The following is a 72,089-nucleotide window of genomic DNA, read 5'->3' on the forward strand; positions in this document are numbered from 1 at the left end:
AATATTCAGTTTAATCACTCACAATGTCTACCTTCCAAAAAACACTAGAACACAGTTCAGTCGAGTTCTTTGCCACTTTATAATAAGACTTGCCTCTCCTCCAATTTCTAATAACGTGTTCCTCATTTCTGTTTGAGACCTCACCAGAATAGCCTTTAACGTCCATATTTCTATCTGTTCATGATTATTTCTGTATTCTCTACAAAGATGGAGATTTCCTCTCCAGTGTGCCTCTTTTCTTTCTGAGCCACCGCCAGAATCACTTTAAATAGGTAAGGGCTGAAAGGCCTTTATGGTGATCTCAGCTCTTTTTTAGCATGCACTTCAAATCTCTTTCAGCCTTTACCTACTAACCAATTCCAAGGCCACCTCCACATATTTAGGTATTTGCTACTTCTTGGTACTAAAATATGTCTTAGCTCAAGGGACTAGAACAAACTACCACAGACTGGGTGGCTTAAACAACAGACGTTTATTTCTCACACTTCTGGAGGCTGCAAAGTCCAAAATCAAGCCACCAGCAGACTCTAGGTCCATAAATTTCTCATTCATAATTTCTGACCGTTTCTTTTCTGTGCTACGTTTTAGCTAATTTTTCACATCTATCATCCATGTCATCCACTTCCTCTTTATCAGTATCTGATCTAAATTTTTCCCATTCACTTTGATATACAGATGTGTGATGTTTGTATGTTGAATTTCAACATACACTATAAAATATTCAATTTCAATGGTCAAGATTTACTAACATAAATCATTTTTACTGTTGAAGACAGAACATTCTTAACTGGAACTGGCACTGTTAATACAAGTGTATGATAGTGAATACAAGCCCAACTAGTACAGTTTGGTGCCACTCCTTGATCTGGGTGCCAGCACTTCTGCCACCTTTGCTTTTGCACCATCAGTACATATGTCAACACAATTGTTCCAGAGTAAATCATGATATTAAAATAGTTTCACAAACAGTTTGAACATTACAGCATCATGTTGTTTGTGATCAACCATGAAGATCGTCAATAATACCTAGTGCTAGTACTAGACAAATTCAAGGAAAACAGCAAACCCAGTCATTTTTTGTTTCCTTTCCCATTTGAAAAGCTGCAAGCAACATTTTTTTGCCCTTTAAAGGGCTCATATGTCTCTGTTTGAAATATTCCATACCTCTCCCTCTTTTTTAAAATTCATTAATTTATTTATTTGTTTTTAGGTGCGTTGGGTCTTCGTTGCTGTGCACAGGATTTCTCTAGTTGCGGTGAGCAGGCTTCTCATTGTGGTGACTTCTCTTGTTGCCAAGCACAGGCTCTAGGCGTGTGGGCGTCAGTAGTCATGGCACACGGGCTCAGTAGTCATAGTTCGTGGACTCTAGAGTGCAGGCTCAGTAATTGTGGAGCACAGGCTTAGTTGCTCGGCGGCATGTGGGATCTTCCCAGACAAGGGATCAAACCCATGACCCCTGCATTGACAGGTGGATTCCCAACCACTGCGCCACCACGGAAGTCCCAATTCCTTTCTCTTTAAACGTAAAGTGATTGGCCTTAAAGCAGTGCTTAAAGTTTACTGGTACTATAATCTTTGTTCAAAATTGCTCTGTGGCATAAGCCACAATGCAGTGAATTGTTGACACCTCCAAATCCCAGGGAGGCCCCTGAGTGCTCTCTCAGGAGGAAATTGAGGTCAGGTGTATCTGATGGCCTGTGTGCTCTCTGTGCTCCTTGTGATGTGTGGGGGCTTTCAGATGAGTGCAGTGGGTAGACTCATGGACTCTTAGTCTTGGCTGGGGGAGACAGCACTGTCGGGTTTATTTTTCCACATTTGCCTCCTTTTGTGTTGCCTTTCTCCCAGTTGCACTTAGCCTGATTAGCGGGAAGGAGGAGATGTCGGTAGCTGGGCAGGTGGTTCTCCAGGAGCAAATGTCAGGGACGGTTGTGTGGGCAAGATCCCTAGGCCCTGTCCTGGCAATCTTGCTGTGCACTGAGCAGTCCAGATGAATTGGGTCCTTGACCAGAAGCCCATGAAACTTTTGGCAATCTGTGCAAAATTTGGGATCTGAGGATGGGCTCAGAAATTGTAGCAAGGATTTGGCGGTATCTTACCCTCGGGCTGCTTAAGAGCCCCTGGTTTTGAATGGCATGAAGCACCAGAGAGCCTTTGATCACATTCTATACAGCTGTCCTGTGTATGGCCCTCCAGCAGCAAACCTTCTCTGCTGTGACCTCAGGGCAGGCCCCATCCCCCCCCGAGGCTCCTGCCCTGTGAAACATGAGGGTGTAACGCAGGCTGATTGTCAGTGCTTGGCTCCTGGCTTGCCTGACTCAAAGTATGGAGCATCTGTTCACCTTGTACTGGTCCCCTTCCCAGAATCAATGGGCTCACAGCCCAGACATTTATGCTGAGTCTCGGGGCAGCTGTGCCCTGAGAAGCCATGTCTTCTCACTTGGTCCAGGGAGCACCTCCTCAACGGACCACACTTTTCATATGGGCCTCCTGCTCTCGTGCCCTCTTGTTTTCTTCTGAGGCAGGTGGTTGTGATGGCCAGTACTGTGGGGTCTTGTGGCCTCAGAGCAGACACTGGAGGCTGACTGACCCCACAGAGGTGGACAAGGATGTGGCCTCAGGCGATGGGTCCCTTCTTAGGTTTCTGCCTCTCCTCCCTGACACCTGACCCTTGCTCTCAAAAGCTCACCTTTCTATAGAAGTTTCCTCACCAGGGGGCAGTGACGGGCTTTGCCCTGCTGACCTATGCCCTCAGGGTAGGTGGCCACAGCCTGGCTTGTCACACACTGGGGAAATCCTACACTGGGGAAGTTAGGATGGTGCCTTGCTGGGCTTGGAACCCGGGTAGAAAGGTAGATGGTGTGGGTCTGAGGGACTGATGCCCCAGCTCCAGGACAGGTGACTTCTCCTGGGAGAGGTTGCCCATGGCCCCCTTTGGCCCCTCACCCCTGCAGAGGTGCTGATAGACGCCCCTGCAGGTCACAGCCTCTGTGCATAGGATCCGCCCAGTATCACATGAGAAGCCGGGCCCAGGAGCCTCGCTCTCTCTGAGAGCAGCTGGTCATCCCACACTGAGGGGCGTCTTCTCGGACAGAGGGCACATAGCTGACCTGCAACTGACATATGGACTCTTCCCTGGGCTTTACCCCTGAATTTACCTCCATTCTTGTCTCCTGTCTCACAGCCCCTGCTTTTTCTCCCAGACACCGGAGATCTCCAGGCTTGGGTGGAGTATGGCATGTTGTCAAGCTCAGTGGTGTCCACCTCACCAACCCACTGGAATCAAGCCCCAGGAAGCCTCCGAGAGAGGAAGACCAAGGACTTTAAGAAGACTAGGGTTAATGTTAAGGAGCATAGATTGTAAGATGAGGTATTTCACTAGTGTTTTTCAATCCGTAAGAAGAATGAAATAGAAATTTCAGAATTGAAACTTGCACAGACATCAAGAAATAATAGTTTACAGGCCTCAAGATATAGTAGTTTAACAAGTGACACATTCACAGAATCAGAGAAAGGACCACCATCCACAGGGTGTGCAAAAGAGGTGCCTACTCCCAGGAGCAGCAGCGAGGCAGGTGCTGGGCAACCTTTTGTACATTTTATTCACCAAAGGGAACCTTGGCCAGTGATACCAGGGAAAGGCTATCATGGTGAAGGTGCACTCATCTCCAACACCCTCACTTGAAATCAAACTACTGGCTGAAGAAACAGACTTGACAGAGACTTTGGCCACCTGGCCTGGGTTCTCCCTACAAAATGTCATGTTTCTCCAAGAACAGGGCACAATTATCCAAAAGGAAAATTGAAAGGAGTCACAATTTTACGAATCACAGACTGCGTATCTTAACGGTACAGCTATTATAAATTTGTACCTTTGTTTGAAGGGAATTGTTAAGTGGTGGGTAGGGAGTGATGTGTTCCAGGGAGGATTTGGGCCCTCTGGCTTGCAGGTGACCCTCTTATCAGACAGGGCAATTCTGCCAGTAATTCATCACTGCCTTCATTCCTCAGGTGGTAGGGATACGAAGGGATTAAAAGGGGTGCGGGCAGAGGACAGCCCTCACTGACAGCACAGAGCCATCACCTACTGTCTCCTCAACTCCTCTGCCCATATAGCCACCGAGGGTGTCAGCTTCATTCTTTCACAGCAGCTGTTGACAGCACACCATCATCCAAGGAGTTCTTGAGCACCAACTTTGCACTACTCAGCCGCATAATGGAGAAATCAAGGATGATCCATGGAAATAGCTAAGGGTCTTGTTTTAGGGCAAACGAGCTTATTCTGCAATATGTGCTTCTTAGTTAATTGGGGTTCGAATGTCCTTCCTTTTATGAAACGATGTTGATAATGTTTGAAAAATAAAAGGTTGGCAACCCCATGAGAAACTATGCTTTTATCTGAGTGGGGTTGGGGAGCAAGAGGGAGTAATGAAAATTATGGTTGTTGAAGTAGTGAGAGGACAGGGCTAACTTGTTCAAGACTGCCTCCCTGCGGGACGAAGGCCGGCCTTCCTCAAGACTTCATGGACATATAAAGCACCAGAGCCCAAAGTTTGGGTCCCTCTCCTGGACCCTGGATCCCTACTGGATCCCTGTGTGCTGGCCCAGAAAAAAATGTGCAGTGGGGACCCACAAACGCCCCACTATTCCTGTGTCTGTGAACTTCCCCTGATAAACATGGCTCCAGCAGCCAGGGTTACACATTTTTTGGGAATTCACTTATGGTTACAAGTGCAAAAGACGGAGAACTACTATGTAAAATTAATATTTCAAAACTTCACTTCAGTGATATTCGGAGGACCTCTATAAAGTAACTAAACAAACATAATCGCATTTTATTCCACTGTGTCCAAAGTCTAAGCTTTAAATTGTATAAAAGTGAGAGTGAGAAGTAGAAAGCCTCGAAATGTCTGGAAATTAAGATGCACACTTCTAAATAATCCATGTTTTTATTTTCTGAATTTTATTTTATTTATTTTTTATACAGCAGATTCTTATTAGTTATCAATTTAATACACATCAGTGTACACATGTCAATCCCAATCTCCCAATTCATCACACTCTCACCCTCACTCCCCCACCGCTTTTCCCCCTTAGTGTACATATGTTTGTTCTCTACATCTGTGTCTCAATTTCTGCCCTGCAAACCGGTTCATCTGTACCATTTTTCTAGGTTCCACATATATGCGTTAATATACGATATTTGTTTTTCTCTTTTTGACTTACTTACCCTGTATGACAGTCTCTAGATCCATCCATGTCTCAACAAATGACCCAATATCGTTCTTCTTTATGGCTGAGTAATATTCCATGGTATATATGTACCACATCTTCTTTATCCATTCGTCTGTAGATGGGCATTTAGGTTGTTTCCATGACCTGGCTAATGTAAACAGTGCTGCAATGAACATTGGGCTGCATGTGTCTTTTTGACTTATGGTTTTCTCTGGGAATATGCCCAGGAGTGGGATTGCTGGGTCATATGGTAATTCTATTTTTAGTTTTTTAAGGAACCTCCATACTGTTCTCCATAGTGGCTGAATCAGTTTACACTCCCACCAACTGTGCAACAGGGTTCCCTTTTCTCCACACCCTCTCCAGCATTTGTTGTTTGTAGATTTGCTTATGATGCCCATTCTAACTGGTGTGAGGTGATACCTCATTGTACTTTTGATTTGCATTTCTCTAATAATTAGTGATGTTGAGCAACTTATCAGGTGCCTCTTGGCCATCTGTATGTCTTCTTTGGAGAAATGTCTATTTAGGTCTTCTGCCCATTTTTGGATTGTCTTGTTTTTTTTTTTAATATTGAGCTGCATGAGCTGTTTATATATTTTGGAGATTAATCCTTTGTCCGTCAATTCATTTGCCAATATTTCCTCCCCTTCTGAGGGTTGTCTTTTCATCTTGTTTATGGTTTCCTTTGTGGTACAAAAGCTTTGAAGTTTCATTAGGTTACATTTGTTTATTTTTGTTTTTATTTCCATTACTCTAGGAGGTGGATCAAAAAAGATCTTGCTGTGATTTATGTCAAAGAGTGTTCTTCCTATGTTTTCCTCTAAGAGTTTTATAGTGTCCCGTCTTACATTTAGGTCTCTAATACATTTAGAGTTTATTTTTGTGTATGGTGTAAGGGAGTGTTCTAATTTCATTCTTTTACATGTAGCTGTCCAGTTTTCCCAGCACCACTTATTGAAGAGACTATCTTTTCTCCATTGTATATCCTTGCCTCCTTTATCATAGATTAGTTGACCATAGGTGCGTGTGTGGGTTTATCTCTGGGCTTTCTATCTTGTTCCATTGATCTATGTTTCTGTTTTTGTGCCAGTACCATATTGTCTTGATGACTGTAGTTTTGTAGTATAGACTGAAGTCAGGGAGTCTGATTCCTCCAGCTCCGTTTTATCCCTGAAGACTGCTTTGGCTATTCGGGGTCTTTTGTGTCTCCATACACATTTTAAGTTTTTTGTTCTAGTTCTGTAAAAAATGCCATTGGTAATCTGATAGGGATTGCATTGATTCTGTAGATTGCTTTGGGTGTTATAGTCATTTTCACAGTATTGATTCTTCCAATCCAAGACCATGGGATATCTTTCCATCTTTTGGTATCATCTTTAATTTCTTTCATCAGTGTCTTATAGTCTTCTGCATACAGCTCTTTTGTCTCCCTAGGTAGGTTTATTCCTAGGTATTTTATTCTTTTTGTTGCAATGGTAAATGGGAGTGTTTCCTTAATTTCTCCTTCAGATTTTTCATCATTAGTGTATAGGAATGCAAGAGATGTGTGTGCATTAGTTTTGTATCCTGAAACTTTACCAAATTCATTGATGAGCTCTAGTAGTTTTCTGGTAACATCTTTAGGATTCTCTATGTATAGTATCATGCCATCTGCAAAGAGTGACAGTTTTACTTCTTTTCCTATTTGGATTCCTGTTATTTCCTTTTCTTCTCTGATTGCAGTGCCTAGGATTTCCAAAACTCTGTTGAATAATAGTGGTGAGAGTGGACATCCTTGTCTTGTTCCTGATCTTAGAGGAAATGCGTTCAGTTTTTCACCATTGAGAATGATGTTTGCTGTGGGTTTGTCATATATGGCCTTTATTATGTTGAGGTAGTTTCCCTCTATGCCCACTTTCTGGAGAGTTTTTATCATAAACGGGTGATGAATTTCATCAAAATCTTTTTCTGCATCTATTGAGTTGATCATATGGTTTTTATTCTTCAATTTGTTAATATGGTGTATAACATTGATTGATTTGTGTATATTAAGGAATCCTTGCATCCCTGGGATAAATCCCACTTGATCATGGTGTATGATCCTTTTAATGTGGTGTTGGATTCTGTTTGCTAATATTTTGTTGAGGATTTTTGCATCTATAATTATCAGTGATATTGGTCTGTAATTTTCTTTTTTTGTAGTATCTTTGTCTGGTTTTGGTATCAGGGTGATGGTGGCCTCATAGAATGAGATTGGGAGTGTTCCTTCCTCTGCAAATTTTTGGAAGAGTTTGAGAAGGTTGGTTGTTAGCTCTTTTCTAAATGTTTGATAGAATTCACCTGTGAAGCCATCTGGTCCTGGACTTTTGTTTGTTGGAAGATTTTTAGTCACAGTTTCAATTTCATTACTTGTGATTTGTCTGTTCATATTTCTGTTTCTTCCTGGTTCAGTCTTGGAAGGTTATACCTTTCTAACAATTTGTCCATTTCTTCTGGGTTGTCCATTTTAGTGGCATACAGTTGCTTGTAGTAGTCTCTTAGGATGCTTTGTATTTCTGCGGTATCTGTTGTAACTTCTTCTTTTTCATTTCTAATTTTATTGATTTGAGTTCTCTCCCTCTTCTTCTTGATGAGTCTGGCTAATGGTTTATCAATTTTGCTTATCTTCTCAAAGAACCTGATTTTAGTTTTCTTGATCTGTGCTCTTGCTTTCTTGTTTCTCTATCATTTATTTCTGCTTTGATCTTTATGATTTCTTTCCTTCTGCTAACTTTGGGTTTTGTTTGTTCTTTCTCTAGTTCCTTTAGGTGTAAGGTTAGATTGTTTATTTGAGATTTTTCTTGTTTCCTGAAGTAGGCTTGTATAGCTATAAACTTCCCTCTTAGAACTGCTTTTGCTGCATCCCATAGGTTTTGGATCATCGTGTTTTCATTGTCATTTGTCCCTAGGTAGTTTTTGATTTCCTCTTTGATTTCTTCAGTGATCTCTTGGTTATTTAATAACGTACTGTTTAGCCTCCATGTGTTTGTGTCTTTTATGTTTTTTTCCTTGTAATTCATTTCTAATCTCATAGCGTTGTGGTCAGAGAAGATGCTTGATATGATTTCAATTTTCTTAAATTTACTGAGGCTTGATTTGTGACCCAAGATGTGATCTATTCTGGAGAATGTTCTGTGCACCCTTGAGAAGAAAGTGTATTCTGTTGTTTTTGGATGGAATGTCCTATAAATATCAGTTAAATCTATCTGGTCTATTGTGTCATTTAAAGCTTCTGTTTCCTTATTTATTTTCATTTTGCATGATCTGTCTGTTGGTGTAAGTGAGGTGTTAAAATCCCCCACTATTATTTTGTTAGTGTCGATTTCCTCTTTTAGAGCTGTTATCATTGCCTTATGCATTGATGTCCTCCATTTTTGGGTGCATGTATAACTGTTATTTCTTCCTCTTGGATTGATCCCTTTATCATTATGTAGTGTCCTTCCTTGTCTCTTGTAACAATCTGTTTTTAAAGTCTATTTTATCTGATGTGAGTATTGCTACTCTAGCGTTCTTCTGATTTCCATTTGCATGGAATATCTTTTTCCATCCCCTCACTTTCAGTTTGTATGTGTCCCTAGGTCTGAAGTGGGTCTCTTGTAGACAGCATATATATGGATCTTGTTTTTGGATCCATTCAGCAATACTGTGTCTTTTGGTTGGAGCATTTAATCCCACCCCGTTTAGGGTAATTATTGATATGTATGTTCCTATTACCATTTTCTTAATTGTTTTTGGTTTGTTTTTGTAGGCCCTTTTCTTCTCTTGTGTTTCCCACTTACAGAAGTTCCTTTAGCATTTGCTGTAGAGCTGGTTTGGTGGTGCTGAATTCTCTTAGCTTTTGCTTTTCTGTAAAGCTTTTGATTTCTCCATTGCATCTGAATGAGATCCTTGCCAGGTACAGTAATCTTGGTTGTAGGTTCTTTCCTTTCATCACTTAATATATGTCATGCCACTCCCTTCTCGCTTGTTGAGATTCTGCTGAGAAATCAGCTGTTAACCTTTTGGGAGTTCCCTTGTATGTTATTAGTCGTTTTTCCCTTGCAGCTTTCAATAATTTTTCTTTGTCTTTAATTCTTGCCAATTTGATTACTATGTGTCTCAGCCTGTTTCTCCTTGGCTTTATCCTGTATGGGACTCTCTGCGCTTCCTGGACTTGGGTGGCTATTTCCTTTCCCATGTTAGGGAGGTTTTCGACTCTTATCTCTTCAAATATTTTCTCGGGTCCTTTCTCTCTCTCTTCTCCTTCTGGGACCCCTATAATGCGAACGTTGTTGCATTTAATGTTGCATTTAATGTTGCCCCAGAGGTCTCTTAGGCTGTCTTCATTTCTTTTCATTCTTTTTTCTTTATTCTGTTCCGCAGCAGTGAATTCCACCTTTCTGTCTTCCAGGTCACTTATCCGTTCTTCTCCCTCAGTTATTCTATTGATTCTTTCTAGTGTATTCTAAGTCTTTGTCAAAAATTACTTGCATCTTCTCGATCTTTGCCTCCATTCTTTTACCGAAGTCCTGGATCATCTTCCCTACCATAATTCTGAATTATTTTTCTGGAAAATTGCCTATCTCCCCTTCATTTAGTTGTTTTTCTGGGGTTTTATCTTGTTCCTTCATCTGGTACATAGCTCTCTGCCCTTTCATCTTGTCTATCTTTCTGTGAATGTGGTTTTTGTTCCACAGGCTGCAGGATTGTAGCTCTTCTTGTTTCTGCTGTCTGCCCCCGGTCCCTTCTCTTATTTATTTATTTATTTTTTTGCGGTATGTGGGCCTCTCACTGCTGTGGCCTCTCCCGCTGTGGAGCACAGGCTCCGGATGCACAGGCCCAGCGGCCATGGCCCACGGGTCCAGCCACTCTGCAGCATGCGGGATCCTCCCAGACTGGGGCATGAACCCGTGTCCCCCACATCGGCAGGCAGACTCTCAACCACTGCACCACCAGGGAAGCCCCCTTCTCTTATTTTAATTGAGCATTTTATGACTTCATTTTTTCTCCTCTCAATATTTCGTGTATATGTATGTATGTGTGTATATATATATATATATATAAACATATTTAGTGATATCCTTGATTTTGCGTTATACATTTACAACTAATCTACATTCAATTTCATATAACATTATACTGCTTCATGGGTAGTGCAACTACTTTGTACCAGAGTATTCCCAATTCTTCCCTCCTTTTCCTTATAACATTGCTGTCATTCATCCATAAGCTATAGTCCATCACTGAGTACATAGTGATTATCACTATTTTGAACAAACTGATGTTTGATTGATTAAGCATAAGAAAAATAAACATTTGTATTTTACCTTCACTTATTCTTTCTCCAAAATTCTTCCTTCCTTTATATTTATCTGATTTTCTGTTATATATCATTTTCCTTCTCTATGTGGAACTTCTTTTAACACTTCTTGCAAGGCAGGACTACTGGCAAAAAAAAACCTTAAATTTTGTTTGTTTGAAAAAGTCTTTATTTCTCTCCCACTTTTGAAGGATAATTTTGCTGAATACAGAATTCTATGGTGGTGACTTCTTTATTTCAACATTGAAAATATTTTACTCCACTCTCTTCTTGCTTGCATAGTTTCTGAAGAGAAATCCAATGTAATTGTTTTCCTTGCTCCTCTGCAGGTAAAGTGTTTCCCCCCCCCCCGCCCCACTCTGGCTTCTTTCACGATTTTCTCCTTATCTTTGATTTTTTTTTTTTTTTTGCAGTATGAAAATGACATTCATAAGTGTAGAAGTTTTGGTATTTATCTTGTTTATTGCTCTCTGAGATCTCTGGATCTGTGGTTTGATGGCTGTCATTAGTTTTGGAAAATTATCAGTCATTATCACTTCAAATATTTTTTATGGCCCTTTCTTTCTTTTTTTCTCCTCTGGTATTCCCACTACTCATATATTACATCTTTTATAATTATCCCACAATTCTTGGATACATTGTTGTGTTTTTTCATTGTTTTTTCTGTTCGCATTTCATTTTAGAAATTTCTTTGGCATATCTTCAAGCTCATGGATCCTTTTCTTGGTTGTGTCCAGTGTACAGACGGGTCTATCAGAGGAATTCTTTATTCTGGTTACAGTGCTTTTTATTTTTAGCATTTACTTTTTAAAAAGTTTTTAAAAATTGAAGTGTATTTGATTTACAATGTTGCATTGTAGCATTTATTTTAATTCTTAGATTTTTTTCATTTCTCTGCTTATATTACCCATATGTTCTTGTATGTTGCTTACATTTTTCACTAGAGTCCATAGTATTATAGTTATCTTATATTCGTGGTCTGAATATTCCAATATGTCTGCCATAATTGAGTCTGCTTCTGATGCTTGCTCTGTCCTTCAAACTGTTTTTTTATGTGTGTGTCTTTTTTTATGGCTTGCAGCTTTATGTCAAAAGCTGGACGTGGTGGACTGAGTGAAAGAAACTGAAGTAAATAGGCCTTTAGTGTGAGATTTTATATTTATCTGGCTGGTAGTTACTCTTCTTACTATTTGGCATAGCTATAGGTGTCAGAGGATAAAAGGTTTTTTCATACCCTTGTTTTTGTCCCCCCTGTTGTTTTTGGACTTCCCTAGAGACTTCTTAAATAAGGTCTAAGGTATGCGTTTCCTTTAGTTGTAATCCTCTCTTATATAGGAGCTCTATTAGAGGTGGTGGTGAGGTTTGTAGTGGGTAGGATATATTCTGTAGTCTATAATTAGATCTCTGTGAGCCTGTGTCCATGGACCCGAGACCTTCACAACTGATTCTCTGTACCACTCCCTCCATGAGTTGAGACAGGAACGGTTGAGGGCAATGGAGTTGGGGATTACCCTTTTTCCACAGTCACTTAGGCTATTAAAAACAACCCTATAGATTACATTCTGTTTAAATCGTTTCTCTTGAGGGCAGACTTTTGTTAAGTAGAGTAGGATGCTCAGAGCATATTTCAAAATGGTTACATTCTCCCTCCCCCCACCCCTTCCCCCGACTAGAAGCAGGAAGAGATTTTCTCTGATCTGTGCTTTGAGAACCTAATAAGTTTGCTGAAGGAAAAATCATGAAAGTGTGGGGCCTCCCTGCAACTGGACTCCCCTGGAGTTCTAACTCTCAAGCTCATTTACATCAAGCCTCCAGCACGTCATCAATTAAAATGTAAGTTCTCCTGCACCACTACTGGCTCTGGCATCTAGCTTCCACTCCTGGGCTTCACTCAAGTAAGCTGTGACTCTGTGTATCTGCCTGTTTCGCCAGTTTTCAGAGCAGTAGTTTGCCCTGTTACCTCAATTCCCTGATTAGTCTAAGAAAAGTTGTTGACTTTTCAGTGTGTTCAAGTTTCCTTGTTTTGAGGATGGGAGTGATGACTTCCAAGCTTCTTATATCCCAGACTGGAAACTGGAAACCTCTAGTGGATTTTTGTTAGTTTCTTCTCACCTCTGCAGCTTGTCTGTGCTTAACTTTGGCAGTGAGCACCAGTAGCCCATGCCAGTGCACCATTTGAGAGGGCAGGGTGTCCCTGATGACAGACCTTTCAAGTCCCTCTCTCTGCCAATGACTTCAGTGATCCTCCAGGCCCTACTCCCAGGCTCCCTGGCTCCTCCTGTCCTCTGCTCAGCCCTTTCCCTCCACCTCTACCTTAGTCTCCTTATTCAGCAGTGGGTCTCTGGGGCTTGCTCTGGGAGCAGGTCGGAGTAAGCCTTTCCCACGTATCTGAGGAGAGGTCAGAGAGAGTAACAGGCAAAAGGGCACAGTCTGCAGGAGTAGGAAGAACAAAGATGTTCAAGTTCTCTCAAGAGAGATCAAGGTTTGAATTGCTGTTCCTACTACTTCCCACCTATGTCATCTCTGAAAAGCTACTTAACCCTACTAGGTTTCAGTTTATCTTTAAAAAGCAGCTAAACCAGGATAATACTGAGAACTAGGTTGGTTTCAGTTCATGGGGAAACTGGCTAGGCTAGAGCTGAAATTAGGTCCATCTGTTGTGTGGATGAGGTCTGTGTTGGGATCCCTTGGTTAGAGGTGTGAGAACATCCAGGAGGGGCAGAGAATCACCTAACTCCAGCAATATGGTGTATGAAGACGAGGACCCCAGGACCCAGCCAGCCTGAGGTTGCTGTGTTTGGGAGAAAAATAGGAGCTTAGGACCAGTGGAGTGGCTACTAGTCCAGCTGAACTGCCTGAGCACCCCTGATCCTGTGGAGAGTCACTGACATCCAGGGCCCTGAGCAACCTTGCCTGAGACCCCATAGCCGAGTTTGCCACCATGGGAGGGAATATTTGTCTTACCCCCTTCCAGAGAGTGCTGGGCTTTTAAGGGCTGATGCTGGTGGACACAGAGCTAGGTGTGGTGGTACCTCAGTGGTAGAGCTCCAGCCAGAGGGATGGCCAGAGGCAGGGAGTGAGGCAATGCCTAGACAGGTGTGGATGCTAGGAAGACACTTTCCTGAGGCCTCCCAAGATCATCTTGGGAAGGGAGTTCCTGTGCAGGGTCCTGGCTCCAGCCAGTGGCATCCCAGTGTTCATGTGCATACGAGTCCATTTGTGCTCACCTGCCAGTGAGGGTTCAGGATATTTGGGCAATGTCAGGATTGGAAAGAACTTGCACTGAACCCTTTGAATGGCATCTAGTCCATATTGGGTATGTGCCAAATGGGAAATTGACCACATTATCATGGGTTCTGCAGGCTGGGGAGGGTGCATTGTGAGGCCTCCTGGGATCCCGTTGGCTGCACAAAGACTCTGTGTCAGGCATATTGGTAGGAAGGATGACTAGAGCATTGCTTCAAGGCTTATTGCTAGGCCACTAAGTCCTGAGTCAGCTAAGCAGAAAGGAGACACCAGGATCCAACTGCTGGAGGTATGTGGACACCTTGGGCCACGCTGGCCTGGGCCCCTACACAGAAGACAGCAGTGTCATGTGGGTTTGGGGGGCAGGTGGGCAGTGAGGTGGGCCCCTTCAGACTGTGCAGAGCGGGAGCATGGGGGTGGGTGAGGAGGGTGCTGGAAGTCGATTCTAGGAGCAGAGGTCTGAGGACTGCCAGCCTGCACCTCAACTCACAGCCTGGCATTGGGCTTCCTCTCTCTCTTTCCTGCTTGCTCTGCTAGACTCCCCCACATTCAAGAGCCCTCTATGCTGCAGGCTGGAACTCCCATCCTCATGGCCTGGGTCATGTACTCCTGTCGAACTCAATTGTCCCGCACTCTGGGAACTTCCCTCTACCGCCGTGGGGGGCTGGTCCTTGTTCCTCCAAATCACATGAGTGATGGTTCTTTACTCTGGGAAAGATCCTTACTCCTCTGTAATATAGACATCTGGCAAAATGTCTTACTTCCTATTAAAGGCTGAATTATGCCCCCTCCAAAATACATATGTTGAAGTCCTAACCCCAGTACCTCAGAATGTGAATTTTTGTTTTTTGTTGTGCACCACACAGCATGTGGGATCTTACTTCCCCAACCAGGGATGGAACTCGTGCCCAGTGCAATAGAAGCGTGGAGTCTTAACCACTGGATCTCCAGAGAAGTCCCCAGAATATGACTTTATTTGGAGTAGAGCTTTTAAAGAGATAATTGAGTTAACATGAGGTCATTAGGGTAAGCCCTAATCCAGTATGACTGGTGGCCTTATAAGAAGGGAAAATTTGGACACAGAAACACACAGAGGGAAGACAATGTGAGGACACAGGGAGAAGATGGCCATCTATAAGCCAAGGAGAGAGGCCTTAGATTTCTGGGCTCCAGAACAGTGAGATGATAAATTCCTCTTGTTTAAGCCACATTGCCTGTGGTATTTTTTATGGCAGCTGGAGCTGACTGATATCCTTCCTCTGAAGGCCTGTGCACCCCCATGGCAGGAGTGGTGTCTGTAAGTGAAGACATCTTTCTCTCCCCCAGCTGGACTTATTCAGTGTCCTCACCCCTGCCTTCCTCCTGGGATAGTCTCCCTGCCAGGTCCTGTTTCCTTGTCCACAGAGTCAGATGACCGACCTCAAGGGAAGGCGTGAGTGCTGAGGAACAGGAGGGGCAATAGGGCACCAAGATAGGAACAAGATGACTCTTTCACTAGTTTTTATTTGTTTTCTTATACTTGGTTTGTGGGGTGGCAGCAGTTGGACAGGAAAACGAAGAAGGCACCAGTGAAAGGTGATGGGACTCGGAGAGGGGAGGGGCAGAAAGTTCCAGCGAGGAGACTGGGCCCTGAGGCAGAAAGCAAGAGCAGAGGGGCTTGGCGCATCACTGCAGGGCCTGTCATGGGGCCCCAAGCATGAACAGCAGCAGGGGTCAGCTCTGTGGAGGCACAAAGGCTTTGCCAGGCCCAGGTGAGCCTGCAGCCTGCAGAGTCTGTTATGGACACAGAGTCTGAGGAGGAGCGGACGTGGGCTCAGGGAGAGGTGTGAGTCTCTGGATCTCATCAATCCAGTAGGTGAAGTAGGTGACATTGGTGAAGATGCTGGGGTACATGGGATGTCGGCAGTCAAAGTCCCAGCTGGCCAGCCCCATCAGAATCCAGGAACTGGCAAAGTCACAGTAGAGGATCTCCACGCAATCACCCTAGGAAAGAGATGGGAGTTCATGAGGGTGACTGAGCCAGCCTCTAAGAAGACCAGGAAGCAAGGTGGGGCTTATGAGTCTGAAATCCAGGCTCACTCAGGTGGACCTCTGTGAAAGTCCCAAAACCAACGTCCCACTGCAGACCAGCCCTATTAAGCCATGCAGGCAGGTACTGGAATCATGCTTTAGGAAGTTCCTGATTGACCCTCAGGACAATCATGGATCTAAACCTATCAACATATGGACCCCTGTGCCCAGCAAGGTGCTGGTGGTCCAGGACAGGGCAATATCCAAGGCCAAGAAGGGACAGCTGCACCATAGGGCCCAAGAGAACTGGTCTGTGAGTAAAGCCTGGCCAGATAAATCTGCTGCAGACCCCAGCTCTTGCAAAACCCTGAACTGCAACAGCACATGCCCACATGGGTCCTCCTCCTTTTTCTTTCATTTAGTTAGGCCTTTAATTTTTCTCTCAACTTCTTAGTTGAGCATCTTCAGAAAATGCCCATACCCAGGCGTGGTGGAGGCAGCCTGTTTTGCTTGGGGAGAAGATGGGTGGTCCCCAGAAAGCTGCTGGAGTCCTGAAATGTTGTCAGGGCAGGACAATCTGGTTGGAAATTCCCTCACTCATCAGCCAAAGTGAAGGTCCCATCCTTGGGGGTGGGGGTGGAGGAGCAGGGGCCATAGTCATGCTTGGTGCTCCTCCACTCACCTGTGCAACATGCACATCAAGCATCCAGGGCAGCCTCCACCTTTGGGCACAGCGGGGAAATGACAAGGCTCTTCTTTTGTGGTGCTTTTGTAAATAAGCCAATTAGCCTGCCACTGTCAGATGTGACCTGTGGAAACAAGTCATGGAAGGGACAGGACAGGAAGGGAAGGGCGCTTCATAGGGTGGAGGCACAAAGCTTTCCTGTGCTGAGATGACAGGCAAGAAACAACATAACTTTCTGATGCAGGAGAAGAGGGAGCAGTAAATGCAGACGAGGAGAAGAGGGTTGAGCCAGGTGCGGGGGAGGAAGAGCAGTGATGTGTGTGGGGCAAGGGGGATAGATGGGACATGGGGTCACAGGGCCTTATGTGGGGGGTTAGAATTGACCCCCATGGAGAACATCTAGGTTATGTCTAACACCTGGATCACTCTGCTGCTGTGTGGAGAATGAACCAGTTGGGAGGTAGCTACAGGAGAGAAGGTGAGAGATTACTGATGGGGAGGGCCAGGACAGTAAGAAACAGTCAGATTTGGGGCAATATGTTGAAGGAGGCAATAGGGGCCGTCAAATCTGAGTGGTTCTCACCCACGAGGGAGGAACTGCAGACGGGAAGCAGCAGGCTGAGCACGGAGCCCTAGGGTCTCCAGCATTTCGAGGTGGGAGGGGAGGGGACCAGGTGCAGAGCAGAGTAGCTGACTAGTCCTGGTGCCCAGGAAATGGGAGTGAGACTTGCTGAAGTGTTGAGTGAGAGGAGGACTCAGGTCCACTGGTGGCTCTGGCAAGACAGGCCCTTGGAGATGTTGACCATGTGGTTCTGGTGGCACATGGGGACACTCCTGGGTGGAGTGGGTCAGATTCAGTGCTGCTATGGGTCTTTTGGAGAAGGAAGGCAGACAAACTGGGCAATAGCAGGAGGGAGATGGCTGTTGCACGTTTACACGGGAGCCAGGAAAGGGGGAGACAGAAGACATAGAGCAAGGGAGCCTCTGAGCACCCAGAGCTCCAGGACAGACTGGCTGGGATGGGCCATGAGGCTCAGGTGAGATGGAAGATACTGGGGTGGGGGAAAGTAGGGCTGGCAAGATGAATGGGCTCTAGTCTGATTGATTGCTTTGGCGTTCTGAGTGAAATGAGAAGATCTCCAGCTGACAGGGGTGGGGTGGGGGAAGTGGCGGCTTGATGGAGAGAGAAGGGTACATGCTGTAGCTGGCCAAAAATAACCCTCAAAGATGCCCATCCTCATCAACGGACCCTTTGGCTATGTTACCTTATGTGGCAAAAGGGACTCTGCAGCAGTGACGGAGTTGAGCATCTTGAAATAGGAAGACTATCCTGGATTATGTGGGTGGACCCAACGTAATCACAAAGGTCCTCATGAGGAAAGAGGGAGGCAGGAGGTCAGAGTCAGAGGAGGAGATGTGATGACAGAAGCAGAGGTAGGAGCGATGTGCTTTGGGGACAGAGGAAGGGGCCATGAGCCAAGGAATGCTGGCAGCCTGGAAAAAGCTAGCAAAAGCAAGAAAACATTCTCCCCTAGAGTCTCCAGAAGGAACCAGCCTGGCCAACACCTTGACATTATACTTTTGACCTCCAGAAATGTAAGAGAATAAAGTTCTGTTGTTTTAGCCACCCACATTGAGATGATTTGTCACCAGAGACCCAAGAAAGTCATACACGGCGTCTTCTTGGAGATTGGGAATGTGCCATCATCACCTCAGCTCTTCCGCTCTGTGCTCCCTAGCTGGGGTGCCTTTGGTCCTCCCCACAGTGTACCCACCCAAAGCTGTTCAAGGCCAGGGGAAGGCCTGATCCATGTCCACGCTGGGCCTCAGGGATACATGCAGATGAGCCATGTGGTTATCTACATTATGATGGATTCTGGGCCAGTCTGCGGAAGATGGGAAGGCAGAGCCCCCGAATCAGTGGCTCCTTTAACCCCATCCTTTCTGAGCGAAGTACAGATGCCCTCAGGCGACGTACATGCAGAGGCGGGGCCAAATCCAAAGCTGAACCCAGGGAGCTGTGCGAAGAAAGAAGAGAAAGGGAAATCTCTCCAAGCAGCCTCAGAAGCAGCAGATTAAAGCTCCACAATCAACTTGATGTACCCTGCAATAGTGGAATATATGAATAGACAAAGAATCATCCCAAATTGAGGAGGTGGACTTTGAGAGCAAGATTTATGATTTTTTCCCCTTTTCCTCTTTTTGTGTGTATGTGTATGCTTCTGTGTGAGATTTTGTCTGTATAGCTTTGCTTTCACAATTTGTCCTAGGGTTCTGTCAGTCTTTTTTTTTAATTTTTAAAATTGTTTTCTTAATAATTATTTTTTATATTAATAAATTTATTTTATCTTGCTTTATTTTATTTTATCCTCTTGCTTTCTTTCATTCGTTGTATTTTTTCTCGTTTGTATTCTGAGCCGTGTGGAGGACAGTCTCCTGGTGCTCCAGCCAGGCATCAGGGCTGTGCCACTGAGGTGGGAGAGCCAACTTCAGGACACTGGTCCACAAGAAACCTCCCAGCTCCATGTAGTATAAAACGAAGAAAATCTCCCAGAGATCTCCATCTCAACACCAACACACAGCTTCACACAAGGACCTGCAAGCTAAAGTGCTGGACACCCTATGCCAAACAACTAGCAAGACAGGAACACAGCCCCATCCATTAACAGAGATGCTGCCTAAAATCATAATAAGGCCTCAGACACCTCAAAATACATGACAAGAAATGGACCTGCCAACCAGAAAGACAAGATGCAGCCTCATCCAGCAGAACACAAGCACTAGTCCCCTCCACCAGGAAGCCTACACAACCCACTGAACCGAACTTAGCCACTGGGGACAGACACCAAAAACAATGGGAACTACGAACCTGCAGCCTGCAAAAAGGAGACCCCAAACACAGTAAGATAAGCAAAATGAGAAAAAAGAAAAACACACAGCAGATGAAGGAGCAAGGTAAAAAACCACCATACCTAACAAATGAAGAGGAAATAGGCAGTCTACCTGAAAAAGAATTCAAAAAAATGATAGTAAAGATGATCCAAAATCTTGGAAATAGAACAGAGAAAATGTAAGAAACATTTACCAAGGACCTAGAAAAACTAAAGAGGAAACAAGCAATGATGAAAAACACAATAAATGAAATGAAAAATACTCTAGAAGGGACCAATAGCAGAGTAACTGAGGCAGAAGAACAGATAAGTGACCTGGAATATGAAATAGTGGAAATAACTACTGCAGAGCAGAATAAAGAAAAAAGAATGAAAAGAACTGAGGACAGTCTCAGAGATCTCTGGGACAACATTAAACGCACCAACATTCAAATTATAAGGGTTCCAGAAGAAGTAGAGAAAAAGAAAGGGACTGAGAAAATATTTGAAGAGATTACAGTTGAAAACTTCCCTAATATGGGAAAGGAAATAGTTAATCAAGTCCAGGAAGCACAGAGAGTCCCATACAGGATAAATCCAAGGAGAAACACGCCAAGACACATATTAATCAAACTATCAAAAATTAAATACAAAGAAAACATATTAAAAGGAGCAAGGGAAAAGCAACAAATAACACACAAGGGAATCCCCATAAGGTTAACACCTGATCGTTCAGCAGAAATTCTGTAAGCCAGAAGGGAGTGGCAGGACATATTTAAGGTGATGAAGGAGAAAAAACTACAACCAAGATTACTCTACCCAGCAAGGATCTGTTTCAGATTAGATGGAGAAATTAAAACCTTTACAGACAAGCAAAAGCTGAGAGAGTTCAGCACCACAAAACCAGCTTTACAACAAATGCTAAAGGAACTTCTCTAGGCTAGAAACACAAGAGAAGGAAAAGACCTATAAATACAAACCCAAAACGATTTAGAAAATGGGAATAGGAACATACATATCGATAATTACCTTAAATGTAAATGGATTAAATGCTCCCACCAAAAGTCACAGACTGGAAGAATGGATACAAAAACAAGACCCATATATATGCTGTCTACAAGAGACCTACTTCAGACCTAGGGACACATACAGGCTGAAAGTGAAGGGATGGAAAAAGATATTCCATGCAAATGGAAATCAGAAAAAAGTTGGAGTAGCAATTCTCATATCAGACAAAATAGACTTTAAAATAAGGACTATTACAGGAGACAAAGGAGGACACTACATAAGGATCAAGGGATTGATCCAAGAAGAAGATATAACAACTGTAAATATTTATGCACCCAACACAGGAGCACCTCAATACATAAGGCAAATACTAACAGCCATAAAAGGAGAAATCAACAGTAACACATTCATAGTAGGGAACTTTAACACCCCACTTTCACGAATGGACAGATCATCCAAAATGAAAATAAGTAAGGAAACTCAAGCTTTTAATGATACATTAAACAAGATGAACTTAATTAATATTTATAGAATATTCTATCCAAAACAACAGAATACACATTTTTCTTATGTGCTCATGGAACATTGTGCAGGATAGATCATATCTTGGGTCACAAATCAAGCCTTGATAAATTTAAGAAAATTGAAATCGTATCAAGTATCTTTTCCGACCACAATGCTATAAGACTAGATATCAATTACAGGAAAAGATCTGTAAAAAATACAAACACATGGAGGCTAAACAATACACTACTTAATAACGAAGTGTTCACTGAAGAAATCGAAGAGCAAATAAAAAAATACCTAAAAATAAATGACAATGGAGACACAACAACCCAAAACCTATGGGATGCAGCAAAAGCAGTTCTAAGAGGGAAGTTTATAGCAATACAATCCTACCTTAAGAAACAGGAAACATCTCGAATAAACAACCTAAACTTGCACCTAAAGCAATTAGAGAAAGAAGAACAAAAAAACCCAAAGTTATCCAAAGGAAAGAAATCATAAAGATCAGATCAGAAATAAAGGAAAAAGAAATGAAGGAAACGATAGCAAAGATCAATAAAACTAAAAGCTGGTTCTTTGAGAAGATAAACAAAATAGATAAACCATTAGCCAATCTCATCAAGAAAAAAAGGGAAAAGACTCAAATCAATAGAATTAGAAATGAAAAAGGAGAAGTAACAACTGACACTGAAGAAATACAAAAGATCATGAGAGATTACTACAAGCAACCGTATGCCAATAAAATGGACAACGTGGAAGAAGTGGACAAATTCTTAGAAATGCACAACCTCCCAAGACTGAATCAGGAAGAAATAGAAAATATGAACAGACCAATCACAAGCACTGAAATTGAAACTGTGATTTAAAATCTTCCAACAAACAAAAGCCCAGGAACAGATGGCTCACAGGCGAATTCTATCAAACATTTAGAGAACAGCTAATACCTATCCTTCACAAACTCTTCCAAAATATAGCAGAGAGAGGAACACTCCCAAATTCATTCTACGAGGCCATCATCACCTTAATAGCAAAACCAGACAAGGATGTCATAAAGAAAGCAAACTACAGACAAATATCACTGATAAACATAGATGCAAAAATCCTCAACAAAATACTAGCCAACAGAATCCAACAGCACTTTAAAAGGATCCTACACAATGATCAAGTGGGGTTTATTCCAGGAATGTAAGGATTCTTCAATATATGCAAATCAATCAATGTGATAAACCATACTAATAAATTGAAGGAGAAAAACCATATGATCATCTCAATAGATGCAGAGAAAGCTTTTGACAAAATTCAACACCCATTTATGATAAAAACCCTGCAGAAAATAGGCATAGAGGGAACTTTCCTCTACATAATAAAGGCCATATATGACAAACCCACAGCCAACATCATCCTCAATGGTGAAAAATTGAAAGCATTTCCACTAAGATCAGGAACAAAACAAGGTTACCCACTCTCACCACTCTTATTCAACATAGTTTTGGAAGTTTTAGCCACAGCAATCAGAGAAGAAAAAGAAATAAAAGGAATCCATATCGGAAAAAAAGTAAAGCTGTCATTGTTTGCAGATGACATGATACTATACATAGAGAATCCTAAAGATGCTACCAGAAAACTACTAGAGCTAATCAATGAATTTGGTAAAGTAGCAGGATACAAAATTAATGCACAGAAATCTCTGGCATTCCTATACACTAATGATGAAAAATCTGAAAGTGAAATCAAGAAAACACTCCCATTTACCATTGCAACAAAAGGAATAAAATATCTAGGAATAAACCTACCTAAGGAGACAAAAGACCTGCATGCAGAAAATTATAAGACACTGATGAAAGAAATTAAAGATGATACAAATAGATGGAGAGATATACCATGTTCTTGTATTGGAAGAATCAACATTGTGAAAATGACTCTACTACCCAAAGCAATCTACAGATTCAAAGCAATCCCTATCAAACTACTACTGGCATTTTTCACAGAACTAGAACAAAAAATTTCACAATTTGTATGGAAACACAAAAGACCCAAATAGCCAAAGCAATCTTGAGAACGAAAAACAGAGCTGGAGAAATAAGGCTCCCTGACTTCAGACTATATTACAAAGCTACAGTAATCAAAACAGTATGGTACTGGCACAAAAACAGAAAGATAGATCAATGGAACAGCATAGAAAGCCCAGAGATAAACCCATGCACATATGGTCACCTTATCTTTGATAAAGGTGGCAGGAATGTACAGTGGAGAAAGGACATCGTCTTCAATAAGTGGTGCTGGGAAAACTGGACAGGTACATGTAAAAGTATGAGATTAGATCACTCCCGAACACCATACACAAAAATAAGCTCAAAATGGATTAAAGACCTAAATGTAAGGCCAGAAACTATCAAACTCTTAGAGGAAAACATAGGCAGAACACTCTATGACACAAATCACAGCAAGATCCTTTTTGACCCACCTGCTAGAGAAATGGAAATAGAAACAAAAATTAACAAATGGGACCTAATGAAACTTCAAATCTTTTGCACAGCAAAGATAACCATAAACAAGAACAAAAAATAACCCTCAGAATCGGAGAAAATATTTGCAAATGAAGCAACTGACAAAGGATTAATCTCCAAAATTTATAAGCAGCTCAATAACATAAAAACAAACAACCTAATCCAAAACTGGGCAGAAGACCTAAATAGACATTTCTCCAAAGAAGATATACAGAACAAACACATGAAGAATGCTCAACATCATTAATCATTAGGGAAATGTAAATCAAAACTACAATGAGATATCATCTCACACCAGTCAGAATGGCCATCATCAAAAAATCTAGAAACAGTAAATGCTGGAGAGAGTGTGGAGAAAAGGGAACACTCTTGCACTGCTGGTGGGAATGGGAATTGGTTCAGCCACTATGGAGAACAGTATGGAGGTTCCTTAAAAAACTACAACTAGAACTACCATATGACCCAACAATCCCACTACTGGGCATATACCCTGAGAAAACCATAATTCAGAAAGAGTCATGTACCAAAATGTTTATTGCAGCTGTATTTACAAGAGCCAGGACATGGAAGCATCCTAAGTGTCCATCATCGGAGGAATGGCTAAAGATGATGTGGCACATATATACAATGGAATATTACTCAGCCATAAAATGAAATGAAATTGAGCTATTTGTAGTGAGTTGGATGGACCTAGAGTCTGTCATACAGAGTGAAGTAAGTCTGAAAGAGAAAAACAAATACTGTATGTGGACACATATATATGGAATCTAAGAGAAAAAAAAAAGATCATGAAGAACCTAGGGGTAAGACGGGAATAAAGACACAGACCTACTAGAGCCTAGACTTGAGCATATGGGAATGGGGAAGGTAAGCTGTGACAAAGTGAGAGAGTGGCATGGACATATATACACTGCCAAACGTAAAATAGATAGCTAGTGAGAATCAGCCACATAGCACAGGGAGATCAGCTCAGTGCTTTTTGACCACCTAGAGGGGTGGGATATGGAGGGTGAGAGGGAGGGAGATGCAAGAGGAAAGAGATATGGGAACATATGTATATGTATAGCTGGTTCACTTTGTTATAAAGCAGAAACTAACACACTATTGTAAAGAAATTATACTCCAATAAAGATATTAACGAAAATCAATTTTTAAAAAGCTGCTCAATGTCACTAATTATTAGAGAAATGCAAATCAAAACTACAGTGAGGTATCACCTCACACCAGTTAGAATGGGCATCATCAGAAAATCTACAAACAACAAGTGCTGGAGAGGGTGTGGAGAAAAGGGGAACCCCTTCCACTGTTGGTGGGAATGTAAATTGATACAGCCACTATGGAGAACAGTATGGAGGTTCCTTAAAAGACTAAAAATAGAATTACCATATGACCCAGAAATCCCACTACTAGGCATATACCCAGAGAAAACCATAATTCAAAAAGACACATGCACCCTAATCTTCATTGCAACACTATTTACAGTAGCCAGGACATGGAAGCAACCTAAATGCCCATCGACAGATGAAATGGATAAAGAAGATGTTGTACATATATACAATGGAATATTACTCAGCCATAAAAAGGAATGAAATTGAGTCATTTGTAGAAATGTGGATAGATCTAGAGACTGCCATACTTAGTGAAGTAAATCAGAAAGAGAAAAACAAATATCGTATATTAGCCCATAGATGTGGAACCTAGAAAAATGGTACAGATGAACCGGTTTGCAGGGCAGAAATTGAGACATAGATGTACAGAACAAACGTATGGACAGCAAGGGGGGAAAGTGGTGGGGAGGTGGTGGTGGTGTGATGATTGGGAGATTGTGATTGACATATATACACTAATATGTTTAAAATGAATAACTACTAAGAACCTGCTGTATAGAAAAATAAGTAAAATAAAATTCAAAAAAATAATCAGAGAAGGCATACTTCTCACACCCATTTCCTCCTCGACACCATCCTATTCCCTGGCAACCACTAATCTTTTCTCAAACTCTACAATTTTGTCATTTTGAGAATATTATATTAATAGAATAAAGTATGTGACCTTTCGAGATTGGCATTTATCACTCAGCATAATGGCCTTGAGTCCCTCCAAAGAGTTGCTGTATCAATAAACTGTTCTTTTTTTATTGCTGTGTAGTGTTCCTGGTATGGGTGTAACACCATTTTAACCATTCACCTATTAGGAGGAATTTTTAGTTGTTTCCAATCTTTGGCTTTTACAAATATAGCTTCTACAGTCAAATCATGTACAGATTTTTGTGTGGACATAAGTCTTCATTCTCCTAGGATAAATAGCCAGGAATGCAATTGCTGGGCCATATGGTATGTATATATTCCATTTTTTAAAGGAATAGCCAAACTATTTTCCAGTGCGGCTGTATCATTTTACAATCCCACTAGCAATACTAAGAGAAATCCTGTTTCTAGCCATCCTCACTGGCAATACAATTAATTTTCATGTTAGCTGTTCTAATCAACATGTGATTATTCTCATTGTGTTCCAAATTTGAATTTCATTAACGGGTAGTAGTTTTGAACTACTTTAATGGCTTACTTGCCAAACATATGTCCTCTTTGGTGAAATGTCTCTTCATATCTTTTCCCCATTTTCTAATTGAATTGTTCCTATTTTTACTGTTGAGTTTTGATATTTCTTTATACACTCCAGATACAAGTCCTTTGTCAGATGTGTGGTTTGCAAATAGTTTCTCCAAACCTGTAGCTTCTTCTCATCCTTAACAGGGTCTTTAATGCAGGAAAACATTTAATTTAGATAAAGTCCAATTTTCTATTCTTTCTTTTCTGAGTAGTGTTTTTGCTCTCATGTGTAAGAACTCTTCACCAAGTCCTAGGACTTAAAGATTTTCTCCTAGTTCTTGTAAAACTTTCAAAGTTTAAAATTTTACATTTAAATCTATGTTCCATTTTCAGTTAATTTTAGTATTTCTTAAAAACACTATCCCTTTTGCATTATATTTCTTTTTAACTTATGTAAAAAAAAAGTTTGTGGTATTGGTATGTGTCTATTTCTGTATTCTCTATCCTATTCATTGAACTATGTATCTATCCTTCCACCAGTACCACACTGTCTTACTTATAGCTTTATGGTAGGTCTTAATATCCTCCAACTATATTCTGCTTTCTCAAAATTGTTTTACTTATTCTGGCTCCTTTGCCTTTACCTTTTGTTCATACATTTTAGAATAAGCTTGTCAATGTTGACAAAAAAATTCTGTTGGAAGTTGACCTTTTATTATGTTGAGTCTTCCAATCCATGAATGTGATATGTCTCTCCATTGATTTAGGTCTTGTTTTGTTGTATTGTACAGATCCTCTATTAAAATATTTATAATCAAATATTTCATGTTTTGGAAGCATTGTGTATGGCATCGTGTTTTTAGTTTTGGTTTCCAGTTGTTCATATTTGGAAATATGATTAATGTTTTTGTGTTGATCTTGTATCCTGAGACTTTGTTAAAGTAATTGCCACTTATTAATTGCTTCTTAGAGATTTCTTGGGATTTTTCTATGCAGACAGTCATGCTATCCATGAGTATGGACAGTATTATTTCTTCTTTTCTAATCTGTGTGTCTTTCTTTCTTTTTCTTGCCATGCTGCACTGGCTAGTACCTACAGTACTAAGTTGAAAAGGAGAGATGAAAGAGGACATTCTGGCCTTCTTTTGAATTTAGGAGGAAAACATTCATTCTCTCACCATTAAGCATGATGTTCACTGTAGGTTTTTTGTAGATATTCTTTATTGGGTTGAAGTAGAGCCCTTCTATTCCTAGTTTTCTGATAGTTTCTAACATGAATGTGTGTTGAAGTTCATAAAATGCTTTTTCTTCATTAATTGATGTGGCCACGTAGATTTTCTTCTTTAATCTATTAATATGGCAAATTACGCTGATGATTTTTGAATAGTAAACCAAGCTTGTGTTCCGAGAATAGACTCCATTTGATCAGAGTGTATTGTTATTTGCTTCCTTCTTCATGTGTTGATATTATTGTGCAATTTTTTTCCCATTTCCATGTGTGAAAGCTTAGATTATTGATCTGAGACCTTTCCTCTTTTCTATTATAAGCATTTAGTGCCATTCACTTCCCTCTTAATAATGTTTTATCTGGATCCTTCCACATTTTATGTGTTGTATTTTCATTTTCACTCAGTTTTATTTATCTTAAAAATTTTCCTTGCAATTCCTCTTTAACCATGGATTATTTAGAAGTGTGCATCTTAATTTCCGAGTGTTTGGAGGCTTTCTACTTCTCACTCTCATTTTTATACAATTTAAAGCTTAGATTTGGACACAGTGGAATAAAATGCAATTATGTTTGTTTAGTTACTTTATAGAGGTTCTTCAAATATCACTGGAGTGAAGTTTTGAAATATTAGTTTTACATCTCAGTCTTTTGCACCTGTAACCATAAGAGAGTTCCCTAAAAATATGTAACCCTGGCTGTTGGAGCCATGTTTATCAGGGGAAGTTCACAGACACAGGAATAGTGGGGAGTTTGTGGGTCCCCACTGCACACTTTTTTCTGGGCCAGAACACAGGGATTCAGTAGGGATCCAGGGTCCAGGAGAGGGACCCAAACTTTGGACTCTGCTGTTTATATTGCATAATCAGAGAAGCCCAGGTCCCGTGTGGGCAGGGAGTAGAACCAGCACTGGGACACACAGGACCCAGGTCCAGTCCCTCTCCATGGAAAGAGCACTCTGGATGAGGGAGGCCCAGCCTCTCTCCTACTGGTCAGGGCTGATCCAAGCTGTGGTTGCAGCTGTACTGCTCAGTAGGCCCATGGCTGTGTCACCAGCTATGACAGCCATAAGCCCTGGCTATGGGTAGTGTCCATGAAGTCTTGAGGAAGGCCGACCTTCGTCCTGCAGAGAGCCAGTCTTGAACAAGTTAGCCCTGCCCTGTCCCTACTTCAACAACCAAAATTTTCATTACTCTTTCTCCCCAACCCCACTCAGATAAAAGCATAGTTTCTCATGGGGTTGCCAACCTTTTATTTTCCAAATATATCAACATCATTTCATAAAAGAAAGGACATTCGAACCCCAATTAACTAAGAAGCACATATTGCAGAATAAGCTCGTTTGCCCTAAAACAAGACCCTTAGCTATTTCCATGGATCATCCTTGATTTCTCCATTATGCGGCTGAGTAGTGCAAAGTTGGTGCTCAAGAACTCCTTGGATGATGGTGTGCTATCAACAGCTGCTGTGAAAGAATGAAGCTGACACCCTCAGTGGCTATATGGGCAGAGGAGTTGAGGAGACAGTAGGTGATGGCTCTGTGCTGTCAGTGAGGGCTGTCCTCTGCCCGCACCCCTTTTAATCCCTTCGTATCCCTACCACCTGAGGAATGAAGGCAGTGATGAATTACTGGCAGAATTGCCCTGTCTGATAAGAGGGTCACCTGCAAGCCAGAGGGCCCAAATCCTCCCTGGAACACATCACTCCCTACCCACCACTTAACAATTCCCTTCAAACAAAGGTACAAATTTATAATAGCTGTACCGTTAAGATACGCAGTCTGTGATTCGTAAAATTGTGACTCCTTTCAATTTTCCTTTTGGATAATTGTGCCCTGTTCTTGGAGAAACATGACATTTTGTAGGGAGAACCCAGGCCAGGTGGCCAAAGTCTCTGTCAAGTCTGTTTCTTCAGCCAGTAGTTTGATTTCAAGTGAGGGTGTTGGAGATGAGTGCACCTTCACCATGATAGCCTTTCCCTGGTATCACTGGCCAAGGTTCCCTTTGGTGAATAAAATGTACAAAAGGTTGCCCAGCACCTGCCTCGCTGCTGCTCCTGGGAGTAGGCACCTCTTTTGCACACCCTGTGGATGGTGGTCCTTTCTCTGATTCTGTGAATATGTCACTTGTTAAACTACTATATCTTGAGGCCTGTAAACTATTATTTCTTGATGTCTGTGCAAGTTTCAATTCTGAAATTTCTATTTCATTCTTCTTACGGATTGAAAAACACTAGTGAAATGCCTCATCTTACAATCTATGCTCCTTAACATTAACCCTAGTCTTCTTAAAGTCCTTGGTCTTCCTCTCTCGGAGGCTTCCTGGGGCTTGATTCCAGTGGGCTGGTGAGGTGGACACCACTGAGCTTGACAACATGCCATATTCCACCCAAGCCTGGAGATCTCCGGTGTCTGGGGGAAAAGGCAGGGGCTGTGAGACAGGAGACAAGAATGGAGGTAAATTCAGGGGTAAAGCCCAGGGAAGAGTCCATATGTCAGTTGCAGGTCAGCTATGTGCCCTCTGTCCGAGAAGACGCCCCTCAGTGTGGGATGACCAGCTGCTCTCAGAGAGAGCGAGGCTCCTGGGCCCGGCTTCTCATGTGATACTGGGCGGATCCTATGCACAGAGGCTGTGACCTGCAGGGGCGTCTATCAGCACCTCTGCAGGGGTGAGGGGCCAAAGGGGGCCATGGGCAACCTCTCCCAGGAGAAGTCACCTGTCCTGGAGCTGGGGCATCAGTCCCTCAGACCCACACCATCTACCTTTCTACCCGGGTTCCAAGCCCAGCAAGGCACCATCCTGACTTCCCCAGTGTAGGATTTCCCCAGTGTGTGACAAGCCAGGCTGTGGCCACCTACCCTGAGGGCATAGGTCAGCAGAGCAAAGCCCGTCACTGCCCCCTGGTGAGGCAACTACAACAGAAAGGTGAGCTTTTGAGAGCAAGGGTCAGGTGTCAGGGAGGAGAGGCAGAAACCCAAGAAGGGACCCATCGCCTGAGGCCACATCCTTGTCCACCTCTGTGGGGTCAGTCAGCCTCCAGTGTCTGCTCTGAGGCCACAAGACCCCACAGTACTGGCCATCACAACCACCTGCCTCAGAAGAAAACAAGAGGACACGAGAGCAGGAGGCCCATATGAAAAGTGTGGTCCGATGAGGAGGTGCTCCCTGGACCAAGTGAGAAGACATGGCTTCTCAGGGCACAGCTGCCCCGAGACTCAGCATAAATGTCTGGGCTGTGAGCCCATTGATTCTGGGAAGGGGACCAGTACAAGGTGAACAGATGCTCCATACTTTGAGTCAGGCAAGCCAGGAGCCAAGCACTGACAATCAGCCTGCGTTACACCCTCATGTTTCACAGGGCAGGAGCCTCGGGGGGGGATGGGGCCTGCCCTGAGGTCACAGCAGAGAAGGTTTGCTGCTGGAGGGCCATACACAGGACAGCTGTATAGAATGTGATCAAAGGCTCTCTGGTGCTTCATGCCATTCAACACCAGGGGCTCTTAAGCAGCCCGAGGGTAAGATACCGCCAAATCCTTGCTACAATTTCTGAGCCCATCCTCAGATCCCAAATTTTGCACAGATTGCCAAAAGTTTCATGGGCTTCTGGTCAAGGACCCAATTCATCTGGACTGCTCAGTGCACAGCAAGATTGCCAGGACAGGGCCTAGGGATCTTGCCCACACAACCGTCCCTGACATTTGCTCCTGGAGAACCACCTGCCCAGCTACCGACATCTCCTCCTTCCCGCTAATCAGGCTAAGTGCAACTGGGAGAAAGGCAACACAAAAGGAGGCAAATGTGGAAAAATAAACCCGACAGTGCTGTCTCCCCCAGCCAAGACTAAGAGTCCATGAGTCTACCCACTGCACTCACCTGAAAGCCCCCACACATCACAAGGAGCACAGAGAGCACACAGGCCGTCAGATACACCTGACCTCAATTTCTCCTGAGAGAGCACTCAGGGGCCTCCCTGGGATTTGGAGGTGTCAACAATTCACTGCATTGTGGCTTATGCCACAGAGCAATTTTGAACAAAGATTATTGTACCAGTAAACATTAAGCACTGCTTTAAGGCCAATCACTTTACGTTAAAAGAGAAAGGAATTGGGACTTCCGTGGTGGTGCAGTGGTTGGGAATCCGCCTGCCAATGCAGGGGACATGGGTTTGATCCCTGGTCTGGGAAGATCCCACATGCCGCCGAGCAACTAAGCCTGTGCTCCACAATTACTGAGTCTGCGCTCTAGAGCCCACGAACTATGTCTACTGAGCCCGTGTGCCATGACTATTGATGCCTGCACGCCTAGAGCCCGTGCTCCGCAACAAAAGAAGCCACTGCAATGAGAAGCCTGCTCACCACAGCTAGAGAAATCCTGCGCACAGCAACGAAGACCCAATGCAGCTAAAAACAAATAAATAAATTAATGAATTTTTAAAAAGAGAGAGAAGAATGGAATATTTTAAACAGAGACATATGAGCCCTTTAAAGGGCAAAAAAATGTTGCTTGCAGCTTTTCAAATGGGAAAGGAAACAAAAAAATGACTGGGTTTGCTGTTTTCCTTGAATTTGTCTAGTACTAGCACTAGATAATATTGATGATCTTCATGCTTGATCACAAACAACATGTTGCTGTAATATTCAAACTGTTCGTGAAACTTTTTTAGTCTCATGATTTACTCTGGAACAATTGTGTTGACATAGGTACTGATGGTGCAAAAGCAAAGGTGGCAGAAGTGCTGGCACCTTAACCCAAATCAAGGAGTGGCACCAAACTGTACTAGTTGGGCTTGTATTCACTATCATACACTTGTATTACCAGTGCCAGTTCCAGTTAAGAATGTTCTGTCTTCAACAGTAAAAATGATTTATGTTAGTAAATCTTGACCATTGAAATTGAATATTTTATAGTATATGATGAAATTCAACATACAAACATCACACATCTGTATATCAAAGTGAATGGGAAAAAGATCAGATATTGACAAAGAGGAAGTGGATGACATGGATGATAGATGTGAAAAATGAACTAAAATGTAGCACAGAAAAGAAATGGTCTGAAATTATGAATGAGAAATTTATGGACCTAGAGTCTGCTGGTGGCTTGATTTTGGACTTTGCAGCCTCCAGAAGTGTGAGAAATAAACGTCTGTTGTTTAAGCCACCCAGTCTGTGGTAGTTTGTTATAGTCCCTTGAGCTAAGACATATTTTGGTACCAAGAAGTAGCAAATACCTAAATATGTGGAAGTGGCCTTGGAATTGGATAGTAGGTAAAGGCTGAAAGAGATTTGAAGTGCATGCGAAAAAAAAGCTGAGATCACCATAAATGCCTTTCAGCCCTTACCTATTAAAAGTGATTCTGGCGGTGGCTCAGAAAGAAAAGAGGCACACTGGAGAGGAAATCTCCATCTTTGTAGAGAATACAGAAATAATCATGAACAGATAGAAATATGGACGTTAAAGGCTATTCTGGTGAGGTCTCAAACAGAAATGAGGAACACGTTATTAGAAATTGGAGGAGAGGCAAGTCTTATTATAAAGTGGCAAAGAACTCGACTGAACTGTGTTCTAGTGTTTTTTGGAAGGTAGACATTGTGAGTGATGAAAGTGAATATTCATCTGAGGAGATCTCTGAACAAAGTTTGGAAGAAGTAGCTTGGTTCCTCATCACCGCTCAGAGTAAAACTCATCAGGAGAGAGAGAAATTGAAGACCAAATTGTTAAGCAAAAAGAAATCAGAATGTAGAGATTTGGAAACTTCTCAGCCTATCCATATTTGAAAGTGAGAAAGCCTGTTCTGAGGAAAACTCGAAGGGTGTAGCAGGTGTGCTATTAATTTAATTTGTCCTCTCAGCAGAGGCCAGGAATAGAGAAGGATTAAACCAGCAGAGACACTGCCAGTTTGAACTACAGGGGACAGAGAAAGCCGGGCAGAATGAGGGAAGGCTGTCAGAATTCTTGTATTCTACAGAATGGAAGACTAGAGCAATTTGGCTGTGAATATGTACTCCTCTTGAAGAAAAGGGGAGCAAGTCCCCAAAGGTGATTCCGAGGTCATAGGGTCTGTCAATCCCACCACAGGCCCAGGGGACCTCTGTTTCAAAGTGTGAGATAGTCGCCCTCACAGAGAGTCATGGTGTAGGTGGAGGCCCTACAGAGAGCTGCAGTGTGGGTGGCACCCCACCAAGCTGAAGGAGTGAGGCTGCCCCACCGAGCTGTGGGGATGATGTTGCCACCCCAGTGGGCCTGGAGGGCAAAGCCTCAAACCAAAGAGGATTATTCTCCTACCTTAAGATCTAATGGGATTGGCCTTGCTAGGCTTTGGACTTGCTTGGAAACTGTCATCACTTCCCTCTTTCCTATTTCTTCCTTTCAGAGTAGGGATGTCTATTATATGCCAGTCCCATCGTATTTGGAAACACTTAACTTGTTTGGGTCACAGATTTACAACTACAGAGAAATTTTGCCTCAGGATGAATAGAACCTCCAGTCTCACCCATATATGATCTTGATGGTGTTTAGCTCAGACTCTGGACTTTAAATTTTACAGTTGATGTTGGAATGACTTAAGGTTTTTGAGGCTGTTTGGATAGAATGAATGTATTTTGCATACAATAAGGAAAGGAATTTTGGGTACCAGGGGCAGAATGCTATGGACGTATATCCCCCCCACCAATTCTTATGTTGAAGGCCTAATCTTCAATGTATTTGGGGATAGGGCCTTTGGGAGGTAATTAGGTCATGGGAATGGAGCTTTCATAATGGGTTTAGTGCCCTTAGAAGAAAAGACACAAGAGAGATCCGTCTTTCTCTCTGCCACGTGAGGACACAGTAAGACAACCATCTGAAAAGTAGGAAGAGAACTCTCACCAGGAGCTGAATATGGCACCTTGATCTTGGCCTTTCAACCTTCAGAACTCTTAAGAAATTACCGTCTGTTTTTCAAGCCACCAGGTCTATGGCATTTTGTTACAGCCGTCCAAGCTGATGAAGACATAGAGAATATATAAGATGGTCTAATATACATATATCCAGGGTTCTAGAAGTAGAGGCAGGAGAGAATGAGTAGAAGTAACATTTGAAAAAGATAATATTATGTTCTAGATGAGATGAAGAATGTGGTATCACTTAAAGAAGCAAAATAGATCACATGGAGGATAAATTTTTTTAACCTGAAACTAATCACACGTCAAGAAACTGGAGAACACAAAAGACAATCTTAAAGAAAAACAATTAGCAAGGAAACTGATCACCCACCATGAAAGGGTGTACTGATGGCATAATTTGAAAAAACAGTAACAAAAGCCATATTCGATGGAATAAATATTCAAAGTTCTGAAAGGAAAAACTTTTCCTCTGGAACTGATTACCCTGTCACATTATAATTTATAAAAGTTCACCAACAAGGGAACTGATAAATTATTATTAATGTATGCATACAATGCAAAATTATAAATAATTAAAAAATTAAAGAACATCTAATATATCCATTTTTCTTAAAGTAAGAATGTTGAAAGAAGAAGCCAAAGGCAATATGATTTACATGACACCATATATAACCCAAAATATAATTATTATATATAATTGTGATTATCTACAGCTGTGCTAAAAGCATAAACAGTTTTATAAGATGGATATTTACCAAGTTCTTGATGGTGGCTATCTTTCTCATTGTTGGTGATTGTGTAAAATGGGACAACCCTTGTGGAAAACAATATGATGTTTCCTCAAAAAATTAAAAATATAACCACCATGTGATCCAGCAGTCCCACTTCTGGGTTTGTATCCAAAAGAATTCAAAGCAGGATCTCAAACAGATATTTGCACACCCACATTCATCGTAACATTATCCAAAATACCCAAGATGTAAAGAAACCCAAATGTCCATCAACACATGAATGGATAACGGGGTCTATAAATACAATGAAATATGTCCTTCTTTGAAATAAAAGGAAACCATGTCTCATGCTACAACATGGATAAACCTCTAAGACATTATGCTAAGTGAAATAAGCCACTCATAAAAGGACATATCATAGCCACTCACATGAAGTATCTACAGTAGTTAAAATCATAGAAACATACAAAGGTGATTGTCAAGATCTCAGGGAGGAGGAGGGCGAATTAGGGAGTCTCTGCTGTCCCAACCCCCGCCTGGGTCCTGAGGAAGGAAAAAGAACTCAGAAGCAGGAGAAGAGGCTTTGGCCAGCAGGGAAGGGGGGATGAGGCCCAGGGCGGGTTCACAAAGGATCAGAGCATCTGAGTGCGTTAGGAGGAAGGGGCTTCAGAGGTGGGCCAGCACAGGCCATGACGGGGGCTAAGCAGGCTGCAAGGGGGGGCAGTTCGGGGAGACAGCAGGGGTCTGCTCCCTGCCCCTCATTGTTTGCTCGTCTCACCCTTATGAGCGGGTCATTTCCCCTGCTCTGATGATTCGAAGTCTCTGCCAGCACCCACAGGACGGTGACTGAGGCCTCCACACTCCTCTGCACGGATCCCAGCTCCCACCCAGATCTGGGGCCACAGACACCTCTCCCCCAACCCTGTCTGCCCCTGTGAGCAAGCTGTTCTTGTGAAATGCGGTCATAGTTTGTTAGGAGGAACCGTTTTATATGGGAATACAAATCAGTGTTGATGCCAATACACACACATGTCCAGCCATGGGTGGAAAGGGAAGGGACAGTAGTTCTGGGGTGTCTTTGCACACCCATAGGCCCCTGAGACCAGTCCCCACAGCCACAGCCAGGTGGGTCCTCCTCCCTCAGTTGAACAAGATGCTGCTGCACAGAAATCCCACAAGTTCCACAAAGGGGCCCAACTGTCATTACCCTTATACACACCTGTCACAGGTGCCCCATGAATTTCCCCGCACCCATTCCCCTTGTTGCATCCTCATTGGGATTAAGAGGTAGCTGCCTCCACCACTCTGCACATTGCAATAATCCCAGTGGGACTAGAGGATGCTCCCGCTACAACGAGGCAGACAGTCCTGTCCCCATGGCCAAGACTTTTCCTCTCTGGTCAGGCCACCCACACAGAAGACCCTGGATGAGCGGGGGGTCATCCCAGCGCCATCGCCTGGCCACTTCACGGAAGCAGAGAGAAGCTCCATAATGACAAGGGCTGTCTCCAGGCTCCATCCTAGAAACTGGTGAGTGTCCAGAGGGCTGAAAGGCACAAAAGCAGCTCTGCTTCCCCAGAAGGTTCAGGGATGCAGAAGATGGTACAGAGGCCCCAGAAGGCCCCTAGCCAAGCAGGCTTTAGAGAAGGGGATGATGAGGGGGTCCCTGGGGAAAGTGAGAGCTGTACGTTCCCAGGGGCAGCCTGAGGAGTCCTTGTCTATGTGGAGGAAAGGTTTGGCCACCTGTAGATCCAGAGCTCCTGTGACCTCCCTCATCTTTCCTTCCTCTCTGGATCGCTCTCTGTGGAGCAGCGCAACACGAACAAGATGACAGTGGCCTGAGAGCATTTCCCACCAAGACGATCTTTATTCATAATTGATATACGTCACTCCAAAGGTCCTGCTCCCACCCACACCTGGCCACACCCACCTCCCCCACCTCCCTCACCCCCCAAAATCCAGCACCCCCTCCCCACTCTGGTGGTCCTGCCCTCCCTTCCTTCCCCCCACATCATCCAGGGTCAGCACTGGGATGACAAGGAGGCCCTAGGCTCCCCTGGGGGCCACCCTGGAGGTCCGGCCCAGCTGTTCCCTACTGCCTGCAGTGCTTCTTCTTCTTCTTCCTTCTCCTCTCTGTGACAAACGGGTCACGATTTCTCTTTCTCGGCCGTGAGGGGCGATCCGGCCCCAGAGCCAAGGCTGGCCTCCCAGACACCCCGAAGGCAGCCAAGGGGATGGGCAGCTTCTCAGCACTGGCTGGGCGTCCACACAGAGCCCGCTTCCTCGACTTGAGAGCGGCTGGTGGAGCTGGGCTGAGACCTCTTCTCTGAGGGGAGGGGGCGTGGGGAGCACTCTGGACCCCCCAACCTCCAGGGGAGGCCAGGCCTGAGGCATGGGCAGGACTCTGGGAGAGACTGAAAGGCCGCATTCTGTGCTGAGTGCCCACGACGAAGATCATCCCAGGGAGCTTCACCTTGTCCTCACCGGACCCGTCCCTGGGCCCTCGGGCCTCCCGAACAGGAGAGGCCTCTCTGAGAACAGACGCGTCCCTGGGTCCCCGTAGAGGGGCAGTGCTCCTTTGACCCTGGGGAGGGGAGGGCGGTCCGGCCCGGAATGGAGAGACCTCCTGACGTCCTCGAGAGGGAACAAAGGCTTTGGGCCTGCACAGGCCAGTGTCTGTTTGGATGAGCCTATGAGGAGCCTCAGAATCGATCTCTGGTGGGCAGGCTTCATCACTGACCCCTGGATGGGGGTCTTGGTCGTGCCTCTGGGCACCTTGGCCGGCGTCGGGCTCAGAAGGACTTGAGCGCATTCCGGGTGCACCGTGACTCGGGGCTGCCCCCACACCCTCGTCCTCTTTCAAGGCCAGGAGTCGTTTCTGCACCAGCTGGTAGGAGGGAGGAGGACAGTGTTGGCTCCACACACACGTGTGAGAGGAGGAGCCCTGGGCAGTGGGATAATGGCCCTTGGGGGAAGGAGGGGACGGGGGACCCCAGGACTCGAATCCAAATACAGACACTGTGGCATTCCTGCCATCCTCCTGCACCTTATTCCCAGCTTTGTGCCCTTCCCTCCCCTCCCGGCTCCCCATCCTCTCCTTCCTTTCACCCTGCACTGCACCCACCCAAGAACGGTCCCTTCCCCATGCCAAGCTTCCCAGGCAGGGGAGGGATGGACAGCGCCAGGTGGCCCTCCAGTTCTGGGGCCCTACCTCTCCCCTGTTCACTGGGGTCCCTCAATGCCCTGGTCTTCCTGGGTGTCCCTTGTCTCCCCTGTTCTACCGGGGATCCCTCCCTCCTCTGGCTCCCCTGGGTCATCTGGGTTCCCCTGTCCCCTGGATCACCTGGAGTCTCCCTCCCGTGGGGTCCCCTGGCTCCCTGAGTGTCCCTCTCCCTCCCCTGGCTCACTTCTTCCGGCGTGAGCCCTTCCTCCTGCTCCAGCTCCTCCGCTAGGGACAAGAGATCCAGCTGTGGGTCTGGGGAAAGCAATTCTGCCAGGAATCGAGGGTGAATGACTGCCTCCACCTCAGACAGAAAGAAGAGGCTGTGAGCATCCTTGGCCAGGAGTGGCCTGTGAGACAAGAAGACCCGAAGGGAAAGTGAAAAGCAGAGACCCACCCCACTGCCCTCCACAAGGCGGGGATGCTCAACACACACACACACACACGTGCGCACACACACACATGCACATACACAGTCACACACAAAAGAGCACATATACAGAGGCACATACACAGACACACAAAGGCATACACACTGACAGACACAAACACGTACACACATACATCTGCGTAAACCTCCCCTAATACCAGGCTCAGGAACAAGGAGCTGAGCTTAAGTCCCAACGGCCTGAGCAGAACCCAGATCTTGGGTGCTGAGTGTTCCATGCCCTGGCATCTTGTAGACCCCAGGCTCCAGGCCTAGCCTACCTTGGTGACAAAGTCCTCCTGGGAACACAGCTTGTCAATGTAGCTCAAGAGGCCCGGGTCCGAGTAGATGCCGTCCTCTTCCTGCTTCAGCTCATTTCCATCCTCTCCACCTTCCGCATCTGACTCGCCTGTGGCTGAGTGGACGGGCCCCACCAGCGCATCCATGATGTCCATATACTCCCTCACAGCCTCGGGGGGAATCTCCTTGGGTGCCTTGGGCTCCGGGGGCTGCTGGGACTTTGGGCGGGAGGGCTGGGCCCTGGGCCCGGACATCCTGGGAGCACAGGCTGAGGCAGAGCGGGAGGAAGGGAAGGAAGGTGAGGAACTCCCGGTCCACCTCCTGACCACCGAGCGCACATTGGGGTGAGGGCATTGTCTGGGGGACATTGATGTGGGTGTAGGGGGGTCAGGACCACCTGAAGCCTCATGCACTGTTGGAGAGGGGAGGTAAGGGGGGCATCTAAGAGAGTCACAAGTAAGGAAGTGGGGAACCTCCAATTTTCTAGGGGTCTCGCCATCAAGCCCACTTCCTAGGCAGACCTTGTGTGGGGTCCTTTGACAGGCAGGTGTGAGAGGAGTTACAAAACTGACCAAGTCAATACCCAGCAGTGACAGAGGGCAGCTGAGACCCCACGCCCCCAACCCCCCGTCTCGGTGTCTGTTTTGGTTGAAAGACCAATGCCCCTGTCTTGAAGGAAAAGGATCCACATGGGGACAGTGGCCAACCCTAGGTCCCTGTTACCTGTGCCTTCAACTCCAGTGGGAACCTGGGTGCCTGGCTGAAGGCCCACTTTCGGGGCTGGGGGCCCCCGAGGATCCAGCTTCGGTGGGGCTGGAGGAGGCAGGTCCTGCGCACACTGCATCCACTGCCACTTCTGAATCTGCATCTCATCCTCGGCCTCAAATTCCATGAACCTGGGGGGTGACGGAGGCACAGGCCACCCTGAGAAAAAGGCCTGGGTTCTGGAGCCCAACAAAGGCAGCCAAGAATGAGGGATTGGGAGAGGATGTGCCTTGGGGCTGTCAAGGCCCTGTGAGGTGCTGTGCACAGCAGAGAGCTGCTCCTGGAACTGAGACAAGATCTGGGACCCTTCCTGCCTCACCAGCACTGGAGGACATTCAACAGCCTAGACCCAGGTCGCTGAATTGAACCAGGTCAACGGGACACGTGGCTGACCCAGGGGGCACCCTCCTCATGCCCCCCGTCCCCATCCAGAACCACATGAAGGGCTGACAGCCAGAGGCTGGAACAGGCATGTGTTCCCCACAGAGGTCCTTGCCCGAATCCAGGACCCTGGGCTGGGACTGAGAGTCCTGGAACATAGACCTGGAGACAGGGCCCAGGAGAGGCTGGATGATGTGGGTGCTGAGCTCAGAGGAGAGGCCTTCCTTTCCTCTGAGAGGCGCTCGTTGGTTTGCTTTTCTTTCTTAAACCAAGGGGATTACCATGGAGCAAACAACGGAAGGGCCAGATACCCTTGGGATGACGACAGGTGGCTTCCCAGGCCTCTTCAGGGATGCCAGTGTACCCACTCAGGCCACTTTTCATGAGGAGAGGGGGTCCCAAATCTATGTCAGTGGCCGCCAGCCACCCACCACTAAGGAAGCAGCAGGCTGGCGGGTGGAGCTCTTTCCCCGGCTCAGCCCACATGGCCGGAGTTGGACCCCAACTGGACTCACAGCGTCACCCTGCCCCATCCTGAGACCTTCATGTCAAGGCAAGGGTAGGTCAAAATCAGGGGAGGGCAGAGCTCCTGGTGGAGGAAGGACAGAAGACCGAAGCTCTGAAGGTGAGAAAGGGGTTTCTGGAGGACAGTAGGTCTTCTGGGCTGTGGGGTCCCTGTTCTGGGAGACAGCCCTTCTTTGTCCTCTCTGATGAGCATCCCCATGGCCAGACACTGCCCTCACCCACTCGCCTCACCCTCCATGCAGCCCCTGGGCCCAGGACGCTGACTCACTTTTCTGCTATCTCATAGTAGATCATTCGATCAAAGTTGCTAACGCGCTGCCATTCCTGCACGGCCCTGCACAGTCCCCACTCCAGCGTCATGGTGGGCTTCAGGCGGGCCAGGGATCGAAGCACTGGGCTGTAAGACCTTGGCGTCAGTCTCCGTGCCCAGCCCAGCCCCCACCTGCCTGACCCCACCCGCCAATGTGGACCACACATCACTCAACGTAGCATGACTGAGCAACTGGAGGGTGAGAGGCAGGTGTCTGGGAGGGCAAAGACAAGCCTTCCCGGCTACTGCTGTCACCGCCTCACACTCACTCGAGATGACCATCCACTCCCAGGCTACAGCTGGGACACTGTGCCTTGGGGAGCTCTTTTCCTCTTCAAGGCTGCCTTTTCATAAGGAAAATCACTATCATCAATGAGACGTGGCATGCGCCAGGCCATCTGCTAACACTCCATAGATTAGCCCAAGGAGTCTTCTGCCCGGTCCTCAGAGTGAAGTGTGACTGTCCCCTTTTTACGAGGGACCGGAGGTTTAGGATGGAAATGCCTGCCAGGCTCACAGCTCTGGTGGGAGAGAGCCCACGCCCTTAGGAGAGCTCTACCATCACCCTGTTCCTAGTGGAATTCTCCACAACAACCAAGTCGAGGCGTGCATTAAGCGCTCGCCTGGGCCCTGCACTCCTCCCCCTCCTCCGAAGTGACCTCCCCCGGCCATGTACACTCAAGTCCTGTATGAAAGGAGACGGCACCACAGGAGAGTGCGGCATCCACTCCTTGGCTCCTCACCTTACAGCACGAGCCTCTCTGACTGCAAGTCTGCAGTCCATATTACCATGAGACTCATGGAAGAGCAAGTTGGCTAGACTCTCAGGGTGGTGGGGTCAGTTGAGATGAGGCACATTTCAGTCATGATGTGATGGCCTGGCAGGCTCACCCATATGACCGACAATGTGCCTTCTCATAGCATGGACATCGCCCTCAGACCTTGCTTCCAGTATCCCTAGAAACCTAACCTGCGAGTCCATCCCCAGGTCCTCTTTATCTAAAAGCTCCGATAAGCTCACGACCCCCTGAGCGTTCACTCACATGAGAAAGCAGGACAGAGCTTCTGCATCAGGACTCTGGGGAAGGTGTCTCCGCGCCAGTGGCTTGAGGCGCTGCCAACGTCGGAAGTTACTGTACACGCTCTGGGGGTTAGAGCAGTCACCCTGCGAGGCGTAGGGCTGGTTGGTGGCCAGGCTGCCCTCCCTGGAAGTGCCATGTGGCCAAGGCCCAGAGTTCACTGGGCGAATGATGGGGACCAGCTGGGCAGCTGGTGGTGGAGCTTGAGGAGGAAAGCCTGGGGTCCAGCCTCCCTTGCCAGCCTGAGTAACTCCAACAGCTGGAGCAGTCACAATGGTCTCCATCGCAGGATTTGTTACGAATACGGGTGCAGGACATGCAGCACTCCTGCTGAGGGCCCCTGGAGCGCTCCAGGTGAGGGGGCCCTGAGTTATGATAAAGGTCTGAATCTGGGGGGCCTCCACTGGCCTCCCTTGTGACCTGACTTGGATAGTGAGGTTGCAGGCCCCAGGGGCACTAGGTCCACAGCCACCATTAGCCACCAAAGGCATCGTGGGGAAAGCTGGCAGCAGCTGGCTGCTGCCAGGAGGGAATGCTGGGGTGATGGGAGGTGGCAGGTGCTGCCCCCAGGGTGGCCACTGCTGGGGGCCAGGAATGGGTGGAGGAAAGGGCACTGCCGTGAAAGTAGGCAAGGAGTCACCGGGGTTCATGGTGAACATCTGTTCCCAACACTGGAGCTGCTGTTGAGGCAAAGGAAAGGAGTGAATGGAGGAGGAGAATGGGCAAGTGGGACAGAGGCTCTCTGCGGCATCAGAGTGTAAATCTCCACAGGTGAGAGACACTTGGACAAGGGAAACTGCAGCGTGCAAATGTCTTCAAGTGCTTTTCATGCCCTGACCTCCAGTTGAGAATTATTCCACCGGTGACCCCGCGCCCATCCACCAAGGCCCCTGACCCCTGCCTGCCGAGAAGAAATTGCCTCAGCAAGCACTCACTTGGAGAGCCTCCCTAAGGCGCCCCTGGCAGCTAAGCCTCACAGGCTGTCTCCCAAGACCTGGAACTGTGTGGACATCCGCTCTGTGGGAAATGCCCCTCAGCTGGTGTACTAGCAGGTAGGGACCTTCTGCAAGGTAAGTTCTAGGCACCCAAAGGCACTGTGTAAAATATTAGGGCCCCACCTCCTACTCAGTCCTCCTTTTCCTCACGCTCAGTATAAATCCCCTCTTTCTTTCCCAGCCTCGCAAAACAAGACAAAATGCTGGAAAATATCCCTCTAATGGAATCCTGATACAAACTCATAACACTGGCCCAGAATGCACCTGCATCTCAGAACAACCCACAGCAGGTACGTAACTTGGGCCAGGTCCTGCCACCCCCTTCCCAGTGCCCAGAGTCACTGTCATCACTCAGGAGTTCTGTTCCTAGGAGGTGGGGGGGGGGGTCTGAGAAGTAGGCACGTGTCCCTTACATTCTGTCATTTCATAGCCAGTGATGGCTGCAGAGCATTAAACAAGGGCCAAGGAATTGCCATGTTACATTGGTCATGAGAGTACAGACTGCCTGTGGTCCTTCCCCTTCCAATTCCCAATAATGGAAAGACAGTCTGAGAAGCAGGCATAAGCCAGTTGCCATGGCGATCAAGTTCTCTGGAAAGCATGTCTGTTCAGGAGAACGAGGTACACACCACGGTGCACCTAATTAACCAGAACAGGTGTCATAGGACGTTTAGTAATAACACAGATTGTGTTCCTGACCCTGGGCTACACTCCTTCCCCCTTTAAATGAGGAAGCAGCCTTCATAGACATTCCACCCGAAACAACCCCACTCCACATCTGTTCCCTGTCCATGAAGGAGTGACATGAAATATGAACAAACTCTTCCTCTCAAGGCAGCCTGAGGGTCCACCATGAGATACTGGACAAGATGAAGTAGGTCTGAAGTACTGCGATTCCACAAAAGTAAGAACAATTCAGAGCAACTCAGGAACCTGAGCCCTCTCTTGGCTGAAGTTACACGGTTGCCCATCCCCTGTTGAATCCAAGGCAACAGTTACCTGAACTGAGAAGTGAGCTCTGGGCTGGGCGGAGTGGACGAGGTGTGGGCTGCGGCAGTTAGAGTAACCTCCTGCCTTGCTCTCAGAGAGGACACTTCACTGCAGGTGTGGCCACACACAGCCCCATTGAATAGTTTTCTCACCAAGACCATCTCTCCCCAGTGTCCCCTGAGATATAGTAGGCTCCTGTTCAAATCCCTTTGGAAGATATGGTGAGGCAAGCTTCAGGTACCTCAGGAACATAGTACAGGTCTAGGCTTTCCTCATGACCCTCCCTGTGTCACCACCAGGACATCACACACATCCTTACACACACATTTCAGAGTGGCTTGTCTCCTCTCTAGAAAGAATCAACCTGTCTGCTGCCATCCTTTCTCCATAGCCAGGGCAATTCCTCTTGATCCACCTCCAATGACCCCTCCTCCCCAGTGCAGTCTCAGGTTTCTTCAGGCTCCCCAGTCTCCCCAGGTGAAATGTCCTTGTGTGTCCAGTGCTCTCTTCTCCCTCTACTTCAGTCCAACTATGTGCTCACAGTGAAGTGTCACGTGTGAACCCGAAGGATGTGAGAGATGGCAGGGTCTCTGAGAACACACCTCCAACATATAGGCTTACCTCCTTCCGAAGCCACCCTGCAGGCTTGGGCACGGACTACTGCTGTCTGGTAGCATCAATGAGAAAAATCAAGACCAGGACCCAGAGAGTGACCTGCTTCCTCAGATGGTCAGGATCCAAGTAAAGGAGGGACAAGTTTGAATCTAAACAGTAGAATGTGGGCTGAAACATTCTGCAGTGGGGGAGGGGCAGAGGCCAGGGGGTTCTGGGTAGGGTGGGGTGGGGAGACATTCCATGAGGGCTCTGGCAGGTAGGCAAGAACTGGAAGTTCCTTCCACCTCCCACAGTGACAACACAATTGGCGTGTGCCTCTTTAGGCAGTTTATAAACTGTTTCTTTGATTCTCGGCACAGAGTTTGGACATGACGGTCCCTTACTTTTACTTCTTTTTCCATCAACCTAGTTTTGTGTCCCTCAACACACTCTGCTTCCTACCTGGCTCTTGACTTACTTCAACAGAGACTAGACTTTCTGAACAAAATACCCAAGTGTTAGTCTGATAAATACTTGGGTATTTATGGCCACATGGAACTGAGTAATTGAAATTAGGATTGTCTCAGCAGATGCAGTGTCTTTGACTGCTGTATGTACATCACTCCTAAGGAAGTGGTCCTTGTGCTCCAACCAACATCCAGCAGGACCAGCCTTACTAATGACCCTTTGTGCTGGAAAGCCCCCGTCCAGCAAAAAACTGTCATGCAGTCCCCATGTCCAAGACCAGAATTCACTAAATGTCTTTCTCATAGTATTCCATGGTTGTTAAAGATTTAGTTTTTCACCTTTTAAATGATTTTAGTATAATATTTTAAGCGAGCAACACCTTCTCATGGTTCAAATTTAAATTGTGCAAAATGGAATATGCAGTGGCGGATCCTCCTCCCACCTCTTTCCCCTGTCAACCCAATCCTCTTTCCTGGAGGAAACCAGTGTTATCCTTTTCATTAAAATATTCCCAGAGATACGTCACGCAACTAAAAACGAATGCAATCTATTTTCATTTTTAAAAATGCCTTCATTTTTTTTCTAGTTGAAAATTCATATATGTTCCAATATATCTGAGGATATTTCCAATGATTGTCTTCGTATGGGTATTTTGGCTCCTCTGTTTCTGCACTAGATTCCTAGAACAAGAATTTCTACAGTCTCTTAAATTTCAAAGCACCTGAAAGAATAGGGTGGCTCAATCTGGCAAAGAAAAGTAACAAATGCCTAACTGAATTTGGTTTTTGAATTTCACATAAACAATGAATTCGTTTTTAGTACCACTGTGTCCCATGCAGTATTTTGGACATACTTTTACTGCAAATTCTTTCCCTGTTTATCTGAAATTTACATTTAACTTGAAATCTGTATTTTATCTGGCAACACTACCAAAAAATTAGAACATACTAAGCTATTATTAGTTACTCATCCTTATGAGAAAGAGAACTTGGAGTGAAGAGACTCAAGTGTGCATCTTGGCTCCAACACAAAACACAATTGTAAACATACACAAAATCTGCAGGCTCTTTGGATGAAATGGATTTCGAAGAGCCATCATATAGCACTGAACGTCTTGGCGTAGTAGGGGTAAGGACAGAAGTAAGGAACAAGAAGGCAGAAAATCTTCTTCTCTTTCCTTATGTTAAAGGGACTAAACATCCTAGAGCCCTGGTTTTTCTAGGTGTTAAAAATCCACTACCCATGAGATGGATGTGCACCTTGACACAATGCCAAGAGTTTATCCACCAGTGTCCAATCCCCATTCATACAAACCCACTTCCATCTAAATCCTAGCCTGCAAGCCCTGCTTACAAGTTTGTTAATTTCCTGTCTGCGTTACATATGCTTGCTCTTTAGAATCTAGGCTCATCATTGCATATGGTCCCATCTGCATGGTAACCATGGTAGCATTCCTTTTAAAAAATTTGTTTGATTATTATTTTCATATTGAGAATCCATGTCAGTCAGTTTACCACTATCAAAATGATATGAAAGAGTATTCATGTTTTGTGTTGTGAGAAGAGAGGACTGTTAGGAAACTTGTCAAGGGAGATGAAGGGCGAAAACCTCAGAGGATGGCAACCAAATCTCTTGGGAGACGAGATTCACTGACTGCTGTAGCAGCAGTAGAACTCCTACTGATTGTGGGGTGTTGGGGAGGGAAACAGTTTTAGAAGGACTGTTCCACAGTGTGAAAAAGACTCCTGTTGGTTCTTAAGAAGTTCCTTGCCCCTTGTCAGGAAAACTGACTCAGAAGAAGATGAGAAGATAAGGTGAGAATATTTCAAGCAACGTCATGGTGAACTTTATATCTAAAGAAACTCCTGTTGGGGACTGAAAAAAATAAACAATTTGGGAATAACACTCAGTACTGGAGCTTTTATAATGAAGGAAAACTTAAATGATTTTCAACCAATAACTTCATACTAGAGGGATGGTGAGGCAAAATATTGTACCCAGGCACTCGAGGAAGGCAGGCTTCCTTGTTGCTTCCTCCCCTTGTTCAGTCATTGAACCAATTATTTACAAGATTCTCACTCATAATTCTGATACAGTATTTGAAGGAGTCTTCTCAAGGCCACTGATACAAAAATTGCACTGTGCAAAAATTAGCCAGTTCCAATTCTGCAATCACTTTTGTAATACTTCAAAATCCTACACCCCAGAGACAGAGATAATCAAATTAGCCCAAATGTAATTTGGGAAGACCAGTCACAGAAGGGAGTATCTAAAAGTCCTTTGGATCATGATCTCTGACTATTCCTGCACAGAGGTTGGGGGTAGGCATTGACTACTGAGAAAAAACATCTCTGGACATGCATCACAAGCCTCAGAAGACAGTTCATCTTCCACTCAATCACGAAACATTAAAGAAACGAAGAGATACCATGTTTGTGTCTTGTGGAGTTTTCAAGTCTCTGCACTTGGAGGCGCTAAGTGCTGTTAGATGTGAGGGGTCTTCAGAGGCATCCTGTTGAGTGAGAAATGCTCTAATCTTGCAACTGACAAAAAACAGGATCTGATGATTGAAGTTTCTTTGGGAAGTATTACAAAGTCAGGTCAGTAAGTTGATCCTGCTACTATTTTTGTTGTTGTTTTTATTGTCAACTGAAATTCTGCAAGATATTATAAAAAAGGAGGGAGGGAAAGTAAAATTGTTCCCATACTACCTGCTGTGTTGAAATTGGCCCAGATGGTCAACTCTTTCTCAAATTTATTTTAAAAAAAAACCCAAAACCCTACAAAGGAAACACCTGTGAATCAACATTTATTGAACAACCTCCATGTATTAAATACACTGAGAAAAAATATTCTAGAAGAGTAAATGCGTTGGAGAAACTCTAGGAACGGAGTCAGGAGACAGTATCTTAAGAGTGTTTCCGTGGTCTGAAATTCTTTCCTAGAATTGTTCTTGAACAGAAACTTCAGGCTTGCTAGGAAAAAGGACCTATTGTTTTTTGAAAGGCATAAACAAGAACCAAGGAACTGCAGTCCAAAGGGCATGAAAGCACTTGCCCCAATTTGAGGCTACTGTGCTTACAGTGGAGCTCTCCAGAACTCTTTGTAGCTAAGTGCATGGGTTTCACGTGTGCAATATAAAAATCACGAGTGCACATCTCACAAGAGCTAGTTTGAAGAAGAGACCGTCACGAAAGTTCCCGGCGAGGAGCGTCGCCAGTCAAGTTCCGCAGCGTGCCCAACCCTCCATTTCTCTCCTCTCCTGCAGAGACCTCCTGGAGCAGATGCTCGCGCGCCTCTCGCCTGCACGCCTGCGCACGCCCACTGGGCGCGGGGCTCTCGGGGACGTGGAACGCCGTCCTCTAATGGCTCCAGGCATCTGTTCGGGCAGTCTGCTCCGGAACACAGGAACGCATGCGCAAGCGCGGACGGTGGGGCCCCAAAGGCAGTCCGGCGGGGCCGGTGCCTTTCATGGCGGCCTCTAGAATCAATTATAGAAATCCTGAGGTGAGGGGTACGGGGACTTTTCACCCTTCAGGTGTCACCGCTCTGCGCTCTTGTTCACCCTGTGGGTTATTTGTGCCCTTGTCCGTGTAAGGAGACTCGCCACAATGTGGATTCACGCCCCCATAGCGCTCGATTCCCTTGAGGTGTTTACCCCAGGGTTATTGGCACCACTGGGGAGCCGGCTGCATGAAGGGTTCAGTGACTGCGGGGCCTACAGTGGGGGGTAAATCGTGTGTGCGAGCTATTAAACAGCTGCCGTTCTAGTCTGCGCGTTGTGAAGAGTACAAAAGCTAGAGGGAAGTTCTTGCGAGTTGAAAACCCTCATCTGCTTCCAGAGGTGTAGCTCAGGTGATTGGAAAATGAGTGAAGATCGAGGGAACACACTCATAGTTTCACTAGTGTCTTCCTTCTTATCATAAAAACATCAATCAACACTTATGTTCAAACTGCATTCTTTTGTCAGTGATGGGAGCAGCTTTGCTGAATGTGCTCATAAACATGTATTTGTAGTCTGATGTCAAATCATGATTGATTTGCAAGCATAGATGGGGTCTGTACATATTTAATTGGTTGGTGGCAATCTGATATGTAGTCAAATGTGCGGGTTGGTTTTGTCTGTGCATATTTGTGTTTGAAGGGAGGTCATGCCTGTGTTTTTGTGAGAGTGTGTAAGAGTGAGTGTTGTATTTGGAGGGTGTTGAGATGTGACGCAGGCATACTCAAGGAGTTGGTGGTTAGGTGTTTGTAATTTGGTGTTTGAGGAATATGTTTACATGTGTTCTTTTCTCCCATGAATTTGGGGATTTGTGTGTGTCTAATGGTGCGTTTGGAAGGATTATCTGCCTATGCATAAGGGCAAAGTCAGGAAAAGTAGTGGTGTATATTACTTTGGGTATCCAGTCTGTTTATTTTGTATATTTGGGGAATGTAGGCTGATCATTTGTGTCTTCAGGGCATGTTGTATGGTTATGGGGTGTTTGTGTGTGTGCATTTTCAGGAACTGTCTATGTATATTTGGATGTGTAGAGGGCAAGTCTGTGACTATTTTATGGGACTGGTGGATGTTGTATATGTAGGTATGTTGTGTTTGTATGATTCTGTATTCTGCAAGATGGCAGAGTTAATTCTGTGTGAGAGGTTGGGAATGTGGGGTTATGTATACGCCAGTAGTGTGGTACTGTATGTGTATTTGGAAGAAAGGGCGTACAGGGTGATATTATCGCATATTTGTAGTGTACTGGGTAATTGTGGTGCTATTTGGGACTTGTGGAGAGTTGTGTGTTAAATGAGTTTGTGTGTGTATTCAAGGGGCATGGCCACTTGGAGGAATATTTGCTGAGGCTGTGCACTTGTAATTTTCAGTAGGAGCCTCTTAGGCTTATGTATTGTGGGAAGTGAGTATATGTGTATCTGATAGAGAGGTGGGGTTCTATGTTTCTACAGGGAAGATGGACAATTGCATTTATATGTATTAGAAATATGTGGTACCGGTATTTGTTAGTACTTGTATATGTGTGAGCTGGCTGATAGCTAGGGATAAGTTGATATATGGAAGTTGTTTCCTAAATGGTTTGCTGGAGATATTTCCACGTATCTTACTTGTGTATTCTAATCCGTGTGTGTGTCCATCATCAGGTGCATGCATTATCAAAGTTTGTTCATAAGGTATGGAGTTGTTAGGAGTATTCAAAGTGTATTTCTTTGGAGAATGCTAGGGTGTTTATACATGTGTTTGGTAGGCGTAAGAGGTGGTCTGTCTATATATTCAGGGTGAGGGTAGAAATACACACACACACACACATATACAGTTTATATGCTGGGGTAGTGGTGGGGAGCTTGTCTTCTGGAGAGGTAGCATAATGTATAGTGTTTGGGAGGGGATCCATATGTTCAGGGGTTAGGAATATTTGCATGTGTGTGTCCATAGGTGTGTGAGAATTGTGTATGTGTCTTAGTAAGACTGCAGAGGTTGTCGGTGTTTTTCTGTTTTGAGTGTGTCTGAGCATTTGGGGTGTATACTCATGAGGAGTTTGTGGGTGTGTGTATTTGTGATTTGTGAGTATATCAGGAGGCTTAGAGTCCTCTATGTGTCTATTTCGAAATGTAATGCCCGAAGAATTTAGTGGTGTTGCTTGGATGTGTGTTGTCAGTATTAGTGAGGTGAACTTGTATGTACAGTTGACCCTTGAACAACACGGGTTTGAACCCCACGGGTCTACTTATAGTGGATTTCTTTTTCAGTAAATACTACAGGACTACTACAGGATCCATGGACGCAGAGCCACTGCATGGAGGGTTGGCCCTAACCCCCAAGCTGTTCAAGGGTCAGCTGTATTTGATAAGTATAGGTTATTTGTGTCTGTGTGTGTTTTTGAGTTCCTGGGGCTTGTGGGGTATGTATTCTGCGGGATGTGAGAGTTTAGTTTGTGTGTTTGGAAACGAGTAGACCGTGTAGGTTACGTGTGTGTGCAGGAATCCTGGAGTATATGTATTCCAGGGCTGTGGGATTGCATATGGGTCTTTTTTGGGATTGCACATGAGACAGTTGTGGACTTGGTGAGCCTGTGTGTTTAGGTACTCAGTGTGTACATCTGGATGGCATATCGGTTGCACATGTTTGTTTTCAGGCCCATGTTGTGTGTGTATATATAGTTGTGAGAGTGGAATGTGAATATTCAGGGTGAGTAAGGTTTTTTCTGTAAAAGTTTAGGTAGTAAGAGGTGGTCTGTTTATTTATTCAGGGTGAGGGTAGAAATGTACGTGTGTGTTCAGGATATATATGTGTGTGTGTGTGTGTGTGTGTGTACCAACACATATGTATATGTGGTATCCTTTTGGTTACATAACTGTAGTGGGAGCTGAGGGTTCTACTTGGAGTGTAAGTGGACTGTGTGCACATATTCATAGGAAAAGGTATGGGATGTGCTGGAACTGGTTCATACTAGCTTGGGATAGTCAATGGTGCATATCTCTTCCCAGCTCTGTGTTCAGTGATGTCAGGTGGGTAGCTTTAAATTGGTCATGCTGGGAATATTTATACCATGTAGATACCATAAATGAAGTCTTTCCCACCTTTCTCAGAGAGCTTTTTATCAAGCACTTACCAGCGTACTACTGATGTGCGTGTTTGGATGTATGTATGTATGAAGCAAGAATATTTGGGCATCGGTGGTTTTGTATGGGACACTCATGTGAATTGTGAGTGGGGCATCTGGGGCTATGGGCCCTTGTATATGTGCGTTGACCCTGCTAATTGTGAATCATTGCATTGCTCCTATCCTGTTCTTTAGGGCCAGAGAATCCCCATAAATGTTGTTGATTCCCAGTAGAAATCATGCAGATGGCTACAGAGGTGTCTGTACCTTCGGCAGGTGGACACTACTTCAGCATTTGTGTGGTCCTAGCATCTGGGTCCCTAGAAGGTGGGGGGTGCTGGTGGACAGATGGCCATGCAGAGCAGAACCTTCACAGGTGTGTTGTTGGCGTGACAGGCAGCAGTCAGAAAGTCATGGGGCTTCCTGGATAGGAGGTCAGATGACCAAGGGCTCTCCAAGGAAAAGCCTCTGAGAATCAGGTGGACAGCTACAGGTGTTATTGGCTCTTCTGTGGCACAGCTGATGTGCCAGGACAGCGTCTACATGGGGTCCCTCAGCCCAGCTGTCCCAGGGTGGTGGGAACTGTTGCGTATCAGGCTGGTCAATTGTATCACTAGGTGTCAACCAACCTGTCTCCATGGAAACCTAAGTCCTGAGGGATAGGCAGGGGCTCCCCACCTCTGTCCTCCTCCCCACCACTGATCCCTCTAGGGATCAGTGAGCTGACAAGGACAGAGGTGGGGAGGCTTTGTCACTGAGGGAGAGTCGGGGACTGAGACCTGGAGAGCCTCGGGAGTCCCACTCTGAGGAGATATGGCTCTGATGTTCCCAAACCCTTTAGACATGTTCTGTGTTCTTTTCTGAAGGCTCAAGATGCTTCTAGCAGTGGGAAGCTTATCTCAGTTTCATGTTTCTCTGATAGGAGGAACTGACCCTTTTATTCACTATTCCAGGTCGAGCTGCAAACCCATCAGAGGGAACCATGTGATCATTGTAGCCACCAGCTGACCCCACAGCCACCTTGTGCCTCCCTTGGACCCACCCAAGAATTTCTGAGCCTTCTTTATGGTGAGTCTTGTGGCCTTTTCTTCCTCATTCTGAATCCTCCTGCCAATAAAACATGCTGTGAAAGTAGAGGGAGCTCTCAGGCCGTGTCACTCATCATCGATTACCCCAAGAGGAAGAGGTTATTTACTGACCCCAAACAGGAAGTGCAACCACTTTACTACCCCAGCTGGAGGAGGGAAGACTTCCTTCCTGGCCAGCAACAAGAAATAGAAAATAGAAATAGCTAATAGCAAATTCAGCAGTTTAGCCAGTGAGAAGCCATTGTCACCTGAAGTTTCACTTTCCTCCAGTGAACTTTCATTTTTTTCCCTTGATGATGACTTTCTTTCCTTTTCCCACCCTCCTTACTATAAAAGCCTTCTGGGACTTCCCTGGTGGTCCAGTGGCTAAGACTCCGCGCTTCCACTGCAGGGGGCATGGGCTAGATCCCTGGTCGGGGAACTAAGATTCCCACGTGCCATGCGGCGTGGCCCAAAAAAAGAGCCTTCCATGTTGTGTAACCCGTTGGAGTATCTCCCTTTCTATCAGATGAGATGCTGCCTGTTTCATGAATCGTTTAATAAAGCCAATTTATTCAAAATTCAAAGTAAATCTTCAAATTTACTCAGTTAAATTTTGTTTTTTAATACACTGGTGGCATTCAGAGGTGGCCACTAACAGTTTAATATGTATCCCTCCAGAAATGTTCTGTATAAAAATATGTGTGTGCACTTTTCTAAAATCCACTCTTATGATTGCTACTGCTAACAGGATGATTTTATGATTAAGTGCTTATCATTTTAAAAAGAAAAAGATAAATATATTGGTGGCAGTGATGGGATCTGAAGCAAATTTCTGATAACATTTGGGACAAGGAGGAACAGGTGTGGTGCCCACAAGTCCTTTGAGTTCCCTGTCTTTCTTGCCATTCCTGAAGGTTGTTGGTAAGCTCCTCTTGGTTTGAGCTCCATTCTCTTTGCGTTTGTGCTCCCAATCTAACTGGCTTTCCTTTACAGGGCAGGACAGTTTGGGCTGGTAGAGGATTCTCCCTGAGACCAAAGCCCTAGCCTTTCATATGGAAATTCCCAGGACACAGTAACATCTCTTGGTTATTGCCAGTATATTTTTGAGCGGTAAACCCTAGCCCGTAATTTTCTTCCCTGGATTCCAGATTGGGCACTGCTGACAGTGTAGTCTGCACTTGCCCATCTGTTTGGAATCAGCCCCCAGTTTCCATGCTGGGAACTGTTGGTGGCGGCTATAGTTCTTCATTTTGTTTGGAATCAGTTTGCAGTCCCCATTCCTTGGGATTTGCTGGTTGGATCTTTTTCCTCAGTCCAAGGATCCCTGGTGATTGGTGGTGGTGCATACCAGGCCTTCTTTACTCCAGGACATAGTAACATCTCTTTGTTATTGCTGATATATTAAGGCACAGTTTTTTTTGTGTGTTCTTTTGGGTTGACAAAGCCTAGCTAAGGAAATGAGATCCTTTATTGCCAAAGAGTTGAGAATGCCAGCTCTGGCACACCTGCTTATTTTATAGTTAATAACTATGGTCCTGGAGGCTGTAGATATTTAGAAAGATGGCAAAATTATACTAATATTGATCTAGAATTACAATGGTCATTGTGGGTAATGTTTCAGTTAGGTAAGATTGTTCATTTAAGGAAAACACTGGTGAGCAAGGGATCCCAAATTGGACAGGGAGAATGAGATGCCTGTTTTAATTGGTATGTAGAAGTTTACAGAAGGTTTCAAGATTCCAAAATAGCTTCGTTTAGAGACTTAGAACAAAAAGCTAATGAAAAATTAAAGAGACAAAAGGTACCTGAAACAAAAGACCATAGGACAGATGTGACTGCAGATTTAACTCCTACCGTCCCCCTTCCTTTTTCACCTGAGTACTCTTGTTTTACTCATTTTCTGTCTGCAATACTTTTCTATTCCAAAGAGAATACTTAACAATTGCCATTTAAAGTAAAACTACCTGAGGTTGCAGGTGAGCCCCCTCAGGTGTCCTTTACCCCTTGGTCAAAGACTGAGCTGAGAGCTATAGTCAAAGAATTCTCTAAACCTAGGGAGGACCCCCCAACAGTTATTGAAGAATTTAGAGTCACTGTCAGGGTGTATGTCCCCAAACTGCTAGATCTTTATCCGCTTGTACCCGTGTTGGTAGGACTGGGGGAAGCCCCAGAATGGATGCGGGAAGCAAAATGACATAATCCCTAGGATGATCTTCAAGATCCTCAACCTGAAAAGGCTTGCAGAATAACAACTGACCTTTTACAAGCTATTCCTAAAATCTTCCCTGCTCACACTTGGTCTATTATTAATTGGCCTAATAATGATTGGTCTATTATTCACTCATACAAACAAAAGAGGGGTGAATCTGTGGAAGACTTTAGAGCCAGTTTAGAAGCTCTCTTTTTACAGCAGTTGGTGTTCCAAGGAACAAAAAGGCCACTCAGCCTGCTTTAACTGCCCTTTTTGTAAATGGATTATCTTCTGAGATTAGTGGATTGATAAAAGGGCAGAAAAGAGGGTGGGAGGCTGTAGGCCTGACTGAACTCATGACTATAGCTGAGCATTTTGATAGGACCTTGGAGTAAGATCACAAACAGAAATCCACCAAGCTCATAGCCTTACAGTTACAACAGCTCTAAGGCAAGAGACACAAAATAACACCTGGGCCTCCCCCATTAAAACCTCCTAGGGGTCCATGATCAATTCGATGACCCAAAGTTGATGTTTCATTTGTAATCAGTGAGGACACTGGAAAAAAAGATGTCCTCAAAGGTCCTGTGCAAACTCTTCACAAATGCTCTTATATCTACCTCAAAGGGAGGGCCTCCCATGACCCCCTCCCATAGTTGGCAGAACTCCAGAGTTTCTCTGGTAAACTATTACCAGCAATTACCTTAAACAGCCCAGAGGAAAATATAATGAAAATTAATGAAAAACTGCCAAATTTTAGTTGATACTGGAGCTATGCTTTCTACTTTAAACCCCACTCTCTTACTTCACTTTGAAATCTACATTAAACCCTAACCCTAACTGTAAACAGAATTACCTAACCCTTTAACACCCTACCCCTAGCCGTAACCAGAGCTGTGCTTTCTACTCTAAATCCCACCCTCAAAGAACAACAGGTCCCTCTGAGTAAAGAGGATGTTTCCATAGTGGGAGTACCTAATACAGTTCAGAGAGAATTTTTATCTCCACCAAGATTCCTTTTTGCTATGCAATATAGCCCCAGTTAATCTATTCGGTAGAGATCTCTTTTCTAACTTAAAAGGGCCAGTACATTTTGCCTCCAGTGGAGATCTCACCTTAAAATTTCCTGATCAACCTGAACCTGATCATTTATGTTCCTTAAAATCTGTCCTGGACATAAAAGAGGAAGTTCAACAAAAGTTCCCTAATTGAATGGAGATGCCTGCAAATTTGGGGGCTACTTCTGACAGTGTTAACATCAGGAAAATAAAAAAATGCAAACCTATAAAGATTCAGATAGATGTAGCTAAACCTCTCCCTAGGTTACCTCAGCAACTATTAAAGCCTGCGGTCATACAAGGTCTCATACTTATTGTAGAAGACTTAATTGCCCAGGAGGTAATCATTCCTGTACTCGTCCCTGCAGCATGCCAATCTTGCCTGGTTGGAAACCTGGCAGGAGGGCGATTTGTCCAGGGCTTGGGAGCTGTTAATCAAAATAGTTTTTCCCTGTTTTGCTGTTGTTCCAAACCTAGCCACCCTTCTGTCACAAGCTTCAACTGACTTGAAATGGTTTAGTGTTGGAGACCTTTGTTCACCTTTCTTCAGCATCCCGGAGACTCAACAGCCAATATCTATATGCCTTTACTTGGAACAGTCAACAATATATCTGCACTTTTATGCATCAAGGGTTCACTAGGACCCCTTCTTTTTTCTCCCAAGTACTTCACCAAGATTTAAGTACCCTCTAGTTCCCTGAGAAATCAACCATTTTACCATATGGAGATAACCTCCTGCTGTACTCAGCTACTGTAAAGATTCCATAAGGCATTCATAAAAGATTCCATTTATTTGCTGCAACAGTTAGCTGAGAACGAACACAAAGGAAAAATTACAATTATCTCTAGACGCTGTTCATTACCTAGGACGTAATCTAAGCACTGAAGGAATTCAGCTATGTCCAGAGAGAATCAGGCTGATACAGGAACTTCCTAGACTCACAACTAAGTGCTAGCATTGTGGATTTCTAGGTTTAGCTGGTTATTGCAAGCTCTGGGTTCCAAATTTTTCTGTTACCTCTTCCACTCTATGAACTTATTAAAGATGTAGTTCCTGAATCCTTTGCTTGGGAAGATAAACATAAGCAGGCTTTTATAAGGCTAAAACAAGCACTGCAAGAGCTGCCTGCCTTAGGGTTACCCAAATGATCAGGTTCAGGTTGATCCGGAAACTTTAAGGTGAGCTCTCCACTGGAGGCAAAATATATTAGCCCTTTTAAGTTAGCAAAGAGATCTCTACCTAATAGATTAACTTTAGGTTATTCAAAACCTTTTACTTTATCTGTGCATGAAAGGCATAATCAGGCCGCGCAGAACTGTGTGAGCATGGTAGTAAACATAGGCCTGTTGCCTGTTATAGCATGCAACTTGATTCAGTTGCTTTTGCCTATCTCAGTTGTCTTAAGGTTACAGTCACAAATGCAAAGTTAGTGGAAGTCTTGTCAGATTTGACTCTAGAAAATGAAGTTTATTTGCAAACTCCACACATTGTCCACAGTCTTCTTAAGGCTGAATTGACAACATTTCACTGCAAGTATCACTAGATTAACTTCCTGTGAAATCCTGCTTTCACCACCTAATCTTTATCTTAAACTTTACAACGTTCTCAGTCCTGCTACCCTACTACCTCTATCTCACAAAGGTGAGGGTCATGACTGCAAGGTAACAGTGTCCCATGGGAATTCCCTGGTAGTCCATTGGTTAGGACTCCGAGCTTCCACTGCAGGGAGCGCGGGTTCGATTTCTGGTCGAGGAACTAAGATCCCACAAGCCACGTGGCGCGGCCCAAAACAAATACAAAAAACAAAAATAAAACAAACAAACAGAAAACAACGTCCCATTTTGTGACACCGTGTCCTGAGTAAAGATGTTACCAAGTCCAAGCTTGCTCGGCTTGCCGCACGACAGGCCAATAAATCGGAGATGAGGTGTTGAGGCAAGGAATCTGACTTTATTCGGAAAGCTGGCCGACCGAAAAGATGACGGACTAAAGTCTCAAAATAACCATCTTATCGGGGTTTGGATGCCAGTTTCTTTTATAGCACAGAGGTAGGGAGGAGATGAGTAAAGTAAGAAGGTAAAGTAAGGTAAAGTAAGAAGGCCATAAGTTTTGCGAATAGCCTCTGGAATGGCCAGCCTCAGGGAGGAGATGTGTTAATTTCTTCTTTTTTGCAGCCGTCCACAGGTGGACAGGGTCCATATGTGTCCATGAACAAAGGCACTTTGGTTTAACATTCAGGCAGAGGGACAGGGTTCCCCGAGGCAGGCCATTATGTACAGACAGTATCCTTTTAGTGAACAAAAGCAGCTGAAGGCAAAGGTTAAAGTAAAAGAAACAGATCCAACGTGTAGTCAGATTTGGCTCTTCCCTGTTACAATTCCCTACTGTCAATGTCCATTCCACAGTCTTGTGGAAAAAGGGGTGACGGCCCTTCTAATTGCTTCGTCAGATGGATCTTTCCGGAAGTGTCCACCATGGGTGCCAGTGTTCCAAACGTTGTTTTTTTTTGTTCCTCTCTGGAAAGTGTCTCCTTTACACCTGTAGCCTTAAAAAAATATTCTCAGCCTAAAAGTTGGGAGTTATGATCTATTTGACGGGAATTTTGAGGGCTTCAAGCCTGGGAGGCAGCATCTCAAGTTAAGGAATTTAGCACTTTTCTATGTATGGGAAGATGCAAGAGTCTGGGCTCAGTGAAATCATTCATTTGATATGTACCTCAGCTATCCGGGGCCTGTATCCTATATTCTCGTATCCTGAGTTTCGTCAGGGCTCATTGGCTCACGTTGGAGGGCTGCGGTCGCTAATGACTGATGTGTCAGGAAATATTCTATTTCTCAGATCCTCTCCTCTTGCTCAGGATTTTGACCAATATTTGGGAGACATTTCAGGATCAAATTTTGTCCCACAGCGCTGGGAGGCTCATCCCAGGTCAGGGGAGAATTCTTGATATGCCACTCCAGGTGCTAGTTTTTGGATTAGGCCCTATTGATAATTAAAGAGCCTCTGGATCCTCTATCTAATTATGATCCAGGAGACATTTTCCCTTGTTGCTTCCTCCCATACCTAGAATCACACTATTACAGTTATTTCATGTTATAAATGTGGTCTGTTTCCTCAAGATGTTTAGCCATAGAAGTACTGTTGGAGGCCTGGTTACATACTGGGTAGTGTAAGAGATACCAGTCTTATCAAATAGATAGGATATAAGTAATGCAGCTAGTAACATGGACAAAAACACAGTGCAGCAGGGAGACACAAGAACAAACAATCTGGAAACAAAGAACAATGATCAGTATAACTACTTGTAATCCAATTGCAATAGCGAGCGACCAGAGGTACCATAACTGATTTAGTGAGCCATCCGCTCTTTCAGTGTACCAGCAGTGCGTACATAGACATGCAGGGCTTAGACATGCAGGGGAGGGTTTTGCTTACACCTGGAAAACACAGATTTAAAGCAGTCATTTTTCAGGTAGAAACCATAAAAGTTATAACCATAGTCACCAGTTTACCCAGTCATATGCAAATAATCGTTTTTGTTAACAGCTTTATGAAGCCATCAGGTTTCCCATTAGAATTCTTCAAGTTCTTACCCAGTTCACCTTTATGGTTTGAAAAACAGAAACTTGTATTTATCCAAATGTCCTTTCTATAAATCTTGAAGAGGAAGCATTTTTGCAAAGGCATCAGAGTGAAACCATAACTGTGTACAATGGCGAAAGACTTAAGAAGGCACGTTTAAATCTTATTACAGTGCAATTGACAAATAATGCAGTTACTGCGGTGACATGCGACACTTTCAGATAATAAAGAGAATTCTGACTGGTAACATTTTACAAGACCATACCAAATTTTAGGAACTCCATCTAATCTGTAGAATACCTGTATCATTCGGCATACAATATAACCTAAGAAGATTTATTGCTTATTTGACAACACTTCCCGTGTAATTCAGCATACCAAGTCAAACTAATTAGTTAATATCTCTCTTTTGAGAGGTGACAGCTGCCCATCACTCCGGTCTCCTGAAGAGTCTCTAGCGCCTGAGCAAAAATTTCTAACTTGTGCTTGTGCTTTCCCAAGGTTACGTCATCAGGGACCCCCGATCTCCAGAGCTGCCAATACAGGGAGGTCTGTTAGTCATCTCATGAAGGATGGAGCTGTGTGAAGGCACCACCCCTTGGTGGAGACCCGTAAGGGTCCCAGAAGTCCCTATATCCCTTAAGGGTCCTCTCTTGGGTTTCTGGCCAATGGGGCAGCGGGGCCCATGTGCCTTTACTGGCAAGCGAGATTTGGGACTTCAGAAAAATTATCTTTTTCATATCTAGCTACAACATGGATGCAGTCCCATGCCTGTTGTACTGTATCTGATGTTTCTTTGAATTGTAACAGCATGGCTTTATAATTAGGGGGAACACCCTTCTCCCCTTCCCTTGGACAAATTTTTTCTAGCAAAATTTGCATTTCGATCATGGTATAGTTACATGTCTCTGTTTCTTGTTCATGCTGGTCATCCGATGTTTCGGTGCAATGGATGGTGACAGGGAACACCTGGAATGGAGTTTTCCTCTTCCCTGACTCATATGCTGCGACTTCCTGTTTAGGGTGTCCCAGTCAGCCTCGGTGGGGTCAAGGGATGATTTGCAACAGCAGCAAGAAATGCAGCAACACAGGAGGCACTTACCTCAGCGGCATTTGCCCGTTCGGGGTGCCATGATGCCCCTGGTAGAGCTGCCTCTATCATGGGTTAGGGCTGTGTGGGGAACTCTTGGATGTATGTTTAGGGTATAGGATGGTTTGGGGTAATAATAAAGCTGTGTAGAGACTGTGTATGTGTCATCTGGGGAAGAACGAGGGGCATGAGTGCCTTTGTGGGTGTACGGTTGGTGTAGCATGGTGTGGCTGGGTGGTGGGCTGCTTCTGGGTGTTTTGAGGCTATGTGTGCAGGCGTTTGAGAAGAGGTAGGGGTATGCATTTTAATGCTTGGTGTGTTGGATCTGTGTGTATTCAGAGTGCAGGGGTTATACACATGCTCATCCTGTAGGGTAAGAGTTCAGGGAGTGTATTTTTGGTGTGGAGGAATTTGCAGAGATTGGGGTTCTCAGTGTAAATTGGGGTGGCTAGCTGTGTGTGTATAATCAGGGGATGTGACAGAGGCTGTTTATAGTATCTCAAGAGGGAGATGGGTGTATGTTTGTATTGGGGTTGTGAGGTCATCATGTGTTCTACGGGGAGTATTTAGGAAAAGGTTGGAAACATTGTGTCTCTCTGATGGTATGTTGTGTTTGTCTGAGCTTCTGAGGCATTGCACATACGTGGATGTTGACAGCTGTGGGGGGACTGTATGTGTTATATTTGGATGTGGAGGTTGTGTCTTATATGAAGAAGTATGTGAGTTTGATTTGAATGTATTTGGCTATTGTTGAAGGGTTTGTGGGTTTGCATTGAGGGGTTATATGGGGTTGGGTGGATTTTTGTGGGATATGAGGATTTAGGTGTTTGATTATCAGGGGCCGTTGGGGGTGTGTTTTTGTATTCAAGACTGTGGCTGTGATTTTATTGGGGTTTGTAGTGCATGTATATTGGAGCAGGAGGGTTCTGGGCACACAGTCAGGCATCTGCTTATAGGTAGGGAGTTTGTGTGTTTGAGGATGTTTGGAGCTCTGTGGGGCTGTGTGATGGTGGCACAGGTGACTGTGGGCAGGTGGAGTGTGTGTTGGGCTGGGAGGGAAACTCGAGGGCATGTTGGGGACTGTGAGGCGCCCATGTGAACTCCCACGTGGACTGACCTTTGTTCCTTCTGATCTTCTATGGCTCGTACGCATCCTGATCTTCTGTGGCAGCTACTCCCCTGGAATGGTCAGCGATACTCTGCTCTTTCTTAGTCAGATGAGTCAGGAAATGTCACTTCCTCTGGCAGCTGGATGTGCCTCTTGCAAGTGAGTGGTCCAGGGTGCAGGACTGGCGGACAGGTGCAGCCTGAGGATGATTCGCCCATGAGCCCTCTCCTCAGTGAGGTGGCCAGGAGGTCAGGGCTGTATCTCCAGAAGGTCAGACATGGCCAGTCGTCTCTAGAACGTGCTGGAGGGGCCAACTCATTGAACACACCCTGCCAGGAGATAAACAGAGCCCGAGGACAATTCCAAGGGAGAAGTCTATACCTACCCATCTTTCACTTTCTCCTTTGGATGGCCTCTACCACAAGATAAAAGCTAAGTCCCCCTCACACGGCCTTTCTTGGCCTGGTCTTACTGAGCAGCCAGTCTCTCCCCACATCCTGGCTCACTATGGGCCCTCTGGTGATACCAGCAAGAGACCCCCCTGCATTTCAGTTCTCACCTCCTTCCCTTGGCCCATGCTGCCCTTGCTGTTTGTCCTGCTCTTCCTCCCCGAAGGCTGTCAGTCACCCTGTGCAGGTGGGAAGGATCCACTGAAAATGCAAATTTGAGTAATTACTGCATCACCTGAGTCTCTAGCATGTGCCAGGCACTATGACGCTTGCCAAATCCATAAGAACCCCACAAAGCAGATATGCCATTAGTTGCACTTTGCAGGTGATGAAGCTGAGGTTCAGAGGTGAGCAGCCATGACCAAGTACCCTGTATGTACCAGAATATCAATCAGACTGGTCAACGTATCCAATAAAGCCAAGCATTAGTCTGATCAGTACGCCTAGATGCCAGGCTGTAAAGGCGCAAAACACGTCCCAGCACGAGAAGGAGCAGTGCCAAGTACCCCAGCAAAGAAGCAGTGTTCATATCCTGCTTTCTTAATCGAAATAACTGCAAATCAACCCACAGTTTCCTACTCTGTTAATAGGAGAAAAATACCAATGTGCATTGTCCTGTAAAACTACCTTAAAATAATATGTATGATCCCGAGTGCTTTGGTAATGACCCCAAATCATCATCATGAAGTTGGGATACTTCCTAAAACACTGCAAGTGTTACACACTGGCATATAGAATCTGTAAAGTCAGTTCTTTGGGTAATGATAGTAGATAGAAGTGGCCCAGAAGGACAGAAGTCAGAAAATAGAGCAGAAACTATTTGTCCAGAGGTGACAATGGGTCATAGCCAAGGTTCAAGCATTACGAGGGAGGTGGTAAAAATAGTAATGGGCATAGAGTGTAATAAGTCAAGGATATCTAATGTAGTTTCCAATGAAGGTTTGTGAAAGACATAGCTAAAAAGATAAGGCTGGGAGGTGAAATAATACAAAACATTTGATATATTTTTTACAAGGATAAAATAAGTTAGAAATGAACATTAAAGAAGTAGGTCAAATAGAAAAGGTGTAAGATGGTAATAACCTCACAATATGATGAGGCAACTTAGATGTATTTTGTTTAAATAAATTGGTAGACTATATTTAGAGTAGTTTTAAGTTTAAAGAGAATTTGAGCAGAGTATAGAGTTCCCATACACCCCCTCACATCTATTCCCCAAACCAAAGTTTCCCCTATTATTAACGTCTTGCATTAGTGTGGGGCATTTTTTACAATTGATGAGCCAATGTTCATACATTATTATTAACTAATATCCATAGTTTACATTACAGTTTACTCTGTTGTATATCCTATGGGTTTTGAGGAATGAATGACAAGCATTGACCATTACAGTATCATACAGAATAGTTTAAGTGCCCTACCTTTTCCAGGATGTCATATAGCTGAAATCATACAGTATGTATCCATTTCAGTTTGGCATCTTTCATTTAGCAGTACGCGTTTAGGGTTCCTCCATGTCTCTTCCATTTAGTACTCTTATAGCTCAAGCTGCCATAACATAATACTATAAGCTTGGAGACTTTAACAAGTCACAGTTCTAGAGGCTTGGAAGTCTAAGATCACGGTGCTGGCCAATTCAGTGCCTGGTGAGGGCTCTCTTCCTGGCTTGCAGACAACTGTCTTTTCATTGTGTCCTCACATGGTGGAGAGAGACAGAAAAACTTCTCTGGTATCTTCTTATAGGGGCACTAATAGAGCCTACTCATCATGTGATCATTTAATCTAATTACCTGCCAAAGGCCCCATCTCCAAATACCATCACTTTGTTAGAGCTTGAATATATGAATTTTGTGGGGACAGAATTCAGTTGATAGCCTCATTCTTCTAACAGTATAAAATATGACTAATAAAGAAAGCTCATCATTAAATTATCTCTTTTCTAGCAATACATATATATTTACTTCCTTTTTATAAACAATTTATACATTTTAAGATAAATGAATTAAATATTTTAAAAAGTCAGGTAGAACAAGATAAGAAATTGTAGGTACAAACATGCTGAAGCAAAAACACATAAACTCCCTAGTTGCATTGTCTCAAAAATTCAGTTAGAGTTCTAAGGTCTGATTTAGGTTCTGCTACATCCAGCCTTTCCACCTCTGTTTCATGCCATTTGCTCTACTACAACAATAGGATGGGGTAGTATGCTAAAATTAGGCTATTAAAAAAACCATTAGAAAACAGATACCTTGCTAAGCTGAATGTTTATTTGGTGTGAATTGAGACTGTTTTTTCTTTAAGATATGATTCATATTAAAACTTGTCAGGACACAGTAAATTAACTAAAAGTAACGGGGAGAAGTTTTATTTTTTACTGAGATAAAATTAACCATTTTAACTCGTACAATTCAATAGCATTTAGTACATTCACAATGTTGTGCAACCCTTACTTCTATGTGGTTCAAAAATATTTTTATTGCTTTAAAGGGAAACCCTACCTATACCTTCTTCTACCTAACCCCTGGGCAGTCACCAGTCTGCTTTCTGTCTCTATAGATGTATCTATTTGGATATTTCATATAAGTGTAAATTATACAGTATGTGACCACTTATGTCTGGCTTCTTTCACATAGCATAATTTCAAGGTTCACCCATGTTGTAGTATGGATCATTACGTCATTTCTTTTTTCTTCCCATCTTTAATGAGGTATAGTAGAGAAATAAAACTATATTTAAGACATACAACTTGATGTTTTCATATACATATACATGTTTGAAATAATTGCCACGATCAAGCCAATTAACATACCCATCACCTCATATACTTAACATTTACTTTTTTCTTTCTTTATGGTGAGAACACTTCAGATTTACCCTCTTAGCAAATTACAAGTACACAATACAGCATTGTTAACTATACGCACATTGTTGTACACTAGATTTCCAGAAATTATTCACCTTGCATAACTGAAACTTTGTATTTCTTGATCAATAGCTGCCAATTTTTCCATCCCCTCATCTCCTGTCAACCACTGTTCTGTACCCCACATCTATGACTATTTTAGATTCTACATAAAAGTAGTATCATGAAGTGTTTGTAGCTGTCTTTCTGTATCTGGCTTATTTCACTTAGCATAATCTCTTTCAGGTTCATCCATGTTGTCACAAATAGCAGCATTTCCTTCATTTTAAAGGCTGCATAATATTCCATTGTATACAGGCATACCTTGGAGATATTGCAGGTTTGGTTCCAGACCACCAAAATAGAGCAAATATTAGAACAAAACAAGCCACATGAATTTTTTTGTTTACTAGTGCATATAAAAGTTATGTGTATACTATATTACAGTCTGTTAATGTACGATAGCATTATGTCTAAAAAACCAATGTACATACCTTAATTTTAAAGTAATGCTAATTGGGAAAATTGCACCAATGGACTTACTCAATGCAGGATTGCCACAAACCTTCAATCTGTAGACAACGTAGTATCTGCAAAGCACAATAAAACGAGATATGCCTGTTTATATACCACACTCTATCCATTCATGAATCTACAGACACTTAGGTTGATCCAATATCTTGGCTACTGTGAAAAGTAAGCATGGAAGTGCATATGTCTATTCACGATACCAGTTTCATTTCCTTTTGCTGTATACCCAGAAGTGGGATTGCTGAATTATAAGGTAGTTGTATTTTTAATTTTTTGAGGAACTTCAATACTGTTTTCCTTAGTGGCTGTATCAATTTAAATACCTAACAAAAGTGCTGAGGGTTCCTTTTTCTCTACATCCTCATCAACACTTGTTATCTTTTGTCTTTTTGATAATCACCATTCAAACAAGTGTGAGGTGATTTCTCATTGTGGCTTGACTTGCATTTCTCTGACAGTTAGTGATGTTGAGAACCTTTTCATACATCTGTTGGGCATTTATATGCCTCCTTTGGAGAAATGTCTATTCAAGTCCTTTGCCCATTTTTTTAAATAAATTTATTTTATTTATTTATTTATTTTTGGCTGCATTGTGTCTTTGTTGCTGATCGTGGGCTTTCTCTAGTTGAGACGAGTGGGGGCTACTCTGTTGTGGTGCATGGGCTTCTCATTGTAGTGGCTTCTCTCATTGCAGAGCACGGTCTCTAGGTGCGTGGGCTTCAGGTATTGTGGATCCCAGGCTCTAGAGCGCAGGCTCAGTAGTTGTGGTGTGTGGGCTTAGTTGCTGCACAGCATGTGGGATCTTCCCAAACCAGGGTTCAAACCTGTGTTCCCTGCATTGGCAGGCAGAATCTTAGCCACTACACCACCAGGGAAGTCCCCCATTGGGATTTAATAGGGATTGCATTGAATCTGTGGATCACTTTGGGTAGTGTGGATATTTTAATGATAGTAAATCCTCCAGTTCATGAACATGGGATGTCTTTCCATATTATCAGTGTCTTCTTTAATTTTCCTCATCAATTTTTTATACGTTTCAATGTATAGATCTTTCACCTCTTTGGCTAAATTTATTCTTAAGTATTTTATTCTTTGTACTGAAATTAAGAATGGGGTTGTTTCCTTAATTTCCTTTTTTGGGTAGGTCATTCCTCTTGTATAATGACTTTTATGTGCTGATTTTATATCCTGCAACTTTACTAAACTCATTTATGAGTTCTCACAGTTTTTATTGCTGTTGTTGAATCTTTAGGATTTTCTACATGTATGATCATGTCATCTGAAAACAGAGGTAATTTTACTTCTTCCTTTCTGCTTTAGATGCATTTTATTTCTTTTTCTTGCCTAATTCCTCAGTCTTCCAGTGGTATGTTGAATAGAAGTGGTAAGTGTGGACATTCTTGCACTCTTCCTGATATTAGAGGGACAGCTTTCAGTTTTTCACTGTTGAGTAAGATGTTTGCTGTGGTCTTTTCTTTTTCATATGCTTTTATTTGTTGAGGTACATTCCTTCTACACCTAATTTGTTTAGAGTTTTTATCATGAAAGGATGTTGAATTTTGTCAAATCCTTTTCTGCCTCTATTGAGATGATCATATGATTTTTCCTTCATTTTGTTAATGTGGTGTATCACACTGGTTGATTTGTGTATGTTCAACCATCCTTGCATCCCAGGAATAAATCTGACTTGAGCATGGGGTATGATAATTTTAATTTATTGTTGAAATTGGTTTGCTAATATTTTGTCGAGGATTTTTGCATCTAGGTCTATCAAAGATATTGGCTGTAATTTTCTTTTCTTGTAGTGTCCGTGTCTAGCTTTGGTATCAGGGTAATGCTAGCCTTTTAAAATTAGTTTGAAAGTGTTCCATCCTATCCAATTTTTTGGATGAGTTTGAAAAGGATTGGTATTAATTCTTCTTCAAATATTTGGCAGAATTCGCCAGGGAAGCCATCTGGTCCTGGATTTTCTATTTTGTTTGTTTTTTTTTTAATTATTGATTAAATCTCCTTAGTTGTTATTGGACTGTTCAGACTTTCTATGTTATCTTGATTCAGTGTTGGTAAGTTGTATGTTTCTAGGAATTTATCCATTTCTTCTAGATTATCCCATTTGATGGCATAATTGATAATGGTCCCTTATGATTCCTTTATTTCTGAGACATCACTTGTATTGTCTCCTCTTTCATTTCTGATTTTATTGAGTTATCTTCTGTATTTTTTTCTTAATTCGTCTAGCCAAGAGTCTTTCAAATTAATCTTTTGAGAAAATGCCACTTAGTTTTGTTTCTATTTTCTATTGTTTTTCTATTCTCTATTTGATTTATTTCTGCTCTAATCTTTACAATTTCCTTCCTTCTGCTAAATTTGAGATTACTTTTTTCTTCTTTTTCTAGTTGCTTGAGGCATAAAGTTAGATTGTTTATTTGAGGTTTTACTTCTCCTTTAATGTATGCATTTATCACTATAAATTTCTCTTGTAGTACTGCTTTTGCTGCATCCTGCAAGTCTTGGTGTGTTGTGTTTCATTTTAGTTTGTGTCAAGATTCTTTTTAAATTCCCCTTTGATTTTCGCTTTGACCCAATGGTTGCTCAAGACGGTATTATTCAACATGACAAATATAATTAACATTGTTGTTTGTTATATATGAAAGTTAAGAGAGTAAATCCTAAGAGTTCTCATCACAAGGAAAACATTTTTTCTTTTTCTTTTATTTTCTGCCCATATGAGATGATGTTCACTAAACTTACTTTGGTAATCATTTCTTGATGTACATAAGTCAAATCTTTATGCTATACACCTTAAACTTATGCAGGGCTCTATGCAGTTATATCTCAATAAAACTGGAAGGGGGAAAAAGAGTATATTGTGTAGTTTCCACATATTAGTAAATTTTCTCTTTTTCTTTTTTAAAATTTTTTTTTAAATTTTATTTTTTGGCTGCGTTGGGTTTTCATTGCTGCCTGCGGGCTTTCTCTAGTTGTCGTGAGCAGGGGCTACTCTTTTCTGTGGTACGCGGGCTTCTCATTGCTGTGGCTTCTCTTGTTGCGGAGCACAGGCTTTAGGTGCGCAAGCTTCAGTAGTTGCAGCACTCGGGTTCAGTAGTTGCAGCATGTGGGCCCTAGAGTGCAGGCTCAGTAGTTGTGGTGCATGGGCTTAGTTGCTCTGCATCATGTGAGATCTTCGCAGATCAGGGATTGAACCCATATCACCTGCATTGGAAGGCGGATTCTTAACCACTGTGCCACCAGGGAAGTCCACATTTTCCTGTTTTGTTACTATTATGGCATTTCAAGTTTCATACCATTTTGGTCAGATAAGATACTTGAAATTATTTCAGACTTTTAAAATTTGTTAAGACTTGATTTTGGACTAACATATTATCTATCCTGGAGAATATTGTGTGTGTACTTGAGATGAATGTGTATGTGGTGCTGTTGGAAGAAATGTTTTGTATATGTCTGTAAGGATCATATGGTCCATAGTGTTGTTCAAGTCATGTTTGTTTACTAATTTTCTCTCAGGGTGTTCTATCCATTATTGTAAGTGGGTTATTGAAGTCCCTTACTATTCTTGTGCTGCAGTCAATCTCTCCATTTAATTTCGATATTTGCTTTAGACCTTTAGGTGCTCTGATGGTGGATGCATATATTATTGTTATATCCTCCTGTTGAGTTGACTCTTTTATTATCATATAGAAACCTTCTTTGTCTATACAGACAATTTTTGACTTAATGTCTATCTTGTCTGTTATGCATATAAGAACTCTCACTTTGTTTTGGTTGCCATTTGCATGGAGTATCTTTTTCCATCCCTTCACTTTGAGCCTATATGTATCTTTAAATCTAAAATGAGTCTCTTGTAGACAGCATAGGGTTGGATATTGTTTTTTTTATCCATTCAGCCACTCTATGCCTTTTGATTGGGAAGATTAATCCATTTATATTAAACTAATTATCCATCAGTTAGGACTTACTATTGCTATTTTGTTAATCGTCTTATGTCTGTTTTGCAGCTGTTTTGTCCTCTTTCTCTCTAGCTTTATTTCATTGTTGTTTGATTACTTTTTGGAGTGATTTACTTTGGTCCTTTTCTCTTTATCTTTTGTTTATTTATAATAGGCCTTTTCTTTGTGGTTAGCTCAAGGCTAATCTTTTTCTTGTAGTGATAAAGATTTCACTACAAGAAATCTTGTAGTTCTAAACATCTATTCTTTTACTCTCACCCAAATTGTGTGTCCTTATAGTCAGTTCCCTTCTTTTTATATTGTTAAAATTTTTAACTTTTATACCAGGTTAAACTACTTTATACACCACCATTACTTTGTAATTATGCTATATTTGTGTGTGTGTGTGTGTATGAGTTTACCAGTGAAATTTATGTTTTTGTTTGCTTTTGCATTTCTGTTAACATGTTTTCATTTCAAAGTGATCTCCCTTAAGCATTCTTATAAGGCAGGTCTGGTAGTGATGAACTCTCTTAGATTTTGTTGACTGTATTTCTCCTTTATTTTTAAAGCATAATTTTGCTAGGTATGGTCATTTTTGCTCACAGCTTTTTTTGTTTTTTCAGTACTTTGAATATATCATCCAACTCTCTCCTGGCTTATAAGGATTCTGCTGAGAAATTCAAAAATTGTTTTCTGGGAGTTCCCTCATATGTGCCAAGTCACTTTTCTCTTGTTCCTTTCAATACTCTCTCTTTGTACTTCACATTTAACAATTTGATTATAACGTGATTGGGTGTAGTCTTCTATGTGTTGATTCTATGTTGAGTCCTTTGAACTTACTTCTACTGCTACACTAATTATTTTCTAGATATCTTATATCCTTTTTGTTCTTCAGTTCCTTCATTATTACATTCTTTTCTGATTGACATTTTTCCTAGTTTACCATTCTGATTCTCTTCTTATTTCTTTTCTGTATATTTTTGAGGTATTTTTCTTAGTGCTTATTCTAGGGGTTGAAGTAAACATCTTAATTTTATGAAAAAACAGATTTGAATTAATAACATTTTCATTTAATAAGAACAAAAATTCTGCTTATTTACATCCCGCATCCTTGTTTACACTGCACTTGTCACAAATTACATCCTTATGTATTGTGTGCCCATTAATAGCCTTATAATAACTATTTTATATATTTGTCTTTTAAATCACATTTTGAAATGAGGCATTACAAACCCTAAATGCAAATGTGTTGGCCTTTTAAACTTAGTGTGGTTACCTTTACCATTGTTCTTTAATTCTTCATATGGTTTCAAGTTACATTTCATTTCAGCCTGAAGGATTCCTTTAACAGTTCTTATTGAGCAGATCTACTAGTAATGAACTTCTTCAGTGTTTCTTTATATGAATGTCCTAATTTTCCTTTATTTAAAAAAATTCTGGTAAAATATACATAACATAAAATTGATCATCTTAACAATTTAAGAGTGCAGGCCAGAGGCATGAAATATATTTACACTGCTGTGCTATCATTACCATCATCCATCCACAGAACTTTTCATCTTGCAAAACTATAATTGTCTGTACTCATTAAACAACAACTCTCCATTTCCCTTGCCCTCACACTCCTGGAAACCACCATTGTACTTTCTGTCTCTGTGAATTTGATTACTCTATGTACCTCATATAAGTGTAATCATACAGTATTTGTCCTTTTGTGACTGGCTTATTTTATGTAGCATAATGCCTGAAGGTTGATCCATGTTGTAGCATTTGTCAGAATTCCCTTCCTTTTTAAGACTGAATATTAATTTATTGTTTGTATATACCACATTTTGTATATCCATTCATCCCTCAATGGACCCTTGAGTTTTTTCAGCTTTTGCCTATAGTGAATAATTCTGCTATGAACATGGGTTAACACATAACTCTTCGAGTTCATAATTTCAATTCTTTTTGGGTATTTAATAGGAACTCGAATTATGGGATCATATGGTAATTCTATTTTTAATGTTGTGAGGAACCACCATACTGTTTTCCTTTCCGTGTGCACCATTTTACATACCCACCAGCAGTGTACAAGTGTTTTTGCCAATGCTTGGTATTTTCTGTTTTTATTTGTTTGTTTGTTTTTTAATAGTAGCCAGTGGGTGTGAGGTGGTTTCTGTTTGTGGTTTTGAGTTACATTTTCCTAATAACTACTAATGTTGAGAATCTTTCCATGTGCTTATTCACCATTTAATATACCTTCTTTAGAGAAACATCTGTTGAACTCCTTAGCCAAAGTTTTAAATATACTTTTTTTTAATATTGTTGAGATGAAGCCATTATTTATATATACTGTATATTAACCTTATCAGCTATAGGATTTACAAATATTTTCTCCCATTCAGCAGGTTGGTTTTATCCTTTGATAAAAGAAGTATTTTAAATTTTTGAATAGGCAAGTTTATCTATTTCTTTTATTACTTCCACTTTTGGTGCCATATTCAAGAACTCTTTACCAAATTTCATGTCATGGTTTCCTTCCCAACACTTTCTTCTAAGAGTTTTATAGTTTGAGGCCTCACATTTAGGTCTTTGATTCACTGAGTTAATTTCTGTATGTGGTGTAAGGTAAGAGTCTACCTTCATTCTTTTGAATGTGGATATTGTTTTTCCAGTACCATTTATTGAAATCGCTATTCTTTCCCCATTGAGTGGTCTTGGCACTCTTGTTGAAAATCATTTG

The 72,089-nt window shown here is 43.4% G+C and overlaps 1 protein-coding gene across 1 annotated transcript; it reads right to left on the bottom strand.

The window, feature by feature from the left end:
• Window positions 1-15,574: 15,574 nt before the first annotated feature.
• LOC132597532 (NUT family member 2G-like) lies at window positions 15,575-43,377 on the bottom strand. The gene is made up of 9 exons (XM_060301407.1): window positions 43,296-43,377; window positions 41,745-42,435; window positions 40,660-40,788; window positions 39,477-39,616; window positions 38,702-38,988; window positions 38,181-38,297; window positions 36,870-37,660; window positions 35,552-35,666; window positions 15,575-15,781 (listed from the first exon to the last, which is right to left on the bottom strand). Exons 1-9 carry the CDS (start codon window positions 43,375-43,377, stop codon window positions 15,575-15,577), a joined length of 2,559 nt encoding a protein of 852 aa, XP_060157390.1.
• Between the last annotated feature and the right edge of the window lie 28,712 nt (window positions 43,378-72,089).

This window comes from Globicephala melas, chromosome 6, assembly GCF_963455315.2.
Source record: "Globicephala melas chromosome 6, mGloMel1.2, whole genome shotgun sequence".
NCBI lineage: Eukaryota > Metazoa > Chordata > Mammalia > Artiodactyla > Delphinidae > Globicephala > Globicephala melas.

Coding starts and splice junctions, on each gene's coding strand:
- LOC132597532 (XM_060301407.1), bottom strand. CDS start 43,377: ATGCTTTCCAGAGAACTTGATCGCCATGGCAACTGGCTTATGCCTGCT. Junction 42,436..43,295: donor TCCATTATTGGGAATTGGAA/GGGGAAGGACCA, acceptor GGGAACAGATGT/TCACCATGAACCCCGGTGAC. Junction 35,667..36,869: donor AAGAAGAAGCACTGCAGGCA/GTAGGGAACAGC, acceptor CTGTGGCCCCAG/ATCTGGGTGGGAGCTGGGAT.